Source organism: Pristiophorus japonicus, chromosome 5, assembly GCF_044704955.1.
Source record: "Pristiophorus japonicus isolate sPriJap1 chromosome 5, sPriJap1.hap1, whole genome shotgun sequence".
Lineage (NCBI taxonomy): Eukaryota > Metazoa > Chordata > Chondrichthyes > Pristiophoridae > Pristiophorus > Pristiophorus japonicus.
Window position 1 is genome coordinate 194,920,501 of NC_091981.1, and position 72,089 is coordinate 194,992,589.

At 45.5% G+C, this 72,089-nt stretch overlaps 1 protein-coding gene across 1 annotated transcript; it reads right to left on the minus strand.

The window, feature by feature from the left end:
* Nucleotides 1-2,326: 2,326 nt before the first annotated feature.
* On the minus strand, nucleotides 2,327-52,702 carry LOC139263944 (receptor activity-modifying protein 3-like). Its single transcript, XM_070880030.1, has 4 exons — nucleotides 52,605-52,702; nucleotides 51,439-51,468; nucleotides 50,541-50,709; nucleotides 2,327-2,610 (listed from the first exon to the last, which is right to left on the minus strand). Exons 1-4 carry the CDS (start codon nucleotides 52,654-52,656, stop codon nucleotides 2,355-2,357), a joined length of 507 nt encoding a protein of 168 aa, XP_070736131.1. The 5' UTR covers nucleotides 52,657-52,702; the 3' UTR covers nucleotides 2,327-2,354.
* Between the last annotated feature and the right edge of the window lie 19,387 nt (nucleotides 52,703-72,089).

Sequence of the window (72,089 nt, forward strand, 5' to 3'; positions counted from 1 at the left end):
CTCCTGCTACAATTACTGAAATCTGAGTCACAAAGGTGGCCATTGTCAGATTCCCTCATGCAAAGTAGTAAATGGGTAACTTTAGCTTTGGTACATGTAGCATATTTTAATGTTATTTGAATCAGAAGTTAGCACTGAATTACAATGGTAATCCCACTTCAGACAACATCTTGTTCTTTGCAATGGGGAAAATTAATACAGAACCCAACACAAAAGATGTCAGTTCATTCTGTATGGTAATTGAGGATTTTAAATAGTTGCTTCTTTAAAATAGAAAATAAACTCATTTGCTATAAGTATTTAAGGACTCATATTCCAATATGGACTGAAGTACATTTAAATAAAATTACTGCTTGGTATTAAAAATATATTAGCCTTAAGTAGAGTTGATTGGGCTTATCTGTACATATTACTTTTTTGAAGAAGGGTGCTTTTTGCCAAGCTGAATCTGGGGGCAGAGCACAGGAGACTCTGACCTTCATGATAAACCTCCACATCCAGCTTCAAATCAAAGCAGTGGGGAATTCAAAAAAAATTAATGAATATAGCCTCACAATTAGATGTAAATGTTATTTTCTACCATAACATATAACATTTATGCCACACGAGTGGATTAAAAATTAGAATATAAACATACCTAATGTCTTTAAATTGTAAATTGAAATTTTGTAAACAGCAATTGATTCTCTCACTCACTGGACATATATTCAATTTTTATGCCAAAATTAAAGGCGCCAAAAATCCTCAACCGTTCTGTGCAATTGCAACTCCATGGTTGAAAATGGAGTGTGGCAGAAAGGCTGAAAATGAGACCAAGTCCTGGGTTTTCTGGGTTCCAACCTTTCCCTGATGTTTCTTGTGGTCTTTATGGTGGGCATTGAAAACTCCATCCATCCCACGCAAGACCACTGATGTGGCGGAGATAGGCTGAGCAGGTCAGAGCAGGTTCCGTGGCTGGTATGTCCAATCTGAATGGCCTCTCAAATAGCAGGTGTGTGGCCTGGATTATGAGAAATCTCAGCCCCCTTACAAAGGGTCTGACTGATTGTGCAGTAATATGCAGCCTCCGGTGGAAGGCAGGTACCCAGGATGCATGTATGTCCACCAGAGCCATTGAAATTAGGTAAACTCTCCCTGACCCCGCACACTACGGTAGTTTGAGTGGCAGAAGTCACAGGCAGCGCAATCTAGATGTAATTACCGAGATCACTGGCCCATGGTTTTCTGGGCAAAAGTTGTTTTTTAAAAATCCCTTATAAGTTGTCTTGAGAATGACTAAATATGTTAAATGGGATGGGGTGCAGTTATGTGCAGCCTGGGTGTCAAGAACTTACCAAAAGGCATGTTTTAGCTTTAAATGGAACACGAATTTCCTACCATTGTTTGAAGAGGTCAGCAGTTTAAAATATATACAAACTGGTATATGTCATTTCAGACAGAAAATAGGACAGTACATAGCAACCTTTACTTCTACTCATATTACAGCAATCATAGACTGGGATGAAACTATTGTACTCTGACCTTTGTTCATTTTGTGGTAACAATTATCTATTTTGCAATGTCTGTTTAATACTCAGATCTTAATAGCATCATGTTTGTCACATAACATCCTTTATCATTTTTCTCCTGCCACAAAACACATAGGGAGGAGATGAGCAGCATATATAGTTTTAAGTCATAACAAAGAGTTTAGGAAATGCAGAGCTCTTGTCAGTTCCCGTACCACTCCTGACGAAATCACAGTCAGCCCATTTCCTTTCATTCTTCTCCTTCTCTGGGAAGCACTCTCAACATCCTTCCTGGAGCTTGCTCCACACCCTCCAGCTCCAAGAAGTCATCCTAAAGTGGACTGGGAAAAGTTTCTTCAGTAAGTGCTAATGTCTTCTTCATATGATTGTCTCCAAAGATGTCCTTTCTGACCTTTTCACAGCTGTCTTTATAATTTACAGTAACGTAGAGTTGGGTAGTTACAAACTTAATTTTTGATGCTGGCTAGTGGACATAATTAGTTATCCAGTAAAGTGTACGACTTTGATAAAACAGAGTTGGAATGTTTGAGCCACATGATTTTGTAATACGCTTGAAGTGTGTTCATTTGAGTCCATGGGGTCAACGTTTTGTTGTTGAGTAAACCAGACACCGTTTACTCCCCAGTAGGGTCCGCATAGCTTTAACACATCTCTGCTGCAGGTTGATGACTTTAGTTCTGTGATCACCACTGGACCATATCCTCTTCCAACTGAAGTTGATGAACAACAATCTAGACATTGTCAGTGGAATCGACTCAATCACATTAAGGTACAGTGCTTGTAAAATAATAGCTTTGTATTGCAATGCAATATGCATCCTTAAATCTACACCAGGATATCATTCCTCTTACTGCACCACACCACCACGGCTATCATTGCAATGGTTAGAAAGATAGGCACTGCAATGAGGATACTGAGGATGTTGTCAGGAGGGTCCTGAAAGTTTAGCATCTCCAAAGTACAGTTTGAAAAAAAAAATTTGTGGATATTAATTACATAGTTTTCCGCTTGTGGATTCGGCCAGTAGCAATTCACATTTTCTGCTGACAACTCCATGCAGTATGAGAACAAATTGTAATAACTGTCAAAAAAATATATAAAGACAGAATTAATGAACATAAATATTTTGAGAATAACATATATTGAGCAAGAGAGCCTATATTTTCAGCTTTATAGTAACTTATTGAACCTTCTAAGTTTGTACAACTAGGAGGAAAACTGACTATGGGGTAACCTATCATCTTCACTAAAGGGCAATAATCAGGCAGTGGATTGCACACCCATTATAGAACTCACTTGATTATGGAATGGAATTCAGGTGGGTTCTGTAACAAGCACATGATCTGCTCTGCTCATGTAAATGCAGGGAAGATGAAAATTCACCTCTATGTTAAAGCTAACACTCAATGCACTGTCGCTCTAGCTCCAGCACATTCTTTCCAGGACCTCAAAACTTAGGAACTACTTTAACACCCTTAAAGGGCTAGAAATTCGGTTCGAAAACTGTATTTTTTCACCAAAATTACCGTTATCGCTTCGCTATCAGGCCGGAAATTCAAGCTTTAATTTGCGCAGCGATAAAAATCAGCATTGCACGAGGATTCGTGGTGCAAACCACGATCCTCGCCAACTTTAGTCCGAGGCCTATACCACTGCGAATTGGGCCTTGGGAGGGCGGAAAAACACCTAAACATAAATTGGAAAAAAAAAAATAACATTTACAAGAGACTTATCTATCGAATCATTGAAAAAGAATTTAAAAATAACAACTTTAACTTATCATTTTTGCAGGTCTTCATACTTACCGTTGATCCAAGGGCTGCAACGCAGAGTTTTACGTCGGGATTTTTCGTGCAAAATATGGGTGCGCAGAGAGCCAAATTTTTGGCGAAAACGCTATTTCGGGTCTTGCCCGGTGGCGCTCCTCTCCAGCGGTATTTGAAAAACGCCGCCGCCAAACGTCACCAAAATTCCCGCCGACCGGTTTTTCACCAAATATGGTGAAATAGCGCCAAAGCAATGGTCACAAAGTTGGCAAATTTCTAGCCCTAGTCTTTCTTCCTATAATGTATAAGATTTCAAAACCCAGGCTTGATATTGCCTAACTTTACCTCACTTTGTTTTTTATCCCGCGCTTTTCAATTGTCCTAGAAATTGTCATAAGCGCCTCCCGTTAGCAGGTCGCAAACAACTTTACGACCGGGCGCAGCACTCTATCGACTCCCGCTAAATTCAGCGGGAGTTTAGCGGTGATGGTAACCCATTATGCCCCAAAGTGTTACCACCCCCACACCCAATTTTTCCCCATTAATGTCTTAAGTTGGCCTTAGGATTCTCAATAAAAATAACATAGGCCTTAAAGGCTTTGGAACTATTTTCTTCCAAGAACTGTAAAAATTATGGTGAAAGATGGGGAAATCCCTGTAGAATTTCGTAACCCAGTATATAAATGTTTTGTGTCAGATAGCTCAAAGTGTCCAAGAGACAGTGGAAAAGTGTGAGTATGGGGAGGGAAAGTCTCCTTGGTAACACCGCATGTAAATTGGCTCAAATGTCCCACTCACTAAAAAAATCAATGCGTAGAAAGTTAAATTAACTATTTATTTAAATCCACTCACTAAAAGGCAACCAATGAAAAACAACTACAAAAATAACCATCCAATCAAGACCCTTTTTTAATTTGTCTAAAGATAAATCTTGATTATCCACTGTATACCCCTAAAAATGTTAAATACATCAGAAATTCTTAAAAAAAAGACATAATTTTACCAATAAACTCAACCTATTCCATCTCCCATCACCTAAAATAATTTTCACCGAAACATGCCATCATCATAGGCAGTCCCTCGAAATCGAGGAAGACTTGCTTCCACTCTTAAAAGTGAATTCTCAGGTGAATGTACAGTCCAAATCGGGAAAACATAGAAACATAGAAAATAGGTGCAGAAGTAGCCCATTCGGCCCTTCGAGCCTGCACCGCCATTCAATGAGTTCATGGCTGAACATGCAACTTCAGTACCCCATTCCTGCTTTCTCGCCATACCCCTTGATCCCCGAGTAGTAAGGACTACATCTAACTCCTTTTTGAATATATTTAGTGAATTGGCCTCAACAACTTTCTGTGGTAGAGAATTCCACAGGTTCACCACTCTCTGGGTGAAGAAGTTTCTCCTCATCTTGGTTCTAAATGGCTTACCCCTTATCCTTATACTGTGACTCCTGGTTCTGGACTTCCCCAACATTGGGAACATTCTTCCTGCATCCAACCTGTCCAAACCCATCAGAATTTTAAACGTTTCTATGAGATCCCCTCTCATTCTTCTGAACTCCAGTGAATACAAGCCCAGTTGATCCAGTCTTTCTTGATTTGTCAGTCCCGCCATCCCGGGAATCAGTCTGGTGAACCTTCGCTGCAATAGCAAGAATGTCCTTCCTCAAGTTAGGAGACCAAAACTGTACACAATACTCCAGGTGTGGCCTCACCAAGCCCTGTACAACTGTAGTAACACCTCCCTGCCCCTGTACTCAAATCCCCTCGCTATGAAGGCCAACATGCCATTTGCTTTCTTAACCGCCTGCTGTACCTGCATGCCAACCTTCAATGACTGATGTACCATGACACCCAGGTCTCGTTGCACTTCCCCTTTTCCTAATCTGTCACCATTCAGATAATAATCTGTCTCTCTGTTTTTACCACCAAAGTGGATAACCTCACATTTATCCACATTATACTTAATCTGCCATGCATTTGCCCACTCACCTAACCTATCCAAGTCACTCTGCAGCCTCATAGCATTCTCCTTGCAGCTCACACTGCCACCCAACTTAGTGTCATCCACAAATTTGGAGATACTACATTTAATCCCCTCGCCTATATCATTAATGTACAATGTAAACAGCTGGGGCCCCAGCACAGAACCTTGCGGTACCCCACTAGTCACTGCCTGCCATTCTGAAAAGTACCCATTTACTCCTACTCTTTGCTTCCTGTCTGCCAACCAGTTCTCAATCCACATCAGCATACTACCCCCAATCCCATGTGCTTTAACTTTGCACATTAATCCCTTGTGTGGGACCTTGTCGAAAGCCTTCTGAAAGTCCAAATACACCACATCAACTGGTTCTCCCTTGTCCACTCTACTGGAAACATCCTCAAAAAATTCCAGAAGATTTGTCAAGCATGATTTCCCTTTCACAAATCCATGCTGACTTGGACCTATCATATCACCTCTTTCCAAATGCGCTGCTATGACATCCTTAATAATTGATTCCATCATTTTACCCACTACCGATGTCAGGCTGACCGGTCTATAATTCGATGTTTTCTCTCTCCCTCTTTTTTTAAAAAGTGGGGTTACATTGGCTCTCTCACAGGTGGGACAGACAGTGGTTGAAGGAAAGGGTGGGTGGGGAGTCTGGTTTCCCGTACGCCCCTTCTGCTGTCTGCGCTTGGTTTCTGCATGCTCTCGGCAATGAGACTCGAGGTGCACAGCGTCCTCCCGGATGCTCTTCCTCCACTTAGGGCGGTCTTGGGCCAGGGATCCCCAGGTGCCAGTGGGGATGTTGCACTTTATCAAGGAGGCTTTGAGGGTGTCCTTGAAACGTTTCCTTTGCCCACCTGGGCTCGCTTGACGTGTAGGAGTTCCGAATAGAGCGCTTGTTTTGGGAGTCTCATGTTGGGCATGCGGACGATGTGGCCCGCCAACAGAGCTGGTCAATTGTGGTCAGTGCTTCAATGCTGGGGATGTTGGCCCGATCGAGAACACTGACGTTGGTGCGTCTATCCTCCCAGTGGATTTGCAGGATCTTGCCGAGGGAGCACTGGTGGTACTTCCTCAGCAATTTGAGGTGTCTACTGTACATGGTCCACGTCTCTGAGCCATATAGGAGGGCAGGTATCACTACTGCCCTGTAGACCATAAGCTTGGTGCCAGATTTGAGGTCCTGGTCTTCAAACACTCTCTTTCTCAAGCAACTGAAGGCTGTGCTGGCACACTGGAGGCGGTGTTGGACCTCGTCGTCGATGTCTGCCCTTGCTGATCGTAGGCTCTCGAGGTATGAAAAATGGTCCACGTTGTCCAAGGCCGCGCCATGGATTTTGATGACTGTGGGGGCAGTGTTGTGTAGCGGGGTCAGGTTGGTGGAGGACCTTTGTCTGACGGATGTTTAGTGTAAGGTCCATGCTTTCGTATGCCTCGGTGAAGATGTTGATGATGGCTTGGAGATCGACCTCTGAATGTGCGCAGACGCAAGCGTTGTCCGCGTACTGTAGTTCAATGACAGAGGTTTCTGCCTTCTGCTTCATTCCTGATGTTTGCATTATGAACTTGGGCCCTTCCTCCTGATGTTTGTGCATGCACAATCTCAGGGGCTTCTCTTGAAATGTTTCACTCATTTGATGCACAGCAGGTCAGTCCTCTCACCCCCTAAACCTTAATAATGCTCCAAGAACTTGGGAACCTCTGGGCCCAAGCTGTAGCTCTAGTAAATGCACTGTGGTCCCACTCCCTGCTACCTCCTCTATCCCGCTCCCAATCCCACTTTGTCTCACTCTCAGCTGGCATTATACCCTGTTCTCAGTTGGTGCCTCTGCCTTGCTTGAATGCAGTGCTTTTGGGCTGCCCCCCTCCAGCTCTTCTGCCAGTGTTTCCATGCAACACTTCTGGCCTGATCCTCTCTGGGATTGCTGACGCTTTCCCAGAAGCAGTCTTAGATCTCTACTGCTGCACTCCATGTATTGTGCTCTGTCCATCCCGAGTGCTTTCAACCACATAACCTCACAGACCTTTCTCCCCTCAGCACTCCAACCCCACATTCGCACTTCAGTGTTGGTAGCATGAATCAGCATTCATAATCTTCTTCAGTGCAGTGAGATAGACAGATGGGGAAGACAAGTATCTGCCATATAAATGAACAATGGGACACAAATAATTGAAGAGTGGAAATGGAACAGACAGCAGTTAAAATTGCCGGTGAGCAATGCCATGGGCAGTCAAGTTATATATTACATATTAAAAAAGCACACTGCCTATTATAGGGTATAATGATCTTGTGTTATTGCATTGGGTGCTACATGGTCATGTCATTCCAAAACAGACAATCGTCTGATACACCATAAGCAGTGCCACTTTCAATTGGGCAATATCGATGTAATAATTTAGATCAGTCCTTAAAGATTAGTTATGCCCACCTGCCTGTAATAATTTGTTCATGTTCAGATGGTGATAGCTGATATGGTACTCAGCCATACAGATAAGGAAATTCCTACATTCTATCCCTGGCCCCTGTTGAGTTGGTTAAACTCAGCTGGGGCAGCAATAAGGACACTACAAACTGTCATCTCCAAGCTAGAAGGAGAAGAGATATCAGCCAGTATTCTTTCTCCCTATGGCTATCCAGCAACCTCTGTTTGCATATGTGTCTATGTGTGTTTCTATGTTTGTGTGTGTGGATGATGACTGAAATAGGAATTGGGATATGATGAGATAGCTCCCATGCTGGAAAGCCAATCGTATCGGAGGGCTGCAGCTACCCCAGCATGAGTCAGCTCCTTCAAGAGAGAAAGGGAAAAAATTAGGGGAAAATTGGAAACCTCCAAGTTCCCCTCCAACTCACACACCATCCTGACTTGGACCATCAGTGGCTGTGCCTTCAGCTGCCTAGGCCCCAAGCTCTGGGACTCCCTCCCTAAACCTCTCTACCGTTCTATCTTTCTTTCTTCCTTTAAGGTGCTCCTTAAAACCTACCTCTTTGACCAAGCTTTTGGTCATCTGCCCTAATTTTTTATGTGGCTCAGTGTCATTTTTTTGTCTTATAACACTCCTCTGAAGCGCCTTGGGATGTTTTACTACATTAAAGGCACTATATAAATATAAGTTGTTGTTGTTGCACATACATCGATGTTCCTTCATTGTCATTGGATCAGAATCCTAGACTCCCCACTTAACACCATTGTGGAAGCACCATCACCAAATGGATCACAGTGGTTCAAGGAGAAAGACCACCAACACCTTCTCAGGGCAATTAGGAATTGGCAATAAATGCAGCTCTATTCATGTCACCCAAATCCCAAGAGCAAATTTTAGAAAAGACCCTGCAATGGAGTGATTACTGCCATTTCTTTAACATAAAACAAGATTATATTTTTTTCAGCAGCCTTTAAGCACTGATAGCAAAAATAATCTTTTCACAAAATGTCTTCGAAGATGCCTTGACAGTATAAGTAATGGTCAAGAAAGGTCAATTCCCTAACTGACTAAAAGTTGAAATGCTGATTGACGAAGGTCATGTTGGAATGCTTAACATGCTCATACAAAATTCCTGTTTGCTATTTTAGCATAGGCATTAAGTTGTTTATTCACATTGCTCATTTTGTCAACCAGAATTTCATGTTAAGCTATTTGAAGGTTTGCTTAACAGCTTAACATAGGACCAATATTTTTAACTTGTACAGAACATAAATTATGGAATAGGAAAACGCCATTAGGTTCATAAAAAGCCAAAGGGTCCTGGGACAACATTTTCAACTATTTACAGAAAAGGGAGGGCTACATGTATTTTTTTCAATCTTGAATTGTAAAAGATTTGTCCTAAAATATGTTCACAATTTTTCAAACCAGTAGTATGGTCAGAAGTATAGGCAATATAAATATCAAATGTAAAACATTTAAATATTAATTGTACACATTTTAGCCCTGAAAATCCAGGTCCAACTTTATGCGACAGAACTGAAACTTGTGCTTTTAAAAAACGTGGGGGAAAATCCCACTCGGTGGAAATATTGCAGCTGCAATAGCTGGTTGAATGGAGCTCCCTGCTCATTATGCAACTATTCAATATTCCAAACCTGGTTTCCCACAGGGAATATTTGCTCTTGCACCTCTGTGAGAGAATTTCATTATGCATTGAAAAGGTAAGTATTAGGATGCAGCTATTGATTCCTACATTTCCTGCCAGCATTAAAGTCGCCCATTTAAATTGGGCATTAAAGGCTAGCGAGATTATCACCTGTAAGGAAGACAGGTCTGAAAAGTTATGTTATCCTTTTTGTTAAAATGGGCATTTTCTGCAAGATGTTGTAGTTGAATACAAAGCTCTCTTTCCACAGAATTTCATGCAGGACAGGTGAAGTAATCAAAAGAAGGCATGTCAGAGAGATCAGATGTCAGAGAGCAACATTGCCTGTCATTATGCATCAATCCCTTATCTCTGGAGCCTCCTATCAACAAGAGCAGGCATTGACGACGAGATCCAATGCTGCATCTCGTGCGCCAGTGCAGCCTTCAGCCGCCTGAGGAAAAGAGTGTTTGAAGACCAGACTCTCAAAACTGTCACCAAGCTCTTGATCTGCAGGGCTGTAGTAATACCCACCCTCCTGTATGGCTCAGAAACATGGACCATGTAGAGTAGAGACCTCAAGTCGCTGGAGAAATACCACCAACGATATCTCCGCAACATCCTATAAATCCCCTGGGAAGACAGACACACCAACATTAGTGTCCTCGACCAGGCCAACATCCCCAGCATTGAAGCAATGACCACACTTTATCAGCTCCGCTGGGCAGGCCATATAGTTCACATGCCAGACACGACACTCCCAAAGCAAGCGCTCTACTCGGAACTCCTTCACGGCAGGCGAGCCAAAGGTGGGCAGCGGAAGCGTTACAAGGATACCCTCAAAGCCTCCCTGATAAAGTGCAACATCCCCACTGACACCTGGGAGTTCCTGGCCAAAGACCACCCCCAAGTGGAGGAAGTGCATCCGGGAGGGCGCTGAGCACCTTCCGTCTCGTCGCCGAGAGCATGCAGAAATCAAGCGCAGGCAGCGGAAAGAACATGCGGCAAACCAGTCCCACACACCCCTTCCCTCAACGACTATATGTCCCACCTGTGAAAGAGACTGTGGTTCTCATATTGGACTGTACAGCCACCTAAGAACTCATGTTAAGAGTGGAAGCAAGTCTTCCTCGATTCCGAGGGACAGCCTATGATGATGATGCATCAACCATGTCTGCAGGTTCAGGCATACCTACCTGCTAATCACCAGGTGCAATTAACTGGGCTCTAGGTCAGCAGTGAGGCAGTTGCACAACGATGCCATCTTCTGCAAGGAGACATGCAACCAAATTCCAAGATATGTTTGGAATTGTCAGTAACAGGCCAGATCACATTCTCCCTTAACTTTTCAGCCTCAGCCTTCTTCCAGGCTGGCATGGGGATCACCTGCATTATCATCCAATTTGCTGTACACAGCTATATCAAATACATTTCTGAGACATTGTTCAGCAGGACCAGTACTTGCATCCCACTGCATAATAACAGCACTATGAAACGGCTGCCAATTTTCACCATACTGCTGCATTACAAGCGACTACCCTTCAAAAATACTTAATTGGCTGTAAAATGCCAAGGTCATGTAAGGCACTATATAAATGCAAGTTCTTTCTTTTCCATAAAGTGTGCAAGCACATTGATGGCATCCATGTGGCTATCCAGGCAGTAGGTTCTTACACCTCTTCTGACATTACATGTTGCTCACCAGTGGTATTACCTCCTCAAGCTCACTGTCTGCATTGTCCAGGAGCTGTGCTGGTGCTTGTCCTTTGAGATGCTATTTTGCTCTGAACCACTGCCAGGGTAGTAGACTGTTCTACCAGGCCAACAGTAACAAAATATGGAATGCTGGCTCCAAGAGGCACCTTCAAATACAGCTTGCAGTACAAGGTATAGTGTGTGTGAGTTCTCTGTATTTATGTGTATGCTTGTGTATCCATCAGTGAGAAATGGAACAACAAAAACCAAACAAAGGATGATACTGGCTCTGAGCTTGGGGGAGGCTTCCAAATTCACCTTCCCCTATTTTCTCTATGTTCTTTTGAACAAGTATGTCCAGGTGATCTCCCCAAAGAGAATCAATGGCTCCTAATTTCTGCGATCACCTCCAGGTCAAGCTTCACATTCATTATTTGACATCTTGTCCTACAAGCAGAGAACTGGCCTTGAACTGCAAGATGTTTTACAGAGAGAAAATAAAATATATAAAGAAACAGATACCAAGCCATAATGAACAAATTAGGTGACCTGAAGCTTACCGAAAAAAGTTGGCGTTGCAAACACTTTTAACAGTGGAGACATGGCAAGTTGGAGAGGTTTAAGGGAAAAATGTATTGATGTGGATTCAGTTTCAAAGGTATGTTGCATACTGTATGTGTGCTGCTGTACTGCCATAAATTCTAAGCATTCAAAATGTTATACAGTTGCATGAAAGCTTTGGAGAGGCACGCAATGCAAGAGCAACAGCTTCTGAGGACAAACCTTGCGATGTACAGTAACTGTGATAGGCATCTGCTGGGTACCATGACTTTGGCACTTTTTCTCAACAGCTATTTTCTTCAACATTTTCAGCCAGGTCCACTGGGTGTTTCAGCATTCAATTGCTTCATCAGGTATTCAAATGACTCTTCTCTGGAGACGTACCCACTAGATCAGCCCTCTTTTGTTTCATTGCATGTGCCAAAAGGATTCTGCTTCTCAATGCAAAATGCTAAAAGGTTCAAGCAATTGCAAGTTCCTGAACACTGCATCATTACAATGTAAAATTACTTAATTCACGATATTCACAGCCTTGTGATTTTTGTATTCTTTAATAAAGGTAAACATGTTTCCTTGCTAATAAAGTCTTTATCCTAATCTGTGATCTGCTAGCTATATTTTTCATTTTGCTGCAAATGTAATAATAACCATGAGTGCAATCTGCCACCAAAAGAAATTTAAACAGCTGCAGCAATGCTTCCAAATTTCAGCCCTGTGCCTATGGGTCCCATAAACAGTTGTGGCATAGGGGAGATCTTACCATGAATACATAGAGTTCAGAGATCAGAAGTTCGGATGGAAATGGCCACATGTGGCAAGTCGGGCAAATGTCGCGCTGTATAATATCCTACACCAATATTGCCCTAATGCTTTAAGCTCTGGGCCCCATGTTTGAATCCAGCCCAAAGGGCTGGAGTACAATTGTTTCCTCACTCTTGGATTTCATTCTCTTGGCATACCAATTAACACATTTGGATAAATAAAATAGTGATTATGCTAAAACCCTCAGGCAGGAACTTATGCAATCGTGTTAACCAATATATTAAAAATAGAACATAGAGAAAATTCAACCAAACTATTAGCTGTATGGCTTCTATGTAATATGTTTGGGCAACTTCCACCTGGTTAAGGGTGAGCATATGTCTATGCCACAAGCAGGTTCAGTAATTTATCACAAATTGGTTTGGTACTAAATTAGTAACATCACTCAAAGAAGCCATAGGATGGTTGGTGTAAGGAGAGGGAAAATGTCACGGTGCAATACAGGGTGATGTTCTGAAATTATGGTTAAGGTACACCACGTCAGAAGGGCTGGGACAGGGCCAGGGACTTCCCATATTGGGACTTCCGGCTTCCTCGTCCATAATGGACCAAGCATAGGACTGGAGGCCAGTACGGCAAGTTAGATGAGATGTTTTGGCTTCCAAAAGGGTGGAAGTGAGGAGATTTTTTTGAGGGGGGAGGAGCTGCCTGAGTCACCACCCCGGATGGCAGCCAGTGCTGGGGTTTTAAGCAACATGGGACACAAGATGCACTCATAGTGGTGTGGGCACCTGCTGGCTGCATGCAAATGAGGTCCCTCCCAATGGCCCTGCAAACTCCAGTGGAGTCAGCACTGGTGGGCACAATCCTGGCTGAGATCGCACACTATGCATTATTGGGGCCCAAGACATCCCCATGTCTCCTGAACAATGGTCCTGAATTGGCCGCCACTATGGGTGCATACGAGCCCGTAGGGGCCCTGCAAATACCATTTAGGAATGCGAAGCACATGCACCTAAACCCGGAACCTGCGATCAGTAAAGAATCCTCTTGACAGATCGATCGCACGCATCCAGAAGTACAGGGCCTCTGCAGGCTATTTGGCCAACTTCCGTCCAGCGAATGCTCTTGAAATTCTTACGACTGATAAGGCCTGCTTTTATCAGCATAAGATGTTTAAAGGACAGAAAAATACATCTTTTTCAATCATTTAAACATTTAACATCCTGTGAAATAAGGCAAGTTTATTTTTAGACCCTTTAAAATATGTAGTTATTTTTCAAAAAAATTACATTTTTGTTTTAAATAATTAATTAAATTCCATTTTGATTCATTTTAAATATGTGATGTTTTTAAAAATTTATTTTCAGTGTTTGTGTGTTTTTGGGGGTATTCCCATTCATATTTATGGTGATTCTGTACAAACAGAACTCACCATAAGTATGAATGGGAATGTCCCTACTTGGATTGGTTGGGCCGGCCCACATGATCCCAAGGCCTAAGTCCCTGTGGTACGTGGGCCTCTACGCAGGCCTTCGCGTGGAGGCCCAGGACCTGAAGTCTCCGAACCTCTCAGATCACCAGCTAGATTCATAGAAATATTTCAGGTTGGAGGCCATGATCAGATCAGCCATGATCTTATTAAATGGCGGAGCAGGCTCAAGAGGTCAAATGGCCTACTCCTGTTCCTATTTCTTATGTTCTTACAGGCAAGGCTAAACACTTCTGCTTATCTCATCAATACTGCCTCATGATTGGCTGATACAAGCTGCACTTACAGTAGGGCAAGTGGTTTACATAAGCTTTACCTTCCCGAGAGGAAGTGTTCTGCCACAGTAAAGCACCTCCTTGAACAGCTCGCGTGATAATTAAAGAAAACTCTGTCTCAACAGCAGTTGGAAAAGCTGTGTGATTGACAGACAGCTCCAAATCTTGCGGCAGAAATTGGTACATGTTATGCCCGTTTTTCGGGTGTAGAATGGGTACATACCAATTTAGCAGCAGGATGGCATGTGCTCAATCTGCGCGGGAGTTGGTCCCACTGCACATTATTTAGTTGAGTGGGCAGCTGCCTAAAACAGGCATTAGTCCCTTCAATAAGTTAATGAGGGGCCTAACACCTGTTGAAGGACCGGTCTACAGAATTAGTTACCGATGAACAGGGGTGGTGTCGGGCCTGCCCTGCTCAGGATTCTTCAGCAGCCCTCAACTAAAGGTAAGTGTTTGTTATTTTTTTTAAACCTTTCTTTCTGTGGAGTCAGAAGGAGCAGGAATGCTTCCACCAACTCCACAGTCCTAACAATCGGCCCTCCCTGCATTGCCTGCTCCGCCAACCCACCCGGAACTTACCTGAGAGTGGCTGCCGCGAAGCAGGCGGCCCAGAATTGACTTTCCTCATGGGGCGAGCTGCCCGTGGAGGTTCGACCGGCAGCGGAAGCTCTCCCCCAACATGTAAATGAGGTCCAGGGACCAATTCATGGCAGTCCTCAGGCCTCCTGGTTTGGGTGGCACTGCTCGAATAGTGAGAATAGACAGGTACAACAGTAGAAGAAGTAGCTGACCACCTGACTGGAAGGAGGCTGTTTAATTCCCTGTCCAAAACACCACAAAGTGGAAACAAACCCAGTGGAAACCCCGCTTACGATTGTAAGTGGGATTTAGGCTCCACTTCCAGTGTAGTAATAATGCCAGCAGAGCTGGAGCAGCACCGAGGAATTTCCTGACCAAAATATAATGGCCCAAAAATGCTGGCCTTCCGAGTCCATACGGAGTGTGTACAGACCCAGGAAGGCATCGCAAAAGCCAGTTTTCAGCGCACAATCATAGGCAGTCCCTCGGAATCGAGGAAGACTTGCTTCCACTCTAAAAATGAGTTTTTAGGTGACTGAACAGTCCAATGCGAGAATTACAGTCTCTGTCACAGGTGGGACAGACAGTCATTGAAGGAAGGGGTGGGTGGGACAAGTTTGTCGCACACTCTTTCGGCTGCCTGCGCTTGGTTTTTTGCATGCTCTCGGCGATGAGACTCGAGGTGCTCAGCGCCCTCCCGGATGCACTTCCTCCACCTAGAGCGATCTTTGGCCAGGGACTCCCAGGTGTCAGTGGGGATGTCACATTTTATCAAGGAGGCTTTGAGGGTGTCCTTGAAACATTTCCTCTGTCCACCTTTGGCTCATTTGCCGTGAAGAAGTTCCAAGTAAAGCGCTTGCTTTGGGAGTCTCATGTCAGGCATGCGAACAATGTGGCCTGCCCAGCAGAGCTGATTGAGTGTGGTCAGTGCCTCAATGCTGGGGATGCTGGCCTGGTCGAGGACGCTAATGTTGGTGCGTCTGTCTTCCCAGGGGATTTGCAGGATCTTGCGGAGACATTGTTGGTGGTATTTCTCCAGTGCTATGAGGTGTCTACTGTATATGGTCCATGTCTCTGAGCCATACAGGAGGGCGGGTATTGCTACAGCCCTGTAGACCATGAGCTTGGTGGCAGACTTGAGGGCCTGATCTTTGAACACTCTTTTCCTCAGGCAGCCGAAGGCTGCACTGGCGCACTGGAGACGGTGTTGAATCTCGTCATCAAAGTCTGCCCTTGTTGATAAGAGGCTCCCGAGGTATGTGAAGTGGTCCACATTGTCCAGGGCCGCACCATGGATCGTGATGACTTGGGGGGAGTGCTGTGCGACGGGGACAGGCTGGTGGATGACTTTTGTCTTATGGATGTTTAGTGTAAGGCCCATGCTTTCAATGCGTATGCGCTGAAAACTGGAGCTTGAAAGATCCTCCATATCTCAGGAGTGAGGACATTTGCATGGGCAAGATTGCGGTATTTATCCATATCTTGTCCAGCGGATGTCCTGAAACTCTTGCGCCTGATAAAAGCAGGCGCATAGCCTACTTTTACAGGCGTAAAAGTTTTAAAATACACAAAAACATTATAAAATATAATTTAAAACACATTTTATTGATAAAAAACCCTCCCCACTATGGTAAGTTTATTTTAAATCATAATTAAAAAAACTTTTTTTTTAAATCGTTATAATATTTTTTTATAATATATAAGTAAGTTTAATTTAAATTAATAAAAATATGTGGTGTATTTTTTCTATTTTTTATTAGAGTTTATTTGTGTGTTTGGAGGTGCGGGGGGTTCTCATTCATAATAATGGGAACTCTAACTTAGAGTTTCCATTATTATGAATGAAAACATACTTTGCCTTGATTAGTTGCCCAGAGCCATGTGACTGCAGCTCCAGTCCTGCGCACGTCCTGATGTGCACGCGCTCCGACGCGCAGTCAGTGGAGGCCTCAGGACTGGGAAGTCGGTTGGGCGCAGCAGGAACAGGTAGGTCCGCATCTTTTTTAACTTTTTTACCTGATCGCCCGTGGGATCCGACCGGGATTTCTGGGTCAATCTCTTCTCAGGCCTGAGATAATGCCAGTCTATCTAAGACCTACCTCTCCCCTCCCCCAGCTTCTACTAGACCAGGAAAAGCAGTATAAGTAAGAATAGAATTGCAAAAGCATATGGCCAAAAGTGCTTACTTCTGTCCAGTTTTGTGTAGAAGGAAGTAGCCGTTCTATTTATAGAGGAAACATCCTGGTGCAGGATAAACTAATGGGAACATACGAGAAACCCTCCCTCTTTCAATATTTGTTAACAACATTAAAAAAAACTTTGAAAGTAAAAATGTTTTGCTAATTGTTTCCCCTTTTCTGCTGAGGGCATTGATTTTTACTGAAGCACAGATTTACAGGCACTGTTAGCACTGATACCTCACCCAAGTGGCCATTCTCCAATTATACGGCCATAGCAGGTTATTCTATTAGCAAGGGTAGCACAGCCAAGTCCATTCCTGCCCTTGCCCAAAGTTCACATATGCACATTTTCCAGCAGGAGTTACTAGAAAACAATCAGGAACAGGAAATGCCCCAACTGCCATCAAGCTAAGATCAACAAACTCAGCAGTGCCCATAAATCAAACTTGAATCTAAGATGCTTTGAACTGTGCCACACAATGCCTTCACCACTCTGTCATTAGGAAAACCCCAAGAATATAAATAGTTTTTCAATTTACCTCTTTTATCTCTGTATTTCTAAAGGCTATGACTTACCCTAAGGTACAGTTTCATCTATGCCACCAGCCCTCCGTACCTCATTCTAGAGTTGGATCATGAGTGTTCACAGGTTTTGACAAGCTGATTTTCGGGGGCATCATAGTCATAGAATCGTACAATAGTACAGCACAGAAGGAGGCCATTCAGTCCATCGAGTAAGCGCTGGCTGTTTCAAAGAGCAATCCAGTTTGTCGCGCTCCCCCCGCTCTTTACTCATATACCTGCAATTTTCTCTCCAAGTCAGTCGAGCCCAACTCTGTCCTCTTACACCCCATGCAGTTTCACCAGGATAGTGCTCAGAATTGGGAACTCTCTGATTTTTCCCCTCCCTAACACAAGGACTCTGAAGACAACTGTAGCATACTGATCATTATGCTAACTGAGATTAATTAACTCAGCACAAAACAAAGATTGAACCTGGGATATGCCTCAATGCATAGTGAACCCAAATTTCCACAAAACCATTAGTACATTGCTGGTGTAAATCCGGATCCCTGCCCAGGCCACAAATTTTAGTCAGAACCTATTTGGGACAGAACTAACACTTGTCCCAAATATTTGTTGCAACCAGCAATCTTTAGGCTGCTGCTCTTGCTCATATTTTGCTGCCCATGGGTGTCTTTCTTCTCTCTTTGTAAGGCAAAGTAGTATAACACACATCTACAATCGTAGAGTTTCTGCAGAGTTATACTACAGGATAGAAACATAGAAACATAGAAAATAGGTGCAGGGGTAGGCCATTCGGCCCTTCGAGCCTGCACCACCATTCAATATGATCATGGCTGACCATGCGCTTCAGTACCCCATTGCTGCTTTCTCTTCATACCCCTTGATCCCCTTAGCAGTAAGGGCCACATTTAACTCCCTTTTGAATATATCTAACGAACTGGCTTCAACAACTTTCTGTGCTCACAACACTCCTCATCTCGGTCCTAAATGGCTTACCCCTTATCCTTAGACTGTGACCCCTGGTTCTGGACTTCCCCAACATCGGGAACATTCTTCCTGCATCTAAACTGTCCAGTCCCGTCAGAATTTTATATGTTTCTATGAGATCCCCTCTCATTCTTCTAAATTCCATTGAATATAAGCCTAGTCGATCCAGTCTTTCTTCATATGTCAGTCCTGTCGTCCCAGGCATCAATCTGGTGAACCTTCACTTCACTCCCTCAATAGCAAGAATGTCCTTCCTCAGATTAGGAGACCAAAACTGTACACAATATTCAAGGTGTGGCCTCATCAAGGCCCTGTACAACTGTAGTAAGACTTCCCTGCTCCTATACTCAAACCCTCTCGCTATGAAGGCCAACATGCCATTTGCTTTCTTCACCACCTGCTGTACCTGCATGCCAACCTTCAATGACTGATGTACCATGACACCCAGGTCTCGTTGCACCTCCCCTTTTACTAATCTGTTATCATTCAGATAATCTGCCTTCCTGTTTTTACCACCAAAGTGGATAACCTCACATTTATCTACAATATACTGCATCTGTATGTATTTGCCCATGCACCTAACCTGTCCAAGTCACCCTGCAGCCACTGAGCATCCTCCTCACAGCTCACACCACCACCCAGCTTGGTGTCATCTGCAAACTTGAAGATATTACATTCAATTCCTTCGTCTAAATCATTAATGTATATTGTAAATAGCTGGGGTCCCAGCACTGAACCTTGCGGTACCCCACTAGTCACTGCCTGCCATTCTGAAAGGACCCGTTTATTCCTACTCTTTGCTTCCTGTCTGCCAACTAGTTCTCTATCCATGTCAATACATTACCCCCAATACCATGTGCTTTAATTTTGCACACTAATCTCTTGTCAAAAGTCTTTTGAAAGTCTAAATATACCACATTCACTTGTCCACTCTACTAGTTACATCCTCAAAAAATTCTAGAAGATTTGTCAAGCATGATTTCCCTTTCATAAATCCATGCTGACTTGGACCGATCCTGTCACTGCTTTCCAAATGCGCTGCTATTAAATCTTTAATAATTGATTCCAACATTTTCCCCACCACTGATGTCAGGCTGACCAGTCTATAATTTCGTTTTCTCTCTCCCTCCTTTTTAAAAAAGTGCTCCCAAATCGATCCAGGCATCTGAGCCGCACGTCCAACATACCAAAAGTGTGTTTCACTATTATTCTGATACATGAACTTTTTCTACGATACCACACAGTTTCATAATTTACTATTTAAGAAAGGAGGGAGAGAGAAAATGGGGAACAACAGACCAGTTAGCCTGACATTAGTAGTAGGAAAAATGCTAGAAGCTATTATTAAGGACGTGGTAACAAGGCACTTAGAAAATAATAATTCGATTGGGAAGAGTCAACATAGATTTATGAATGGGAAATCATGTTTGACAAATCTGTTTGAGTCTTTTGAGGTTGTAACTAGCAGAATAGTTAAAGGGGAACAAGTGGATGTGGTGTATTTGGATTTTCAGAAAGCATTCAATAAGGTGCTGCACAAGAGATTGTAGGAACATAAGAAATAGGAACAAGAGTAGGCCATACGATCCCTCGAGCCTGCTCCGCCATTCAATAAGATCATAGCTGATCTGATCATGGACTCAGGTCCACTTCCCCGCCCGCTCCCCATAACCCCTTATCCCCTTATCGTTTAAGAAACTGTCTATTTCTGTTTTAAACTTATTCAATGTCCCAGCTTCCACAGCTCTCTGAGGCAGCGAATTCCACAGATTTACAACCCTCTGAGAAAAGAAATTTCTCCTCTTCTCTGTTTTAAAAGTGCGGCCCTTTATTCTAAGATCGTGCCCTCTAGTTCTAGTCTCCCCCATCAGTGGAAACATCCTCTCTGCATCCACCTTGTCAAGCCCCCTCATAATCTTATATGTTTCGATAAGATCACCTCTCATTCTTCTGAACCCCAATGAGTAGAGGCCCAACCTACTCAACCTTTCCTCATAAGTCAACCCCCTCATCCCCGGAATCAACCTAGTGAACCTTCTCTGAACTGCCTCCAAGGCAAGTATATCCTTTCGTAAATATGGAAACCAAAACTGCACACAGTATTCCAGGTGTGGCCTCACCAATACCTTATATAGCTATAGTAAGACTTCCCTGCTTTTATACTCCATCCCCTTTGCAATAAAGGCCAAGATACCATTGGCCTTCCTGATCACTTGCTGTACCTGCATACTAACATTTTGTGTTTCATGCACAAGTACCCCCAGGTCATTAAACAATATTAGGGCTCATGGGATTGGAGATAATATACTAGCATAGACTGAGGTTTGGTTAACGGACAGAAAACAGAGAGTAGGAATAAACGGGTCATTTTCAGGCTGGCAGACTGTAACTAGTGGGGTACTGCAAGGATCAGTGCATGGGCCTCAGCTATTTACAGCCTATATATCAATGATTTTGATGAGGGGACCAAATGTAATATATCCAAGTTTGCTGATGATACAAAGCGAGGTGGCAATGTACGTTGTGAGAAGGATGCAAAGAGGCTTCAAGGGGATTTGGTCTCCTTACCTAAGGAAGGATATATTTGCCATAGAGGGAGTGCAATGAAGGTTCACCAGGCTGATTCCTGGGATGGGGGGATTGTCCTCTGAGGAGAGAGTGAGCAGACTTGGCCTATATTCTCTAGAGCTTAGAAGAATGAGAGGTGATCTCATTGAAACATACAAAACTCTTACAGGGCTTGACAGGGTAGATGCAGGGAAGCTGTTTCTCCCAGATTTGGAGTCTAGAACCAGGGGTCACAGTCTCAGAATAAGGGGTAGGCCATTTAGGACTGAGATGATGAGAAATTTCTTCACTCAGAGGGTGGTGAATCTTTGGAATTCTCTACCCCAGAGGGATGTAGAGGCTCAGTCATTGAATATATTCAAGACAGAGATCGATAGATTTTTGGATATTAAGGGAATGAAGGGATATGGAGATAGTGCGGGAAAGTGAAGTTGAGGTAAAAGATCAGCCATGATCTTATTGAATGGCGGAGCAGGCTCAAGGAGTCGAATTGCCTACTCCTGCTCCTATTACTTAGGCTGCAGAGGATAGCGTTGATCTCCAAGAGACTGGCCTTTCCAGTTCTACTAGCATGGTGGACTGCCTTAAAATGTGTCAACTCCCAGGGAAGCAAGCATTCACTTGCATGATGGTTTGCTGCTGCTCACTAATGAGCTGCACATTGAGAGTGAAATCCTTTCCTATAGACAAAGATCATGGTATTGAGCATGGCAGCACATCTGCATGCAATCTATGACTCCTTAGACCTTTTGGAATACTGCCACTATTCAAAGTGACAGTACCCAGCTATGCTTCCCCCAGTCATCCAATAGGAAACAGATGAAATTTACTGCTTTGGCAAACAATGCATCTATGGCTTGTTTAATACACCTGATTAGTTAACATTACTGATGGAATGACCCCGTAGCAGCATTAAAGTTCAGGGCAGTTGTGACAGTAATAGTCATAATGTGCTGCCTGTGATGGAAGTGATTTCTAGGTCCAGCTGCAGCATACAGCATCACTCAGTGTTGGCAAAGCCTCCGCAGGTACTGCTCCTCTGACTTAAGCAGGTATGTGCACCTATGAATATGTATTTTGATGTGAGGGCATTGGCAGGTGGGTGCTGAGCACCTAACAAACCTCCTCTTCTTCTTCTAAAAAAGCAAAGAAACTGGGGAATTCCCATTGGGAATAATAGGGGAAACTGGCATTTCCATGACAAATGGCACAAAGATAGACGATGCAGACGACTTTTAAAAAGCATGAAAAATGAATAATCCTGATAGTCACAAGGAACAGAGCTCCAGAATCATTTTGAAATTTCTAAAAAAAAAAGGGTGCTGTATAAGGAAAATGGAGCTTGTGTGAATCCATGGCTTGATCAGCTGTTAATGTCAAATTTCCTTTAGGGCACAATTGACACAAATAGAAGTGCTGCCTGTCCCGACTCTTCACATTAGTCAAAAGTCTAGACCATACATTATTCTTAAACATACCAGAAAACAGTAAATTAGGCTGTACAATGTTTGATTTGACTCTCATTTTTTTTTTTATTATGGTACAAGAAGTTTTTTTTAATTCAAGCTATTGGAACAATTTGGCAGGAAAAGTATAAGTTATCAAAAGACTTATGCGACTGAGTTTTGCAATACAGGTTGAACCTCCCTTATCCGGCATCCTCTGGACCTGGCCTGTGCCAAATGAGGGATTTTGCCAAGGTCATCGGCCCAGGGGGAGAGTTGGCCCGAGGTCGGGGGGGGCGGCGGGGGGCAAGGTGGCCCGAGGTCAGGGACTAAACATAAGAAATAGGAGCAGGAGTAGGCCATTTAGCCCCACGAGCCTGCACTGCCATTCAATAAGATCATGGCTGAACTGATCATGGACGCAGCTCCACTTCCCTGCCCGCTCCCCATAATCCTTTATTCCCTTATTGCTCAAAAATCTGTCTATCTTTGCCTTAAATATATTCAATGACCCAGTCTCCTCAGCTCTCTGGGGCAGAGAATTCCATAGATTTACAACCCTCTGCGAGAAGAAATTTCTCCTCATCTCAGTTTTAAATGGGAAGCCCCTTATTCTAAGACTATATCCCCTAGTTTTAGTTTCCTCTATGAGTAGAAATATCTTCTCTACATCCACCTTGTCGAGCCCCCTCATTATCTTATAAGTTTCAATAAGATCGCCTCTCATTCTTCTGAACTCCAGTGAGTATAGGCCCAATCTACTTAACTTTTCTTCATAATTCATCTCTGGAATCAACCTAGTGAACCTTCTCTGAACAGCCTCCAATGCAAGCATATCCTTCCTTAAATACGGAGACCAAAACTGTACACAGTACTCCAGGTGTGGCCTCACCAATACCCTGTACAGTTGTAGCAGAACTCCTCTGCTTTTATACTCTATCCCCCTTGCAATAGAGGCCAACATTCCATTTGCCTTCCTGATTACTTGCTGTACCTGCATACTAATATTTGTGTTTCATGCAGAAGGACCCCCTTTGCTGTAGCACTTTGCAATTTTTCTCTATTTAAATTATACTTTGCTTTTCTATTCTTTCTGCCAAAGTGGATAATCTCACATTTCCCACATTATACTACATCTGCCAAATTCTTGCCTACTCACTTAGCCTGTCTATATCCCTTTGCAGATTTTTTGTGTCCTCCTCACAATTTGCTTTCCCACCCATCTTTTTATTATCAGCAAACTTGGCTACATTACACTCAGTCCCTTCATTCAAGTCATTAATATAGATTGTAAATAGTTGAGGGCCCAGCACCGATCCGTGCGGCACCCCACTGGTCACTGTATGATCCATTTATCCCGACTCCCTGTTTTCTGTTAGTTAGTCAATCCTCTATCCATGCTGATGTATCACCCCCAACCCCGTAAGCTTTTATCTTGTGCAGTAACCCCTTATGTGGCACTTTATCGAATGCCTTCAGGAAATCCACTGTTCCCCCTTATCCACCCAGCTCGTTACATCCTCAAAGAACTCCAACAAATTTGTCAAACATGATTTCCCTTTCATAAAACCATGCTGACTCTGTTTGATTGAATCATGCTTTTTCAAATGTCCCGCTACTGCTTCCTTAATAATGGACTCCAGCATTTTCCACACGACAGATGTTAGGCTAACTGGTCTATAGTTTCCTGCTTTTTGTCTGCCTCCTTTTTTAAATAGGGGCGTTACATTTGCGGTTTTCCAATCTGCTGGGACCGCCCCAGAATCCAGGGAATTTTGGTAGATTACAATTAATGCATCCGCTATCTCTGCAGCCACTTCTCTTAAGACCCTAGGATGTATGGCATCAGGTCCAGGGGACTTGTCCGTCTTTAGTCCCATTATTTCACCTAATACTACTTCATTAGTGATAGTGATTGTATTAAGTTCCTCCCTACCTATAGCCATTTGATTATCCACTATTGGGATGTTTTTAGTGTCTTCTACCATGAAGACCGATACAAAATATTTGTTCAACGTTTCCCTGTTCTCCATTATTAATTCCCCAATCTCACCCTCCAGGGGACCAACATTTACTTTAGCTACTCGCTTCCTTTTCATATACAAGTAGACGTTCTTACGGTCTGTTTTTATATTTCTTGCTAGTTTACTCTCAAAATTATCTTCTCTCTCATCATTTTTTTAGTCGTTCTCTGCTGGCTTTTAAAAAATTCCCAATCCTCTGGCCTCCCACTAGTCTTGGCCACATTGTATGTCTTTGTTTTCAATTTGATATCCTCCCTTATTTCCTTAGTTAGCCACGGATGGTTATCCCTTCCCTTACAGTCTTTCCTTCTCATTGGGATATATTTTTGTTGCGAGTTATGAAATATCTCCTTAAATGTCTGCCACTGCTCATCAACCATCCCATTTTTTAGTCTATTTTCCCAGTCCACTTTAGCCAACTCTGGCTTCATAATTTTGTAGTCTCTTTTATTTAAGCTTAGGACCCTGGTTTGAGAACCAACTTTCTCACCCTCCAACTGAAATTGAAATTCAACCATATTATGGTCACTCATTCCTAGAGGATCTTTACTATGAGATCATTTATTAATCCTGCCTCATTACACAGTACTAGATCTAAGATAGCCTGCTCCCTGGTTGGTTCCGTAACATACTGTTCAAAGACACTATCCTGGATACAGTATGAACTCCTCAAGTCTACCCTGGCCAATTTGCTTTGTCCGATCAATATGAAGGTTAAAATCACCCATGATTATTGCGTTCCTTTATTACAAGCCTCCATTATTTCTTGATTTATATTCCATCCAACAGTGTAGCTACTGTTCGGGGACCTATAGACTACGCTCACCAGCTAATTTTTCCCTTTACTGTTCCTTATCTCCACCCAAACTGATTGAACATCTTGATCCTCTGAGCCAATATCTTTTCTCACTAATGTACTGATCCCATCCTTTATTAACAGTGTTACAGCACCTCCTTTTCCTTTCTGTCTGTCCTTCCAAATTGTCAAATATTCCTGAATATTTAGTTCCCAGTTCTGGTCACCTTGCAACCACATCTCTGTAATGGCTATCAGCTCATACCCATTTGTATCTATTTGTGCCGTCAACTCATCTATCTTGTTACAAATGTTATGTGCATTTAGACAAAGAGCTTTTAAATTTGTTTTTGTTATCCTTTTTTCCTGCTTATTTCCTCTGTCCTTCAAACTCACTTTTCATATTTTTGCTTTCTAATTCCAGCTTTACTCCCTTCCCTAATGAATCCATTCTCAGGTTCCCACCCCCCTGCCAAGCTAGTTTAAACCCTCCCCAACAGCACTAGCAAACTACCCCACGAAGATATTCGTCCCGGCTCTGTCGAGGTGCAACCCGTCCGGCTTTTACAGGTCCCACCTCCCCCAGAAGCGGTCCTAATGTCGCAGAATCTAAAGCTCTCCCTCCTGCACCATCTCTCCAGCCATGCATTCATCTGCTCTCTCCTCCTATTTTTGTACTCACTAGCTCATGGCACCGGAAGTAATCTGGAGATTACTTCCTTTGAGGTCCTGCTTTTTAATCTCTCTCCTAGCTCACTAAACTCTGCCTGCAGGACCTCATCCCCCTTTTTACCTATGTCATTGGTCTCAATATGGACCACGACCTCTGGCTGTTCACCATTTCCCCCCAGAATGCCCTGCAGCCGCTCAGTGACATCCTAGACCCTGGCACCAGGGAGGCAACATACCATCCTGGAGTCACGTCTGCGGCCGCAGAAATGCCTGTCTGCTCCCCTGATTATTGAATCCCCTACCACTACAGCCCTTCCATTCTTCGTCCTCCCCCCCGGTGCAGCTGAGCCACCAGTGGTGCCGTGGTCTTGGCTCTGGCTGCACTCCGCAGAGGCACCGTTGCCCCCACCGGTACTCAGAAGAGAATACCGGTTGGAGAGCTTTATGGACACAGGGGACTCCTGCACTACCTGCCTAGTCCTCCTCTTCCATCTGCCGGTCACCCACTCCCTCTCTGCCTGCACGCTCTTAAGCTGCTGGGTGACTACCTCTAGAAACGTGCTATCCACGTAGCTCTCAGTCTCGCGGATGCTCCGCAGTGACTGCAGCCGCCACTCAAATTCGAGTTGGTACAACTGGAGACACCTCCTGCACATGTGGTCGTCTCGGCTGTGTGAAGCGTCCAGGACTTCTCACATGCTACAGGATGTGCAATCCACGAGACTGAGCGGGAGGAGGGAGGAGCTCGGCAGCCCGAGCGGGCTCAGCAGGACCCGAAGTATCTGTGGGCCGGCAGGCCCCGAAGTGTCGGCGGGCCAGCGGGCCCCGAAGTGCCGCGGACCCTGAAGAGTCAGCGCGACCCGAGGACGCGGCCCGCCGGCCCGACCCCCAGAGGGAGCGCCTAACAGAGGGCTGGCCAGCCCGAGGACACAGCCCGCTGGCCTGACCCCCCTGGAGGGAACGCTGAGCGGAGGAGCAACCAGCCTGAGGACTGTGGCTGCAGGAGTTCCAGCAGGGCGATGAGGAGGAGGCAGCCGATAACCTCAACATCAAGGAGAAAGATGATGTTAGTGTGAACCCTGCATGAATTTCTTTTTTATGTATGTTTTGAGACCAGGGAAAGAAGAATTTTGACCAACTGCGTTCTGCGCATGCGCCACCCGGCGGCCGGGAATGGTGCCGGATGAGCAGTGGTGCCAGATAAGGGAGTCCTGGATAAGAGAGGTTCAACCTGTACAAGGTAGTTTATTTCCCTTTTTATTCTTAACCCTGAAGCTATAGAATAAATTGAAGTATCTGTACTAAACTGCATTTCATATCAAAAATGTGTTTCCAAATTTTTCCTGGAGTGTTGCTCTGACATTCTCTCCCTACTCCCTGATTGATGTGCAAAATTCTATAGACATGAGGGTCACAACATTCATCATGGCAGGTGTCAACAGAAATATTACTGTAACCCTAAAAAGTTATATTTCTCTCTGAAGAGTGGTATTGAAAAATGTAAACATGCACAATGGTGGCCACCATTGGGCACAACATGGGAGCAAATGGTGGTAATGGCCCCTATGTGTTCACATATGTTTATCTGCCTGTGTGGTACCTTACTTAGATGGCATCATGTTATTAAAGGGTATAAGGGAGAAGAATATTAAATTTTCCATCAGAAGTTACCGTGGCCTTAATAACCACATAGCTTGAAATTGTTTGAACTGTCCCAACCCATGTCCTAGAGGGTATGAGCATACAGAATAAAATCTGCCCCTATCATTTAACTATTCTGGAACAAAATTTGCATTCTCACTCCATGGCTATATTTTCCTAGCTCAAAAAGAGTTAATGCGGGTAATTTTGGCTTTGGATGATATTGCAAAGCAGACAATATTGAATCAGGCCCTCGTTATACATCTCTCCTGATTTTCATTTCAAGTGTCTTCAATGTGAAACAGGGTTTGCAAAGAAAGGTGTCCTCTCTAACATGTCTTTGTACATGTGGTGGAATCTATAAATGTGGATCCCGATGTAGTTACAGGCGCAGACAAAATGCCATTGCACCTTTATTTGTTGTCCCCTCATGAACTCATTTATATCATGCAGTGCTATGGAAACCCCCGCACCCCCCCCCCCCCCCACCCCCAAGCTATTCCTATTCTCACCACTTTGCATCATGCTACTTAAATGTCGAAGCAACTAAGAATAATGAAAGAAAGTAGTGGGGAAAGAAAGTCAAAAATGGCATGAAACCAATTACAGCATGGAGTAAACTGCAGCAAAATTTAAGGACTCCTCATGTGCCTATTGTATACAGGTGAGATGTGTGCTGTGGGTGGAGGTTCCTCCAAATCACAGATTTGGCATTGATCCAATTTTAATAATTGTACAATTTAAATGCAACATGTACATGCCTGTAGTGTGGTTTGTTGTACCGCATCCCCTCGCCCCCACCCCAAATCAGTATGTAGCAAAAGGCACTGTACAATAAATTAACAAGTACCCAATTTCACACCACACACCCACCACCAACAATGCAACATTAATGGAGCCTCACAAAATTTACATCAAATCTTTCTGGGCTGGGTTTGAATATGGGTCCTCTCTGAGTGGGTACAAAAAAGTGTCCAATTTTCAATTAATATAAAGGTGCATTACGTATATAATTTGGAACTTATATAAATGTATTGACACTATTGAGTTTGGGTATAACAAGTAAATAATACAGCAGCCATTCCTGTAAACATCAACTTTGCATACTGCAACATAGAGTGGAACAGACTAGAAAGAAATAAAAAGAGCCAACAGTGAGACAACTGCTGTGTTGATTTTTTTCACGGTACAGGGCTACGTTTCAAAAAGAAACATTTTTACACTATGTACCTCTGAATATAGTTTAGTCCAGAAATATGAAATTTGGCAACACTGTTTCTATTTAAGAGTTTTTGGGGACTGCTGTCCATTATCCAGTTCACAAAGTATCCCTACTAACTGCTACTTTTGGCAAAAAATTATTAAAATCATGCTGAATAATTTGTGGCACTCCAACTTCATACAGAAATTCTGGCTCTCTTTCTCAACCCTTAAATAATGGTGCTCCTACTCCAAGGAGAATTTTTACACCCAGAACCAAACATTTCAACTTTTACAGCTTTGTGACCAAGACCAAACATTTCAATTCTTTACAGCTATGTGACCAAAACAATGATCTAAGTTACAAATGTTCACACAAACATGCACAAAAAGAGAAAGGAAAAGACCAGCTGGCCCATTGAGCCTTTTCAGTCTCAGCATGGTGTAACTTCCACAAAGCATCACCCCTTTCCCCCTCCCTTCACACAGCCATGCAATCCCCTGGGAGAGCTAAAATAAAAATGGTGAAAAAGAACTAGGGCCAATTTAGGAAAATCTCTGGGAACCTCTGGCCCACTGAGTACACGGTTATTTCAGGAACAATGACCACTGTAGTGAAGCATAAACTAATAATGAACCACAGACTATTGTCCATAGTGCCTTTTTAAATGCTGAGACTTGACCTGCATAGCATTGAAAATGCCTTTCTACTCACTAGAAGCATTGTGTTAGTATCTTTCACATGCGATGTGCATAAATGTGATTGATTTTTTTCACGCAGGTCCCAGATTCTGGTAGATACATCGGGATCGCACCCGTTTCTGAATTCCACCACTGACAAGGTTTATGGCATCAGGGGAAGTATTTCCAGGAGAGGTCTTACATGGTTTGGGAATGCCATCTTATCCAAGACACCGGAAAATCCGGTGGAAACTGGCCGGCCCAGGAGGCTGTTGGGTCCTTCACCACCTTCCCAAGAATCTGGTTTCCCTCGTGATGCCCATACAAGGGGCCCAATTTTGACCAACCCATTTTTTTGGCGTACTTACCCTTTATGCGCCATTTTTGTGCGCTGGAAACAGCGCCGGAAAAAACTGGCCCCATCTTGGCCGTTCTGAAGAGTCTGGAGTGCCCTGGCGCGGCGCAGATTAAACAGTGGGGGGGCGGAGCTACAGCCCTGCACCAAACTCAGTGCTGGCAGCATCGCGCATGCGCAGTGGCATCAGGTCCGGTGTTCGCGCATGCGCAGTAGCGCCGAAACTTGCAGCAGTGTCCTGCCTGTGTTGCTGTTTGTATGCAAATTAAGATGCCGCGTTTGGTCACTCCCCCCCACCCCGAATATGAAGGCCAGCCAGCAGCTCTCTACCTCTCTCTCTCCTCTCCTCCCCCACCACCACCGATGTCGCGTTCGGTCGCTCTGCTTCGCACGCCGCCCCCACCCCTAGCTCAAAGGGCTTGCCGGTGCGTGCCGAGCCCAGCCCAGCCTAGCCCAGCCTCTCCTCCCACTCTCTTCAGCCTCCCAATGCTTCTTTGCCGGCCGCCCCTTTCCCAGGACGAATGGCCTGCCATACAGGCCGGCCCGCTGCCTTCCCCGGCCGAGTTCAAGTCAAGGTGGGATTTACTACAATTCTTTATTTGTTATTCATTGTTTACCTGAGTTCTTTATTTTTAATTAGTTATTTAAACTTTTATTTGCAATATTTGGTGCTTTGGTGCAGGTCATTATTTATTTACCTGCGCCAATTTCTTAATTGCCCGTTCAGTTTAAGGTAGGATTTGATGCAGTACTTTAATTATTTACTTCACTTCTTTATTTTTTATTGAATTGTTATTACTTTTTGTGCTTTGTTTGTTGCTTGGTGGTGCTTTAAATGTATTTACTTGCGCCAATTCCTTATCTGTAAGTAAGGTCTTTCTGTGCGGACAAAAGTGGACACATACGCTGCCCTAAGTTAGTTTAGTACAACTTTTTTCTGGCCAAATTGGCATAAATGGTGTAAGTGGCTGGGAATACCCACTTTTGAAAAAAAAAACTGACCTAACTAACTCACTTACACTGGCGCAAATTAAATGGCCATATTTGCAACTAAAAAGATACACCAGAAAAATCAAGTTACACCAAAAAAACGATGCAACTCATGGGGAAATTTGGGTCCATGGAGAGCTGCTTTAAAAAGGTAAAAATAAACTTCGCCTGCCACCCACCTCCCCCCAGTTTCAAGGGTTCGGGCCCTGATCATGACCTGAACCCTCATTGAGCCCAACTTCTGCTGGTTTCAGCTGCCAACACCTGATATTATACCAATTCCTAATTGAGGGCTAAAGAGTATGATCTTCCAACTAAGAGTGGGATCGTCCCCAAGCCCTGCACTTGCTCACATTGATGTTGTTGTAAGGGTGGGCAGAGATTCCTATCCGAAAAGACCATCCTAAAAATGCAAATTTAAAGCCGGGCCTCAGCGTATTTGAATTCCGGGCGAGTTTCTGATCAATCCAACCGACTTCCACCGTAACTACAGGGAAGCCCACTGAATCAGTCAAGCAATTTTGAGGCTAGTTAATTTAAAGGCTGTGCCTAAGGCCAAGATAATTAATGCTGTGGAAAAGGTTAATGATATGAATTTCAATTTGGCCATTAGTGCCCAAATAAGTTAGGCTGATTTTCCAAATGTACATTCCTGGATTACAGCCTTATCGATCAGAAGCATATTTTGAGGATCTGTCTCGTTTTCCATCCATTAAAATTAATTCTCGCTCTGTCTTGTAAGGCTATAAATGAATTCTAATTAGATGTGAACATGGCTAAACTCCTAATCAAGTTTCATTCAGCATCAGAGATGCTGATTCAAAGTTCAGAGGATCACAGACTGAATTTTAAAAATATCAACATAATTGTGATTTAACATCTGTGATATCCAGGATTTAACTCATCAAATGGTCCCGCCGGTGTTATTACCCATAATAAATGCACATTGTATAATTAATCATTACCCCATTTAATGGAGATTATATTTTCAAACGTTAATGGACATTCAGTTGCCTGGTCAAAAATTATTTTACTTTAAACAGAAAAACTGCAGGCAGAAATTTTGGGTGCTGTATCGCCATCACAAAAAGGAGATAATTTTCAATGGAAGAGAAAGCGAACATGAACATCAGGATTATGATGGATCACCAACTAAATCAGTGAGCTCATTACAGATATTGGTGAATGCTCAGGAGACATCAAGCAGTGAATTTCAATGATGTCAAGATAATTAATAAATCTGGGCACGATTTGCAATTCAAAAGCAGTAACAGTGCAACTGAAGTCAAAGCTTTGTCAATATCTCATCATTCCTGTCACCTTCGGCAATCAGATGTGAATATTAAAGGCAGAAAGAAAACACAATATTCTCATGTTTCAAAAAGGACTGCTTAAAGAAGATATTGGGTATAAGCAGGCAGCAACAATGGAACGAGGGTATCAGGCAACATATTAAGCAGCTCTAGTTGACAGAATCGAAACAAGACATCGCCAATAGTTTTAATATGATTAACAGTGCAATTGATAAGATTGCCTGTGCACATAATGAATACTCATGAAATGGCAATGGTACATATATTCTTCTGTGGTTGAGGTCCAAGTGCATTGTTGCAGAATAATAGCAGGATTTGTGGTGGACCTAACTCATGATATGTCTGATACAAGGAATGCATTTATATATGATGCAGAGACATTTTAATAGATGAATACTATTGAGTTTTAAATATGGCATGTCTTCTCACATAATTATTTAAAGGTGCAGATAGGCATAAATGAAAGATTTGCATGACATCATCAAGACGCAAGTGCATTAAGTAGCCTCGAAGAATAATCTTTTTGGAACTAAGAGTAGGTCACCAGTAAATGTTGTTGAATATTTCACATGCCATACAAACTTCACACATAAAAGCTGGAGGGGCAACAAAGAGAATGCAATTTTTTGCACATTCTTTTGATGGACCTGTGAAATTCTAGAAGTTGATCTCTCCACAGATCTGATTCCTCAGGTTCTTTTAGTATATGTATTCTGAGATAGTTAAATGCTTTGCAAATTGACTTTTAATGTACAGTAGTTAAAAGTGCAATTTTATTTTATTGGCTACAACTGCTAGGATAGCAGGAATACAAACTAGTAGACCTATGGGGGGAAAAAGTCAGGCTGACTTGTTGCCCGGATGTGATGCCGCTACCAACTCCCGTGAAATTCCATGGGAGTTTAGCGACTGCGGTAATCTGCAACACCCCGGGCCATTCCATCGGCGATGACAACGTCATCACCGTTCAGAGCGACCTGTTTTTGTTGTGGGCATTGCTTCGTAAAGCACGTACCAGGGCTGTAGACAGGGAGAAGATTAAAGGGGAGCTGGGGCAGTAAAAAAAAATAGCCGACTTGCCGGTCGTGGCCTTCTTCTTTGTAGATCGCGGGGTCTAGTGCTGCGATCTTGCAGGCCGGCACTCCGCTTGTGAGCTGAGCTGCTGCCATGGCACCCTGCTCTCTGGTGGTCCAACAATGACCCCAGTTCCCGCCCGCAGAGTTGGCAGGTTGGCCCTCCCCTTTAATGGAAGGGGAGGGCCCTGTCTACCCACCAACGCAATGCATCCCACTGCGTAGCGCTGGAAACTTCACGTGCGTTTGTGCCCTGGTCTCCCCCTCCGCCACCAAGAGGAAGTGCAGAGCAATATTTTGCACAGCAGTTGCTCTTGGGGGCAGTAAGCCCAATATAGCTCGCGGGGTAGGACTTCAGCACCTGCGGTAGGAAATCCTGCCTTGCGGCTGTTACATAAGAACATAAGAATTAGGAACAGGAGTAGGCCATCTAGCCCCTCAAGCCTGCTCTGCCATTCAACAAGATCATGGCTGATCTGGCCGTGGACTCAGCTCCACTTACCCGCCTGCTCCCCATAACCCTTAATTCCCTTATTGGTTAAAAATCTATCTATCTGTGATTTCAATACATTCAATGAGCTAGCCTCAACTGCTTCCTTGGGCAGAGAATTCCACAGATTCACAACCTTCTGGGAAAGAAATTCCTTCTCAACTCGGTTTTAAATTGGCACCCCCGTATTTTGAGGTTGTGCCCCCGAGTTCGAGTCTCCCCGACCAGTGGAAACAACCTCTCTGCCTCTATCTTTATTATTTTAAATGTTTCTATAAGATCATCCATCATCCTTCTGAACTCCAACGAGTAAAGACCCAGTCTACTCAATCTATCATCATAAGGTAACCCCCTCATCTCCGGAATCAGCCTAGTGAATCGTCTCTGTACCCCCTCCAAAGCTAGTATATCCTTCCTTAAGTAAGGTGACCAAAACTGCATGCAATACTCCAGGTGTGGCCTCACCAATACCCTGTACAGTTGCAGCAGGACCTCCCTACTTTTGTACTCCATCCCTCTCGCAATGAAGGCCAACATTCCATTCACCTTCCTGATTACCTGCTGCACCTGCAAACTAACTTTTTGGGATTCATGCACAAGGATCCCCAGGTCCCTCTGCACCGCAGCATGTTGTAATTTCTCCCCATTCAAATAATATTCCCTTTTACTGTTTTTTTACAGTTGTGGTCCCAGCACCGATCCCTGTGGCACACCACTAACCACCGATTTCCAACCCGAAAAGAACCTATTTATCCTGACTCTCTGCTTTCTGTTAGCCAGCCAATTCTCTATCCATGCTAATACATTTCCTCTGACTCCGCGTACCTTTATCTTCTGCAGTAACCTTTTGTGTGGCACCTTATCGAATGCCTTTTGGAAATTTAAATACACCACATCCATCGGTACACCTCTATCCACCATGCTCGTTATATCCTCAAAGAATTCCAGTAAATTCGTTAAACATGATTTCCCCTTCATGAATCCATGTTGCGTTTGCTTGATTGCACTATTCCTATCTAGCTGTCCCACTATTTCTTCCTTAATGATAGCTTCAAGCATTTTCCCCACTACAGATGTTAAACTAACCGGCCTATAGTTACCTGCCTTTTGTCTGCCCTCTTTTTTAAACAGAGGCGTTACATTAGCTGCTTTCCAATCCGCTGGTACCTCCCCAGAGTCCAGAGAATTTTGGCAGATTATAACGAATGCATCTGCTATAACTTCCGCCATCTCTTTTAATACCCTGGGATACATTTCATCAGGACCAGGGGACTTGTCTACCTTGAGTCCCATTAGCCTGTCCAGCACTACCCCCCTAGTGATAGTGATTATCTCAAGGTCCTCCCTTCCCACATTCCCAGGACCAGCAATTTTTGGCATGGTTTTTGTGTCTTCCACTATGGAGACCAAAGCAAAATGATTGTTTAAGGTCTCAGCCATTTCCACATTTCCCATTATTAAATCCCCCTTCTCATCTTCTAAGGGACCAACATTTAGTCACTCTTTTTCGTTTTATATATCGGTAAAAGCTTTTACTATCTGTTTTTATGTTTTGCGCAAGTTTACTTTCGTAATTTATCTTTCCTTTCTTTATTGCTTTCTTAAGTCATTCTTTGCTGTCGTTTAAAATTTTCCCAATCTTCTAGTTTCCCACTAAGCTTGGCCACCTTATACGCATTGGTTTTTAATTTGATACTCTCCTTTATTTCCTTGTTTATCCACGACTGGTTATCCCTTCTCTTACCATCCTTCTTTTTCACTGGAATATACTTTTGTTGAGCACTATGAAAGAGCTCCTTAAAAGTCCTCCACTGTTCCTCAATTGTGCCACCGTTTAGTCTGTGTTTCCAGTCTACTTTAGCCAACTCTGCCCTCATCCCACTGTAGTCCCCTTTGTTTAAGATCCCCAATCTTCCAGTCATGGAATTTTTTAGGGCCCAGAAATTGCTGGAGTGCCGCATCTCGTGACGAGCACCATGCACTGAATTTTTTGCCTCACTCTTTGGATCTTACTGTTTTGGAGCAGCAAATTGCTGGAAAATCAAACTGATAAGTTCAATGGGGCTTCTGGGACTTTGTGAATGTCAGATCGAATGGTTTATCAAACAAACCAACCACATGGCACTTTAAATAAATGAAAACAGACGTGATCAACCTAGTTAAGATGTGGCACTGAGAGGTGAGCGACCTGTACCTTTTGAAATGACTTAAAGCTAGATCATCAGAAACCCAGCTCCGAACTCCCAGATCCCAAAGGACGAGCCATGCCCTTGTCACAAGGGTTCATGCACATGGAGGGGTGAGGTGTAGTAGGGAATAAGGTTCCCTTCTCATGCAGAGTCCACCTCCTCCTGCTGAGTCTCAATCAAAGCTCACCGTGACTCAGGCATGCCTGTGATAGTGCAAGTCTTGTAAATAGTTTGTTATATTTGTTGCTATTGTTGTTGTTCTATTGTTGGCATTGTATTATTTATTGATAGTTATTTTTAATTACTCTGAGTTATTGTTGTTGCTGCTAAATAATTATGTGATAAGTCATTTGTAACTTTGAGAAATGTTAATAATAATTTCAATATGCTTACATTTACATCTGTTGTCATAGGAGAAATCTAGCAGTACTTTTAAATTGACTATCTCAATTTATGCTTAAACTGTTGCATTGAACAAAAGTTCCACTGTTGCCTGTCCTTCCTTCTGTGTGCTGTTCTAGGGAGTGGGGGGTTGAAAGGCTATCAACCTGAAATGTTAACTCTGTTTTTCTCTCCACTGATGCTGCCTGACCTGCTGAGTATTTCCTGCATTTTCTGTTTTTATTTCAGATTTCCAGTATCTGCAATATTTTGCTTTTGTATTTGAGCTGTAGTTACCTTAATGGCCACTGACAAGGCCCTGCAGGAGCTAGACCGTGGCTGAAGGTCTCCTTTAACGTTTCAGAGGTAGCCGACTGCCTCCTTATTGAGGCGCAGCCTCCTCACACATAGCTCTTCTGACAACTTCTCAGAAGACGTTCAGTACCAGTGGACTCTCTGGGGAGGGGTGATAATAGTTTGTCCTAGTCAGCCTCTGGCCATGTGGCTTGACCCTACGTACCTGTTCCCTGTGCTCCTCTTCCAGGTCGTCGATGAGCAGCAGAAACATTGGTATTCCGAATAGATAAGCCATATTTCTCCTTCTTCTGAATCTCAAAAGAGCTCTTGAAGATCACCTCTAAGTAGTTGCAGGAGTATTTGAGAAAATAAATTTGAAAACAAACATTTCTCAAGACAGATTTAGGTTTCAGAGATCCTTGCAAGCACTTTTAGTAGCTTCTGCAATTAATTCCAGAGCTGGAATGCTCTCTTTGTGTGCCTCCAGGCTCCAGTGTCAAGTGAGGACCATCAATCCCACCTAAATGCCCTTGCCATATTTCAGAACAATGACATTTTTCCTCATCTGATATTTCCGGCATTTTCCCTTCCACATGAATGCTGATTATTATAAAGCAATTTCAGTTGAAGATTCCAGCAATACTCAGAAAAGAAAATCAAGTGCTCTACTATACTTTTAGAAACAGTCTAATCTTGTGTCGGATAAATATTGGAAAGAAATGTGAACAGAGGCATTGAGGTTATATTTTAAATGAAGCACAATATTTTCAAAGGACCCCAAAGGGCATTTGACCGGGTCATTGCAACATGAATTACCAACCCTAAATGGCTGCGGCGAGTTTAATTTGCATTTGCGGCGCAAATTCAGCAAGTTCTTGGCACGTGATAAATGTTAATAGGGAGGCTGATGGTAAGCTGTCGATTTTTTCTGTTTTTACAAGGCTACCAGCGGAGTGACGCAAATGGTCCCACAATTTGTGACAATTTGGAACTCATGGCGTATTCCTTCTTCGCCACATTTCTGGTTTTTTTTAGGTACTAATAATGGCGGGTGCCGTGAACTTGCAGGACACTTGTTACTAACAACAAATACAAAATGCCCAATATTAAAATATTTAACCAAATTTGAGAACTTTGAGTTCTCCTTACAGAAAGAATGTAAGTGTTACTGATCTTAGAATAATAGTACAATTAAATGTTAGAAAGTGTTGAAAAAGAGCAGATCAACTGTGCTAATGGAGAGCAGAATACTAAAGTAAGCCAGCACAATCTTTCCACATCCAAATTAGAAAATGTAAGCATTTTAACGGCTGATAGAAGACGGCGATAGAGAGAGAAACAGCACCAATTGCTGAATTTAATTTAATACGGTTCCAGACTCACAAATTAAATCAATTATATTTCATTGTTAGGTGCTAGAGTATTAAGCTTTAAGTTATGGGTTTGAAATCAGGTTCTCATTTTTACTAAATTGGAAAAAATAGGATTTCAGCTCCCTAATGTAAGTGTGGGTTGTGAATCTTCTTTTTCTTAATTTCAACTTTAATTATTATGATTCAAAAACCTAAGATATATTAGATGAACTTATGATTGAATTTTTTAGCAACAAACAAAATTTCAGGGTCAGTTGTGACTGTTCCCACCGGGCAACTGACCTGTTGCCTTCAATTTTCTGCCTGACAGAAACAATTAAAATAGACCCCTTAATCTTTAGAAGAATTCTCTTTGGGATCCTTTGAGAAAATTGTGCTTCATTTAAAATACAACCTCAATGCCTCTGATCATATTTCTTTCAATATTTATCTGACACAAGGTTAGACTGTTTCTAAAAGTATAGTAGAGCACTTGATTTTCTTTTCTGAGTATTGCTGGAATTTTCAACTGAAGTCACTTTATAATAATCAACATTCACATGGAAGGGAAAATTCTGGAAATATCAGATGAGGAAAAATGTCATTGTTCTGAAATGTGGCAAGGGCATTCAGTAATAAAGAGCTCAATTCCCACTATGCCTACAGTATAATGAATTATGTTGAGTGCTAAAGAAAAACAACCTTGTAATATTGTTCTGTTACCAACATGATGATGAAATCCTTCAGGTGTCTATGACCCAAAAAGTCACATGCTCTACTTTGATGAATAGCATTTAATTATCTTACCAAATCCTGTCAGGTGGACTCAAAACATCCAATGGCACTTTTCGAGCAAGATTGAGGTGTTCAACTGGTGCCAGCATTTATCCTTTAACCAACACAACCATTAACAGACTGGCCTGGAAATCCTGGCCTCCCGGGGTCCACACTGAGTGTCTACGGACCCAGGAAGGCATCACCAAAAGCCAGTTTTCAGCGCACAATGCGCATGCGCTGAAAACCGGCTTTTCCGATCCAACGCATATCGGGAGCGAGGACATTTGCAAGGGCAAGATTGTGGGATTTACCCATATCTTGCCCAGCAAATATCCTCAAAACTTTTGCGCCTGATAAAAGCAGGTGCATAGCCTGCTTTTACAGGCGTAAGAGTTTTAAAACATAGAAAAATATAATTAAATTAAAAAACACATTTTATTGTTTAAAAACCCTGCCCAGTAAGGTAAATGTATTTTTAACCCTAATTACAAAACTTTTTTAAAAATCAGGAAAATATATTTTTTTCTAAGGCATTTATTAACTTTAATTTCAATTAATTTTAATTATGTGAGGTGTGTTTTTTATTTTTTATTATGCTGTTTAGTGTGTTTGTTTTTTTTTTTCTCATTAATAGCAATGAGAGCTCAGATACGGAGTTCTCATTGCTATTAATGAGAAAGCTGTGGAATACTGCACCTGATTGGCTGTGCTGCACCTTCTGCTAGGGAACCTGGAGGACGGGAGCGTGCTTCGCAGCGTGGGAAGAGAAGACCTCCCCAACACAATCCCACGCTCCTCCAGGACCACCAGGTAGATTCGTAGAAATTTTTCAGGTCAGAGGCATCCGTTCACGGGATGCCACCGACCGCAATTTCTGGGCCATTATATCATTGCTATTTGTGGGACTTTGCTGTGCACAAAGGATAGTTAAAGGAATGGTGGAGCCAATTAGGGACAAAATCTTCTTGTGAAGGTAGAGAGCATGACTGAGGTACTGAATGAGTACTTTGCATCTGACTTCACAGAAGAAAGGGATAAAGTTAATATTACAGTAGAGGAGGAGCAAGTAGACATATTAGATAGGATAAAAATAGATAGACAGGAAGTGCTAAATAGTTGGCATCACTCAAAGTTAATCAGTTACTCAGTCCAGATGGGGTGCATCATAGGTTGCTGAGGGAAGCAAGGGCGGGGATAGCAGAAACTTTGACCTTAATCTTTCAATTCCCCTTGGATATGGGGGTGGTGTCAGATGACTGGAGGATTACAAATGTTACACCCCTGTTCAAAAAAGGGGAGAGGGATAAATCTGGCAAATCTGGCAAATCAATCTAACATCAGTGGTGGGAAAACTGCTCAAGACCATTGTCAAGGACAAAATTAATTCTCACTTGGAGAAGCTTGGGTTATTAAGGGACAGCCAACATTGATTTATTAAAGTCAAATCTTGTCTGATTAACCTGATTGAGTTATTTGATGAAATAACAGAGAGGGTTGATTAAGGTAGTGCAGTAGATCTTGTATATATGAACTTTCAAAAAGCATTTGATAAAGTATCACATAACAGACATTCAGAAAATGGAAGCAATGGTATTAAAGGTAAAGTGGTAACTTGGGTATGAAACTGACTAAGGGATAGGAGGCAGAGAGCAGTGCTGAACAGGTGTTTTTTCTCACTGGAGAGAAGTATGTAGTCAGGTCCTCCAAGGGTCAGTATTAGAACCACTGCTTTTCTTGTTATATATAAATGACCTGGAATGACTTGGCGTGGGAAGTTCAATTTTAAAGTTTGCAGATGATACAAAACTGGGTAACATAGAAAATAGTGAACAGGATAGTAGCAGATTTCAGGAGGACATAGACAGACTGGTGAAATGGGCAGACAGATGGCATTTGCAATTTAATGTGGATAAGTGTGAATTGATGCATTTTGGGAGGAACAACATGGAGAGGCAGTATAATCTAAATGGTACTATTTTGAGGGTGTTGCAATAGCAGAGGGACCTCAGATAGCATATTCACAGATGGCAGGACAAGTTGATATGGTGGTTAAGTAAGTGTATGGGATATTTGGCTTTGTAAGTAGGGGTATTGAATAGAATAACAAGAAAGTCATGCTAAACATTTACACATCATTAGTTAGGCCTCAGCTGGAGTATTATGTAAAATTCGGGTCACCACACTTTAAGAAGGTGTCAAGATCTTGGAGAGGGTGCAGAGGAGATTTATCAGGATGGTACCCAGGATGAGGGACTTCAGCTATATGGAGAAATTGCAGAAGCAACCAGAGATCATAGATTTAAAATAATTGGCAAAAGAATTGGAGGGGAAAAGAGGATATTTCTTCTCACACGGAAGGTTGTTATGATCTGGAATGGGAATACACTGTTTGCAAGAGTTATGGATGCAGATTCCATAGGAAACTTAAAAAGGCAATTGGTCATGTACTTGAAGAGGATTAATTTGCAGGCTAAAGGGGAAAAAGCTGGGGTGTGGGACTAAATTGGATAGCTCTTTCAAAGATTCGGCACAGGCACATTGGGCTGAATGGCTTCCTTCTGAGCTGTAATATTCTATGGTTCTATGAAATTAGCTGCCATGTTTGCCTATATTACAACAGTGACTACCCTTCATAAGTACCTTATTAACTGTGAAGTGCGTTGGAATGTCCTGAGGTCATAAAAGGCATTATATAAATGCAAGCTCTTTCTCTCTTTCTAGTTTTACATTGACAGTTCACATCACCACTGTGAGATTCCATATCTAGGAACATAGGAACACAGGAACAGCAGTAGGCATGTTAGCTCCTTGAGCCTGCTCCTCCATTAAATGATATCATAGCTGATCTGTATCTTAACCATTTACTTGCCTTGGTTTCATATCATTTCATTCCCTTGCCTATCAAAAATCTATCAATCTCAGTTGTGAAATGTTCAATTGACCTAGTCGCAACAGCTTTTTGAGGGAGAGAGTTCCAGAGATCCACTACCCTTTGTATGATGAAGTAATTCCTAACATCATCCCACAGGGGACTAGGTCTAATTTTAAGGTTATGCCCCCTTGTCCTAGACTTCCCCCACCAGAGGAAATAGTTTCTTTCAATCTACCCGATCAAATATTTTAATTATCCGAAATACCTCAATTATATCACCCCTTAATCTAGAGGGGATGTAAATCTTGTCTATGCAATCTTTCCTCATAATTTAATCTTTTAGCTCCAGTATCATTCTGTGTTGCACCCACTCCAATATATCCTTCCTGAGGTGCGGTGCTCAGAACAACATCAACTTGCATTTATATAGCACCTTTAACATAGTAAAACGTCCCAAGGCACTTCACAGGCTAGTTATCAAACAAAATTTGACACTGAGCCATATAAGGAGCTATCAAGACAGGTTTGGTCAAGAGGTAGGTTTTAAGGAGTGTCTTAAAAGAGGACAGAGAGGTGGAGAGGTTTAGGGAGGTAATTGCAGAGCTTAGGGGCTAAGTAGCAGAAAGCATGGCCACCAATAGTGATGAGATGAAAATTGGGGCTGAGCAAGAGGCCAGAACTAGAAGAGCGCAGGCATCTAGGAGGGTTGTCGGGCTGGAGGATGTTCCATAGATTGGGGTGGGGGAGGCCATGGAGGGATTTGAAAACAAGGATGTGAATTATAAAATCAAGACGTTGCCAGTGTAGTTCAGCGAGCAAAGAGATTATAGGTGAATGGGGCTTTGTGTGAGTTAACATACAGGCAGCAGCATTTTGAATGAGCTCAGGTTTATGGAGGTGCAAGGCAATGGTTTCACTCTTCCCAATATTTAATTGGAGGAAATTTCTATTGGATGTCAGACAATGGAGGGGTCGAAAGAGGTGGTAGTGAAGTGGAGCTGGGTGATGTCAGTGTACATGTGGAACCTGACACAGTACTCCAGATGCAATCTAACCAGAGCTTTATACAGCTGTAGCATAACTTCTGAGTTCTGTGTGGTGCTATTAGCCCATACCACCTCAATGACATTCCATATCAGTGCTCAGCGTATACTGTATGGTGCTATTAGTCCGCACCACCTCAATGAGATTCTACAAGGGTGAAACTGGACATAGACAAGGATGTAAAACAAGTGGAATTGCATTTGCCGACTCGCACGATATTCAGTTCTAGTGACGTCAACGGAACTGAATATTGGGCGGAGGGTGTAACAGGCAACCTCTGCGATACTGCTTGATTTGTGACCCTGCTCATGTGAAATTTCACCCCCACTATCTGTGCCAGCTGTATGGTGCTGTTAGTCCACACAACCTCGCTCAGATTTTATTAACTACCACTAGTGTGTGCTGCAACAACCGTCAGCTCACACACTGGCCGCGATTTTGCCACACGCGGCAAGTTGAGTGCGACCGGGGTTGGTGGCATGTGGTAAACCCGCTCCTGACTCGAGCCCGCCCTCGGTCCTAAATCTTCCGATGCTGGTGTTTGTTCAGCCCACCCTGCGGGCTTCCCGGCCAATTAAGAGGAAGTCAGTCTGATTATGTCATTTGATGACGGGTCATCAGCCGGATTCCTTAAAGGGAGCATGCCCACAATGATTTTGACAGTTCTTCTGTCAGTGTTCTACAGCATTGAGGTGTTGCAAACACTGACAAGCACTGCACAAAGGTGCACGGCTGCACCCAGGCTCTCCCATGACTCCCTCCAGATGCTTATGGAGGGAGTCACAGCACGCAGGGAGGTTCTCTTCCCTTCCAATGGGCGGACGGAACCTCTCCAGGAAACCAACGCAGTTGGTTGCACATTGCACAGACGGGCACAAGCAGGGATGACGTCTGGAGGACCTGGCTGCAGTGGCGCAAGCCTTTCAATGATCGCAGTAGATCAGGAAACATTACTGCAGAGCCACACTCAACCTCATCCAGCTGTGCCACGAATTACATCCCCATTACATATCCTTCCCTACTCTACTCCTGCACATCCTTACTCACACCAACTTACCTTGCACCTACATCCACCCCTCTCTCTCTCTCTCTATCTACATTATCATTTCCCCTTTCACTAGCCACCTCTCACACTCACCCTAATCCTTGTCCAATCATACTAACTAACAACACACAAGGGTGAGACATAAGGGTACACCCCACAATGGTGATGAGTGTGAAAGGAATGACTTGGACATTGCAGGGATGCTTTATGGAGCTGGTGTGGGGTCAAGTGAAGGAAATGTGGCCATGGTGAGGTCATCCCTTGCCTCCCGGACAGCAATGTGGTGGGGTGCTGATGCTCTGTGTCCTGTGCAACATCAGGTAATTGCAGAGAAAGGTGGCATTGCTGGTGTGTTTAGTGATGTTGGTGTTGGGGCTGAATGTGGTGCTGGACTAGATGGCAGGTGAGTTTGAGATGACAGAAGCGATCTGTCAATGGTGCTCCAAGGAGGTGACAGTGAATGGAGAGTTACTGGAAACCTGAAGGCTTCAGCCTCTGACATTGGAAAGTGAACAGCTGTGAAATGGTAGCTTTTATACTGTATCACTTCTGCAGCTGTCAACTAGCCAAAGTGAAGGAGATTCACTGAGAACCCGACTCCATTTACCTGGTATGTTCTCCAAGGGACGGTAAATCCGTCAAAAGGTTAGTAAAATTACGACTGCCTGCTTTTGAGGCTCTTAACTCGCATTCAACTACCTTTCAACGATGTTAATTAACTGTCCCGCCGCTTGCTATTGGGTCTGCGATCCAAATACAGACCTGACAGCTGAGAAACTCACACGGAGGCGGGTTCAGAGTGGAATCCTTACCCGCTGTCAGGGCCATTTTGACAGCGGACCTGCCTCCAAAACCGCACTGACAGGGCTGGGAAGATTCCGGCCACTAACTCAACTTAATCTCAAACAAAATATATTTGGAAAAAAACTATATTACAAGAGAGAAATATCACATAAAGCACATGAATTAGGGTTACCTTTGGATTTCAATTAAACTTCAAAATTTTGCACTTCAGGATTTTCTGACGCTGCAGGCAGTTGCCTGATTTTTGCTCGCATCTCACACATGGTTAAGAGCAGTAATTCGGCAAATCACAAGTACAAATACTTATTTCTACCGCTTTGCAACATAGCACTTTGGAGATCGAAAATGCTGCCGCAAATTGCAAGGAGGTTTCTTTTAAAGCAATCTAAGAAAGCAGAAGCACAACTACTAAATGCAACAATTATAATCTTACATTTAAATGAATTCCATATATAATTTCCAATTCCTATAAATAAAAATCCTCAATTATTCAAAGGTTCTATTTGCTTTAATGTTTTGAACATGACCTTATTACTGTCCTTAAAAAGGATTGGCAATGTAATTGTATGCAACTTCCTAGTTTTGTTGTAGTATCTGAACACTTACTTGGCATGGGATACACTGCACCTGAATTGGGAACATTCAGATTTTTTTTAGGAATCTATCGCAGGGAACTGGTGTATTTCCAGATTGGTCTATTAATAGTCAAAATCAGTGAAAGCAAAATGTAAGTTTGACAATCTTACTGTACAAAATACTGAACAGATTAACCCAAGTGAATAAGAGTTCACTTATAAGTCACAATAGTTTAGAAGCACCAAATGTTGAAAAAATGTTGATGAATTTATGAAGCACTGAAAAATCAAAAAATTCACCAGTCATACATCATTATGTTTACAAGTGGTCAACACAAATTATTAAATTAGATTAGATTTTATTCTCTTACCAGTCCTAGACTGGAGGTGCTACCAGTGATACGACCATTATTAGCTGATGGTAGGAAAATATTGGTATGCCAAACTTGCAATTTCCCTCTCTTCACTGACAAGAGAGAAGGTTACAACCACATTCAGCTAAGAGAGTGTATTAGTAAACTTGGTGAATGTGTAGCACGTTGAGTGTCCAAATACAAATTTTCCATTCATCACAGAAGACAATTGCAGATGGAGACTGAATAAAATTCTACTTTATTGATTCCCATAAAAATACTTAGGCACTGTATAGAAACAAAACAGCACTCCTATCCTCAGTGAAATAAGTATTCGTGAAATTTCCTATTGAATTAAGTCGTTGGAGAGAAATCCTATGACTCTACCTAAATGGAGAGCTAATGGGGGAGAAATTGGTCCTCAAAACACTCATTTTTCAGGTGGAAAATGGGGGCAACAAGGGCCAATTTTAGGGCACTGCATTCCGTGCCTCAAGGGCAGCAGAAATACGTCAAAACCCATATTGGATCAGGCGACAGGTGTTCGTGGGGGCCAACCAAAACTTCCCCTGACTGCCATTCCCCAATCTCCCTCTCTACTCTGAGCCCCCATTCCAAAGTTTCCCACTCTCCCCGACCTCCCATCCCCCAATCACAAGTTCCTGTCCAACGTTGTATATCTACATGGGCTCAACCCGTACTTCAGATAAAAGTACAAAAGTATGGTAGCCTAATGATTATAGTACTAAACTAAGAACCCAGAGGTTTTGGGTGCTCATATGTTCCACTATGTTATGTTGTGAAATTGCATTCAATAAATCTGGTAATTTGTGAGCTAGCACTAGAAAAATGACCGCGAAGAGCTGTTCCTCGGGATAAACCACAATCCTATTAAAAAGGAATGCCACCCATAGAACGGTATAAGATTTTAGGCTTATGAATCTGCCAGCAACATGTAATTTGTAATGTAACATGAATGCTGTAATACACCAGGACCTGAGAAAACATGGAACATTCTTTCATTTTCAAAATCTCCAAAAAATTTAATATTGGCTAGACCAGTGCATGTATCTGCTCCACAAGTAAAGCACAGCGTATTTGCAACTGACACTATAATGACTGGCTACACTTATTTTAAAATCTGTATTTAAATTAGATGATTTCATTGAAATAACAGCAATGAATTGCAAAATAGGCAGAAAGAGCACGACCACCCAAGAATCGGTGAAAAGAGAAATAAATCACCCACAAATTGCAGGGATCAACTGCCTCATGCTAATACGTCGACAGCGGTACAAGAATAAAACTGTTACAGACAGATAAAAATGGCAACAGCACTACTCCTGGGGTGTTAACAAAAGGAAGATTTCAAGTAATATTGTCAGTATAATATTGTATGCATTAATTTTCATCATCAGCAGGAGGCTTGGATCAAATAGTATTGTCTGCACTATCTTTGCCTAGCCAGTTAGATGTCCTTGACATTGCGTAAATTAAAATCTAATTTAATTATACATTCCTGATTTAATCCTAGAATAAATTAAGGATTATTATTTTCCTCAGGAATATCATGAAATATAATAATAATGGGAGCCACTAAAGACTTAAGTAAATCAAAACATTTTTCAAACTTTAGTTCCTATTCAATGAGCAGAAATCACTCTCTTTCAAGTCACTGACAGACATCCTTAAATTGACAGACTGATGAGTTGGTCCTCTATTACCCACTGATGCATACGAAAGCACGGGCCTTACACTAAACATCCGTAAGACAAAGGTCCTCCACCAGCCTGTCCTCGCTGCACAGCACTGCACCCCAGTCATCAAGATCCACGGCGCGGCCCATGGATCATTTCCCATACTTCGGGAGCCTCTTATCAACAAGAACAGACATTGATGACGAGATTCAACACCGCCTCCAGTGCGCCAGTGCCAGTCGTCGGCCGCCTGAGGAAAAGAGCGTTTGAAGACCAGGCCCTCGAAACTGCTATCAAGCTCATGGTCGACAGCGCTGTATTAATACCCGCCCTCCTGTATGGCTCAGAGACATGGACCATGTACAGTAGACACCTCAAGTCGCTGGAGAAATACCACCAACGATGCCTCCGTAAGATCCTACAAATTCCCTGGGAGTACAGACGCACCAACATTAGCGTCCTCAACCAGACCAACATCCCCAGCATTGAAGCACTGATCACACTTGATCAGCTCCGCTGGCAGGCCACATCATGCCAGACATGAGACTCCCAAAGCAAGCGCTCTACTCAGAACTCCTTCACAGCAAATGAGCCAAAGGTGAGCAGAGGAAACATTACAGGGACACCCTCAAAGCCTGAAAAAGTGCAACACCCCCACTGACACCTGGGAGTCCCTGGCCAACGACCGCCCTAAGAGGAGGAAGTCCATCCGGGAGGGCGCTGAACACCTCGAGTCTCATCGCTGAGAGTATGCAGAAATCAAGCGCAGGCAGCGCTTGTCCCACCCACCCTTTCCCTCAATGACTATCTGTCCCAGCTGTGACAGAGACTGTGGTTCTCGTATTGGACTGTTCAGCCACCTACGGACTCATTTTAAGAGTGGAAGCAAGTCTTCCTCGACTCCGAGGGACTGCCTATGATGATGATGATGACCCATTGTGATGTTATTGAATTGTTTTCAATCAATTATTTCCAAGAATGTCAACCAATCGGATTCCAAAGACCATTCCATGAACCACTAAGTGATCAGATAAAGAATTTGGGAGGAATTTCTTCATGCAGAAAGTGGTGAGAATGTGGAACACTGTCACATGGTGTGGTCTAGTAAAACCAGCATAGACCAGTGGGGCTCAATATACAGTTCAAACAAATTCTATGTAAAACCATTCTATTTAACCGATTATATTCCAGAACCAAAAACCAATAAGACCATTTAATAAAGAATCAATCAGACTGTAGAACCACCTCTGTAGTGTAATTTCTATTTGATCAAATTTCTGACTGAACAAATCATATTTCTACCTAAATATTTTCTGTGGTTTATGACAGTTCCTCACCTGTCGCACATACTCTAAAACTAACAATTATAAACAAAGTAAACATATAAAAAGTTCAGCAATTCAGAAAAAAAACACAAACCCCCTCACTCCTTCACAAACATGGCAATGCATACTGCTAGGCCTCTTAACATTCTTGATTCCAGATACATCCTCCCTCATACTTCATGATCCCCACCTGATGGTTGTTTTTCAGACTGGAGGAGTCGGTTCTATGGACTGCTTTTCTTAATATATATTAATGACTTGGACATGGGTATACTGGGCACAATTTAAACATTTACAGATGACACAAAACTTGGAAGTATAGTCAGAAGAGTGATAGACTTCAGGAAGATATAGACAGGCTGGTGAAATGGGCGGACACGTGGCAGATAAAATTTAATTGCAGAAAATAGTGAAGTGATGCATTTTGATAGAAAGAATGAGGAGAGGACATATAAATTAATGGTACAATCTTAAAGGGGCTGCATGAACAGAGAGACCTGGGGATACGTGTGCATAAATCGTTGAAGGTGGCAGGGCAGGTTGAGAAAGCAGTTAAAAAGGCTTATGGGATCCCGGGCTTCATAAATAGAGGTATAGAGTACAAAAGTGTGGACATTATGATGAACTTGTATAAAACACTGGTTTGGCCCCAACTGGGGCACTGTGTCCAATTCTGGGCACCACACTTTAGGAGGGATGTGAAGGCCTTAGAGAAGGTGCAGAAAAGATTTACGAGAATAATTCCAGGAATGAGGGACTCCAGTTATGTTGATAGACTGGAGAAGCTGGGGTTGTTCTCCTTGGAGCAGAGAAGATTGAGAGGAGATTTGATGGAGGTGTTCAAAATCATGAGGGGTCTGGACGGAGTAGATAGAGAAAAACTGTTCCCATTGGCAGAATGGCCGAGAACCAGAGGACACAGATTTAGGTGATTGGCAAAATAACCAAAGGCGATGTAAGAAAAAACTTTTTTAAGCAGCGAGTGGTTAAGATCTGGAATGCACTGCCGGAAAGGGTGTTGGAGGCAGACTCAATTTTATCTTTCAAAAGGGAGTTGGATAAGTATATGAAGGAAAGATAATTGCAGGGCTACAGGGATAGGGAAAGAAGTGGGACTAGCTGAGAGTCGGCATGGGCTCGAAGGGCTGAATGGCCTTCTTCCATGCTGTAACCATTCTATGATTCTATGAAGTCTTAAAGTACATCTGATTGTAAAAAACTAAAATTCCCAAGACCATGATTTCTGTATGGGCATGGGCACAGGCACGTATTAGGGACATGCCTTCCATTCTGAGTGGTTGCGCTTAAGCATTGACAGTTTCTCAAAGTCTCTGATGTTTTGACAGATGCAGGGGTTCATTACATAGACTAGAATGTCAATAGCATATCACAATATTTTGTGTTCATTCTGTCCAGCAGATATTCTGTGGATGTCTGAATTTGCTCTCATGCGTGTCATCAAGAGTTTTATGGCCAGAGTGATGAGAAGAGGAGATAAGGGGTATCCTCTCAATGGGATAGGAATGAATGCAGGGTGAGTAGAGGCTATTGGTACACAAAGTGGATGAATGCTGTGAATACAGGATGTACATGTAACAGGATTATCATTAACTGCAAATTAAAATGTAGTTTGTAGAGTCAAGTTGCAAAAGTTATCAGCAATGGAATATAGCATTCCTGCTGTTAATGAGGATCAGATCCATTTACAAGTGTTGCAACATACTGGGAAAGCTCATGATTGCATCCTTTATAGAAGACACATTGTATTAATCGAGTAATAGCTTCAGATTTACAGCTAGTTTTTAACAAGTCTAGAAATAATAATTGAAAGATCATGACAGGACAAAATCAATGAACAACCTCCTGAAGAGACTCAGTCCTTCTATAAACAGGTACAATCCATGTTTCTGAAATCTATCCTCACTACACAGGCAAAGCTCCTAGATATTAAATTCTCTGCTAGAATTTAGTTCACCCAGAATAGTGATGAACATTTAATTATATCGTAAAAACTGTAGATTAAGTAACAGGCTTCAGATGACTACAAATTTACAGAAATATCAAGAAACAATGAGCTTACAACAATTTTTCTTTAGCGTTAATTTATGCATAAGCTTGACTATAGCGAATCAGAAATATATTAAAAAAACCTACCCAGCAATGAGTGTGAAGTTGCACCAGTCACTGGAATTCATTCCATTAAGTTGGCTTTCAAACTGATATCCACACCCGTGCACTACTTCTAGCATAACAGTCTCGTTACAGACCCTGCTGGTCTTCCTCTCTGGCTGTGACTGATTATGCAGGTTTATATTGTCCTTGGCTGGAAATTTGAAGAAGAACATTAATTTGATGCAAATATATATAATGTTTTAAACAGGCAAGTTTTTTTTCCCCAAGAGAAATTACTGTTCTTTTTGTTTGACATCAAGACCTTACTTTACATTTTTCAAATGTATAATTATTACAAATTACTTTTCCTGCAATATCCCACACTTATAAATAATGCACAGTAGAATGACGCCAATAATACTCATTTTAGGTTACTTTCCAATAAATTCCTGTCAGAGTACACCATGGACATGTTAATGAATTTTGAACAAGTAAAATTAGATACCAAACTGTCATCTTAAACCGTGCTCTGTGTATTTAACTTTACACACAGACCAACATATACCTCCACTGTGAAGGTGCTGGAACCTGTGGATTACAGAGTATATATTGTTACTTTCCAACTATTAGTTGTTAACCTCGTACTGGTTATGAAGATTTTTGATATTGGAAGCAGACCTGGGCTGCACTGCTGCACGAGTCTGTCATGCCAACATTTTGCATTAGTACTGTAAGTTAATATGTGTAATAGCTTTCAGGTTATCAGTGTTATATAGATAAATAGTATTGCTGTATGTACTGTTTAACAGCAAGTTGCAAACAATAACCAGGCACTAGGACTGAATCAAACAAGATGAACAGAGCAGGAACAAGGCTAAAAAGGAGAAAGCGGACCAGAAGTGGACTGAGGTCAGTGTTAAACCGCTGTGCTTCGTCTTACCTGAAAGGCCAGGTGTCAACAAACTATTACCTACAAAACATACAAAAATAAAGCATTAGAAGATGACACAAAAATATTACTGTACTGAACTACGTAGTTTTTTTTAATCAGAATATAAAATGATTCGATACTCGATCCCACTTTGAACATGAATAATGTCGGTGGGCTGTTTTTGGAAAGACAGCATGTCACTGGCCATGGCCCGGTTCTTTCCCGGGCCGATCCGCTCGCGTCCACCGCGGTCACCGCCACAATCCCGAGCCAATGTCAGGAAAGAGAAAATGGCTATTTAAAATTTAAGAATCAAAGGTGCACAAAACGAAGCCGGAAAAGTCGCAAAAGAAAATAAACTTAGAGGAACTGAAAAAAACCGGTGGTAGGAGAAATAATGAGTGAAGGAAAACAATTGTTTTTAAAAGATAGCTGTGGAGGGATATTAATAAAACCGTTCGAAAGAAACATTGGAAAAGATGAAAATTCACAGCTTTCATATTATATATGTGTGTGTGTTTAAAGAGACAGGACAGGGGTAATATTGCACAGAATCCTGTTATCGGAATGGTGTTTGTGCAGCGGGGTACAGGATTATGCGGGGCAGGTATCCCAATAAAGGTGCAGGGCAAGTATCCCAATAAAGGTGCGGGGCAGGTATCCCAATAAAGGTGCGGGGCAAGTATCCCAATAAAGGTGCGGGGCAGGTATCCCAATAAAGGTGCAGGGCAAGTATCCCAATAAAGGTGCGGGGCAGGTATCCCAATAAAGGTGCAGGGCAAGTATCCCAATAAAGGTGCAGCGCAGGTATCCCAATAAAGGTGCGGGGCAGATATCCCAATAAAGATGCGGGGCAGGTATCCCAATAAAGGTGCGGGGCAGGTATCCCAATAAAGGTGCAGGGCAAGTATCCCAATAAAGGTGCGGGGCAGGTATCCCAATAAAGGTGCAGGGCAAGTATCCCAATAAAGGTGCGGGGCAGGTATCCCAATAAAGGTGCGGGGCAGGTATCCCAATAAAGGTGCGGGGCAGGTATCCCAATAAAGGTGCAGGCGATTCCTGTGCGCTTTCTGGAGTTGAGCAGTTTTGGGTGAAGTGCGGCGGTGCCCGGCTCTCAGTCGGAAATATCAGGTTAGTTAGCGTGCGGAACAAAACAAAACCATTAGCCACCTTACCCCAGACAGCGAAAGCCAAAAGCTGCAAAAGTATAAAAGCATCTTTCTCCATCACGACCTCCCGGCTCTGAGAGAGCGCTGCATTGAAGTGGCTGCTCGCTCCTCAGCACAGTCGCCTTGCGATCCGGCAGCAGCTCCCGTGCCCCTGGCGCGGTGTGGGAGGCGGCCGCTCTGGCCAAGTTGCAGGAGAATGCAGTGAGGTGAGTTGTCTCCGGGTACCAGACTCCTGGGGCTCCGACAGGCGAGCAGCGGGAGGAACGGGCTCAGCCAGGCGTGCGCAGGCTGCCTTGGGGCTTTTTTTTTCTCTTGCACGACGAGGTTTGCTGCTCGCTCCCAACCCACGATGTCTGAGCTTCCTTCCCCCTCCGTGCTTCCCTCTTCTCCAATCGATCTTCCTGTCGCAAGATCACATGGCTGTCAAAATCCGCGGCGCTCCAGCCACTTTCCGCACTCTCAGCTCCTCTCCGCGATCATCCTCTCTCCCTGGCTGGCTGCTGAAACACACCGCACCACTTCCTCAACTCCAACATTCACACATTGGCCATAAAAGTAGAAATCGTTACCATCTCGCGAAGCAACCGTGAGCGAGATAACGGATCAGAGGGCAAACGTCGACTCGCAATTCGTCCTTACTTCGGCCACTGTAAAGCCCGGGTTATGTTGCATAAAACTGTTGTTTGTTGGCTGTGATGCCGACGGGATACCGGGAGCAAAGCAGCAATTATGTTCTCAGGTTTTTGGCCGGATTATTGCTTAATATCCGACCCACATAGTTCCGAACTTGAACAGTTGCTGAGGATTTTATTAAACACAAATCGCTTTCCACTTTCTATAAGAATTTGGTGCGTGGGGCTTGAATGCATTGTGCAAAGAAAAATGGTCCGACTTTTAACATAAACCTGTCACAAACCTGCTTTTTGTCCCCCACCCCCTGTGACAATTTCGAAGCAGGGCCGTGTTTTTAACCTATTTCACGCTGTTGGTCTTTGGAAAGTTCGTAGTCATTCGTTCTAAATACTGGGCACTTTCATAAGTAGGATTACGCATAATTCTGGGCCAGCTGTCTTGGGCAGAGTAGATCATCTTTCCATCCCTGGGTAAAATTAAATAAAACATGTTTTATTGAACTGTTACTGAGCCTTGTTCCACAGTGAGTTCGACCTTTAACTTGGTCCAGAATTATTAGCCGCTTCTTGACCCTATTTTGCGCCAATTTTAAAATGAACATTAACATTAAACTCTTATCAATGTGCGTGATATCATTATTTTACCAGCGTAGTTTTCATTACTGAGTTCTTAAATAGATCCAGCTAAACACGAAAATCTCTTCAGATATTAGAGGAAAACATTTTACTTTCTGGTGCATGTGCAGAATTACCCCATCCATTTCTGTCTCTCCAGCTCATTACAAATTAGTATACTGTGTAAAAAACAACTAAACATGATATAAATGTAAATACTAATACTGTAAGATAACAAAATTATTAACATTACGTGGAGCTACATGATCGATTTACTAATAGTCTACTCATCAGCTTTAGGTCAATTTCATGTACTGTAATCAACTAATCATCTGCATTCATTAATGGAACAAAAATCATTTAAATGTAAAACTTTTAAATGTTTTTTGAAATGTGTAATGAACTTGAAACACATTGCCCTGGTTGTATAACTCTTGCCTTTGGAACAGTCTCGATCCAGTTCCATATAGGTCCACAATACAATACTCCACTATTTTGGCAGTAATTAGCAGTAAACTAAATCTCAGTGAGTCCACCGGTTGCTGATAGGGGAATTGGAAAAGTGCTACACTCTACAGTAGGGGTGCTCTTTTGTAGTTGGGACTGAGGCACATTGTTAGGGTAAAGTGCATGAAGCTTTATTTCGCATCTAACCTACTATGCTGGCCTGGGAGGGCTTAAAGCAATACTGGATGCCCGAAATAGAAAAAGTTACATTCCCCAGCACTGAGCTCCATCGCCGTGATGGGTACTACACATACAATAATGTATCCTAATTTTTAGAGCAGTCTTCTAATTTCAGTTTCTTTTCTTAAAATTTTCAAATGAACTTTACTTTTAATAAAAAGCAAAATATTGTGGATGCTGGAAATTTGAAATAAAACCCGAAAATGCTGGAAATATTCAGCAGGTCACGCAGTATCTGTGGAGAGAAAGCCGGAATTAACGAGGATAATTTAAACCCCCAAAACACATGAGTTTGGGTAGGGTGGGAAGTTAAAATGTTTTAAAAAACTTCAAATCCGAAACCAACCCGCTTCAAAACTGCCCACTTTTGGTTTTAAGAGAGACATAAGAACATAAGAACATAAGAAATAGGACCAGGAGTAGGCCATTTTGCCCCTCGAGCCTGCTCCACCATTCAATAAGATCATGGCTGATCTGATCCTGGCCTCAACTCCCCATAACCCTTGACTCCCTTATCATTCAAAAATCTGTCTATCTCCACCTCAAATATATTCAAAGACCCAGCCTCCACTACTCCCTGAGGTAGAAAATTCCAAAGATTCACGACCCTCTGAGAGAAGAAATTCCTCCTCATTTTTGTCTTAAATGGGTGACCCCTTATTCTGAAACAATGCCCCCTAGTTCTAGATTCCCCCATGAGGGGAAACATCCTCTCTACATCTACCCTGTCCAGTCCCCTCAGAATCTTATATGTTTCAGTAAGATCACCTCTCATTCTTCTAAACTCCAATGAGTATAGGCCCAACCTGCTCAACCTCTCTTCATATAACAAGCCCTTCATCTCAGGAATCAACCTCGTGAACCTTCTCTGAACTGCTTCCAATGCAAGTATATCCTTCCTTAAATAAGGAGACCAAAACTGTATGCATTACTTCAGGTGTGGTCTTATCAATGCCCTGTACAGTTGGAGCAGGACTTCCCTGCTTTTATACTCCATTCCCTTTACAATAAAGGCCAACATTCCATTTGCCTTCCTGATTACTGCTGTACCTGCACACTAACATTTGTGTTTTATGTACAAGAACCCTCAGATCCCTCTGTACTGCAGCAGTTTGTAATCTCTTCCTATTTAAATAGTAATTTGCTTTTTTATTTTTCCTACCAAAGTGGATTACCTCACATTTTCCCAAATTATAATCCGTTGCCAAATTTTTGTCAACTCGCTGAGCCTATCTATATCCCTTTGTAGATTCTTTACGGTCTCCTCACAACTTGTTTTCCCACCTATCTTTGTATCATCAGTAAATTGGTCCCTTCATCCAAGTCATTAATATAAATTGTAAATAGTTGAGGCCCCAGCACTGATCCCTGTGGCACCCCACTAGTTACAGTTTGCCAACTGGAAAATGATCCATTTATCCCAACTCTCTGTTTTCTGTTAGTTAGCTAATCCTCTATCCACGCTAATATATTAACACCAACCCTGTGAGCCCTTATCTTGTGCAATAACCTTTTTGTGTGGCACCTTATTGAATTCTTTCTGGAAATCCAAATACACCACATCTACTGATTCCCCTTTATCCACCCTGTTCATTGCATCCTCAAAGAACACCAGCAAATTTGTCTTGGGAGGCAGGTCGGTCGGTAATACCTTTTAAGGAGGCTAAGTGCCTCCTATTTAACAAGATTTTAATTTTTAACTACTGTCAGCTGGATTTCCTTGGTCTCGTGAAACCCGGCAGATAAAGGGAGGCGCGAAGGGCTTTATCAATAAGATAAGTGCCTTTACAGCGTTGCCTGTGTGCCAAAACTAGCCACGCCTTTATTTAAGCTGTTCCAGTACAGCTACAACATTGGAATCTAACCTACAAAGTGGAAAATTACCCAGGTACGTCCTGTCCACAAAAAGCAAGATAAATCTAATCCAGCCAATTATTGTCCCATCAGTCTACTCTCAAACATCAGCAAAGTGATGCAAGGTATCGTTGACAGTGCTATCAAGTGTCACTTACTCACCAGTAACCTGCTCACTGATGCTCATTCTCAGTTCTGCCACGACCACTCGGTTCCAGACCTCAGTACAGCATTGGTTCAAACATGAATTCCAGAGCTGAGGTGAGAGTGACTGTCATTGACATCAAGGCAGCATTTGACCGAATGTAGCAACAAGGAGCCCTAGTAAAATTGAAGTCAATGGGAATCGGGGGAAAACTCTCCACTGGCTTGAGTCATACCTAACACAAAGGAAGATGGTTATGGTTGTTGAAGGCCAATCATCTCAGCCTGGACATTGCTACAGGAGTTCCTCAGGGCAGTGTCCTAGGCCCATCCATCTTCAGCTGCTTCATCAATGACCTTCCCTCAATCATAAGTCCAAAAGCTGGTATGTTTGCTGATGATTGCACATTGTTCAGTTCCATTCGCAACTCCTCAGATAATGAAGCAGTCTGTGCCCACATGCAGACCTGGACAACATTCAGGCTTGGACTGATAAGTGCCAACTAACATTTGCACCACATAAGAGAACAAGAGAAATTCTAACCACCTCACCGTGACATTCAATGGCATTACCATCATCAAATCCGCCCACCATCAACATCCTGGGGGGGGTTACCATTGACCAGAAACTTAACTGGACCAACCACAAAATTACTGTGGCTACAAGGTCAGATGCTGGGTATTCCGTGGAGAGTGACTCACCTCCTGATTTCCCAAAGCCTTTTCCACCATCTACAAGGCACATGTCAGGATATTCCAACAGTGGATAGTCAAGGAGCTGTAGGTGGGGAGGAACTTAACATAATCACAATCACTAAGGAGATGGTACTCAGTAACATAATGGGACTAAAGGCAGATAAATCCCCTGGACTTGATGGCTTGCATCCTAGGGTCTTAAGAGGAGTAGCGGCAGGGATTGTGGATGCATTTGTTGTAATTTACTAAGATTCCCTGGATTCTGGGGAGGTCCCAGCAGATTGGAAAACCGCCAATGTAACGCCCCTATTTTAAAAAGGAGGCAGACAAAAAGCAGGAAACTAGAGACCAGTTAGTCTAACATCTCTGGTTGGAAAAATGTTGGACTCCATTATTAAAGATGCAGTAGCAGGACATTTGGAAAAGCAAAATTCGGTCAGGCAGAGTCAGCATGGATTTATGAAGGGGAAACCATGTTTGACAAATTTGCTGGAATTCTTTCAGGATGTAACAAACAGGGTAGATAAAGGGGAACCAGTGGATGTGGTGTATTTGGACTTCCAGAAGGCATTTAACAAGGTGCCACATAAAAGGTTACTGCACAAGATAAAAGTTCACAGGATTGCGGGTAATATATTAGCATGGATAACAGAAAACAGAGAGTCGGGATAAATTGTTTATTCTCTGGTTGGCAATCAGTAACTAGTGAGGTGCCGCAGGGATCAGTGCTGGGACCCCAGTTATTTACAATCTATATTAACGACTTAGAAGAAAGGACTGAGTGTAACGTAGCCAAGTTTGCTCATGATACAAAGATAGGAGGAAAAGCAATGTATGAGGAGGACACAAAAAATCTGCAAAAGGACATAGACAGGCTAAGTGAGTGAGCAAAAATTTGGCAGATGGAGTATAGTGTTGGAAAGTGTGAGGTCATGCACTTCGGCAGAAAAAAAATCAAAGAGCAAGTTATTATTTAAATGGAGAAAGATTGCAAAGTGCTGCAGTAGAGTGGGATCTGAGGGTACTTGTGCATGAAACACAAAAGGATAGTATGCAGGTACAGCAAGTGATCAGGAAGGCCAATGGAATCTTGGCCTTTATTGCAAAGGGGATGGAGGGAAGTCTTGCTACAGTTATACAAGGTATTGGTGAGGCCACACCTGGAATACTGCGTGCAGTTTTGGTTTCCATATTTACGAAAGGATATACTTGCTTTGGAGGCAGTTCAGAGAAGGTTCACTAGGTTGATTCCGGGGATGAGGGGGTTGATTTATGAGGAAAGGTTGAGTAGATTGGGCCTCTACTCACATGGAATTCAGAAGAATGAGAGGTGATCTTATCGAAATGCATAAGATTATGAGGGGGCTTGACAAGATGGATGCAGAGAGGATGTTTCCTCTGATAGGGGAGACTAGAACTAGAGGGCATAATCTTAAAATAAGGGGCTGCCTATTTAAAACTGAGATGAGGAGAAATTTCTTCTCTCAGAGGGTTGTAAATCTGTGGAATTTGTTATCTCAGAGAGTTGTGGAAGCTGGGTCATTGAATAAATTTAAGACAGAAATAGACAGTTTCTTAAGCGATAAGGGGATAAGGGGTTATGGGGAGCAGGCAGGGAAGTGGATCTGAGTCAGATCAGCCGTGATCGTGTTAAATGGGGGAGCAGGCTCGAGGGGCCGTATGGCCTACTCCTGCTCCTATTTCTTATGTACTTATGTTCTTATATATTTGCTGTGGAGGCTGTTCAGAGAAGGTTCACTAGGTTGATTCCGGAGATGAGGGGGTTGACTTATGAGGAAAGGTTGAGTAGGTTGGGCCTCTACTCACTGGAATTCAGAAGAATGAAAGGTGATCTTCTTGAAACAGGGAAGTGGACCTAAGTCCATGATCGGATCAGCCATGATTGTATTGAATGGCGGAGCAGGCTCGAGGGGCCATATGGCCTACTCCTGCTCCTATTTCTATTGTTCTTATACTTGCCATAGAGGGAGTGCAAAAAAGGTTCACCAGACTGATTCCTGGGATGGGAGGATTGTCCTATGAGGAGAGATCTAGAGTTTAGAAGAATGAGAGGTGATCTCATTGAAACATACAAAATTCTTACAGGGCTTGACAGAGTAGATGCAGGGAGGATGTTTCCCCTGGCTGGGGAGTCTAGAACCAGGAGCCACAGTCTCAGAATAAGGGGTCAGCCATTTAGGATTGAGATTGAGAAACTTCTTCACTCAGAAGGTGGTGAGTCTTTGGAATTCTCTACCCCACAGGACTGTGGAGGCTCAGTCTTTCAATATATGGAACAAAGTGATTGATAGATTTCTGGATATTAAGGGAATCAAGGGATATGGGGATAGTACAGGAAAGTGGAGTTGAAGTAGAAGATCAGCCATGATCTCATTGAATGGTGGAGTGGGCTCGAGGGACCGAATGGCCTACTCCTGCTCCTATTTCTTATGTTCTGATGTGATGGAATACTTGCCACTTGCCTGGATAAGTGCAGTTCTAACAACACTCAAGGAGTTCATCAGGATAAAGCAGCCATCCAGTACCAAGCAGCCCCAGGATTGGCACACCATCCACCACCTTAAACATTCACTCCCTCCACCACCGGCGCACCAAGTCTGCATTGCAGCAACTTGGAAGATTCCTTTGACAGCACCTCCCAAACCCGCAACCTTAACGATCTTGAAAAACAAGGGCAGCAGGTGCACGAGAACGCCATCACTTCGAAGTTCCTCTCCAAGTCACACACCAAACCGACTTGAAAAATTATCGACGATGTTTCATCGTCGCTGGGTCAAAATCCTGGAAGTCCCCTTATCAGCACTGTGGGAGTACCTTCACCATGTGGACTGCAGCAGTTCAAGAAGGTGGCTCACCACCACCTTCTCAAGGGCAATTAGGGTAGGGCAATAAATGTGGCCTTGCCAGCGAAGCCCACATCCCGTGAATGAATAAAAAAAGTAGTGTTTCCTCCAGACCCAACATGCTACCTGAAACCTCCCATGATCTGTCCAACTCCAATTCCCCACATTCACCAAACCACCCCCGCATCCTGCACAATCACCCCCTGCAATCTCTGCCACAATCTCTCCACTCTCCCACAATCCCTCCACTCCCCCACAATCCCACCACTCCCCCACAATCCCTTCATTCCCGCTCATTCCCTCCACTCCCCGACAAACTCTCTCGCCCGCACAATGCCGCTACTCCCCCAAAGTCTCTCTCTCCCCCATAATCCTTCCACCGCCCACAATCCCTCCACTCCCCCACAATCCCTCCACTCCCCCACAATCTATCTCTCCCGCACAAGCCCTCCACTCCCCCCACAATACCTCCACTCACCCACAATCACTCCACTCCCCCACAATCTCTCTCTCCCCCCACAATCCCTCCACTCCCCCACTATCCCTCCACTCCCCCACAATCTCTCACTCCTTCCACAATCCGTCCACTCCCCCACAATCCCTCCACTCACCCACAATTCCTCCACTCCCCCACAATCCCTCCACACCCCCACAATCACTCCACTCCCCCACAATTCCTCCACTCCCCCACAATCTATCTCTCCCCCACAATCCCTCCACTCCCCCACAATCCCTCCAATCCCCCACAATCCCTCCACTCTCCCACCATCCCCCCATCCCTCCCACAACAACTCCTCTCCCCCCACAATCTCTCAACTCCCCCACAATCCGTCCACTCCCCCACAATCACTCCACTCCCCCACAATTCCTCCACTCCCCCACAATCTATCTCTCCCCCACAATCCCTCCACTCCCCCACAATCCCTCCACTCTCCCACAATCCCTCCACTCCCCTACAATCTATCTCTCCCCCACAATCCCTCCACTCACCCCACAATCCCTCCACTCCCCCCACAATCCATCACTCTCCCACAATCCCTCCACTCCCCCACAATCCCTTCAATCCCTCACAATCCCTCCACTCGCCCACAATCACTCCACTCCCCCACAATCTCTCTCTCCCCCCACAATCCCTCCACTCCCCCACAATCCCTCCACTCCCCCACAATCTCTCCATCCCCACAATCCCTCACTCCCCCACAATCTCTCCACTCCCCCACCTTCCCTGCACTCCTCCCACAACCACTCCACTCCCCCCACAATCCCACCACTCCCCCACAATCCCTCCACTCCCCCACAATCCCTTCACTCCCCCAAAATCCCTCCACTCCCCCACAATCTCTCCACTCCCCCACAATCCCTCCACTCCCCCACATTCTATCTCACCCGCACAAGCCCCCCACACCCTCCACAATTCCTCCACTCCCCCACAATCCCTCCACTCCCCCACAATCTATCTCTCCCCCCACAATCCCTCAACTCCCCCACAATCCCTCCACAATCACTCAACTCCCCCACAATCTCTCCACTCCCCCACAATCCCTCCACTACCCACAATCTATCTCTCCCCCCACAATCCCTCAACTCCCCCACAAACTCTCCACCCCCACAAGCCCTCCACACCCCTCACAATCCCTCCACTACCCACAATCTATCTCTCCCCCCACAATCCCTCAACTCCCCCACAATCCCACCACTCCCCCACAATCCCTCCACAATCCCTCCATTCCCACACAATCCCTCCACTCCCCCACAATCCCTTGACTCCCCCACAATCCCTTGACTCCCCCACAATCTCTCCACTGCCCCACAATCTCTCCACTCCCCACCAATCCCTCTACTCCCCCACAATCCCTCCACGCCCCCACAATCTCTCCCTCCCCCCACAATCCCTCCACTCCCCGACAATCTCTCCATTCCCCCACAATCTTTCCACTCCCCCACAATCCCTCCACTCCCCCACAAACCCTCCACCCCCGACAATCCCTCCACTCCCCCACAATCGCTCCACTCCCCCACAATCTCACTCTACGCCACAATCCTTCCAATCCCACACAATCCCTCCACTCCCCCACAATCCCTCCACTCCCCCACAATCCCTCCACTCCCCCACAATCTCTCTCTGCCCCACAATCCCTCCACTCACCCCACAATCCCTTCACTCCCACCACAATCCCTCACTCCCCCACAATCCCTCCACGCCCTCACAATCCATCCACTCCCCCACAATCTATCTCTCCCCCACAATCCCCCACCCCCCCACAATCTATCTCTCCCCCACAATCCCTCCACTCTCCCACAATCTATCGCTCCCCCACAATCCCTCCACTCCCCCACAATCCCTCCAATCCCCCACAATCCCTCCACGCCCCCACCATCCCTCCATCCCTCCCACAACCATTCCCATCCCCCCACAATCCCTCTACTCCCCCACAATCCCTCCACTCCCACATAATCCCTTAACTCCCCCACAATCCCTCCACTCCCCCACAATCACTCCACGCCCCCACAATCCATCCACTCCCCCACAATCTATCTTTCCCCCACAAACCCCCACCCCCCCACAATCTATCTCTCCCCCACAATCCCTCCACTCAGCCACAATCTATCGCTCCGCCACAATCCCTCCACTCCCCCACAATCACTCCACTGCCCCACAATCCCTTAACTCCCCCACAATCCCTCCACTCCCCCACAATCTATCTCTCCCCCACAATCCCTGCATTCCCCCCACAATTCCTCCACCCCCCCACAATCCCTCCACACCCCCACAATCGATCTCTCCCCCCACAATCTATCTCTCCACCACAATGCCTTCACTCCCCCCATAATTCCTCCACTCCCCCACAATCCCTCCAATCCCCCACAATCTATCTCTCCTCCACAATCACTCCACTCCCCCCACAATCCCTCCACTCCTCCCACAATCCCTCCACTCCCCCACAATTCCTCCACTCCCCCACAATCTCTCCACTCCCGCACAATTCCTCCACTCCCCCCACAATCCCTCCACTCCCCCACAATCTCTCCACTCCCCCACCATCTCTCCATCCCTCCCACAACCACTCCTCTCCCCCCACAATCCCTCCACTCCCCCACAATCCCTCCTCTCCCACCACAATCATTCCACTCCTCCACAATCCCTCCACGCCCCCACAATCACTCCACTCCCTCACAATCACTCCATTGCCCCACAATCTCTCCATCCCCACAATCCCTCGACTCCCCCACAATCCCTCCACGCCCCCACAATCCCTCTACTCCGTCACAATCACTCCACTCCCCCTCAATCCCTCCACTTACCCACAATCACTCCACTCCCCCACAATCCCTCCACTCCCCCACAATCTCTTCAACCCCACAATCCCTCCACTCCCCCACAATCCATCCACTCCCCCACAATCTATCTCTCCCCCCAATCCCCCACTCCCCCACAATCTATCTCTCCCCCACAATCCCTCCACTCCCCCACAATCTATCTCTCCCCCACAATCCCTCCACACCCCCACAATCACTCCACTGCCCCACAATCCCTCCACTTCCCCACAATCTATCTCTGTCCCACAATCCCTGCATTCCCACCACAATCCCTCCACACCCCCACAATCCCTCCACACCCCCACAATCGATCTCTCACCCCACAATCTATCTCTCCACCACAATCCCTTCACTCCCCCCACAATTCCTCGACTCCCCCGCAAACCCTCCACTCCTACACAATCTCTCCACCCCCACAATCCCTCCACTCCCCCCACAATCCCTCCATTCCCCCCACAATCTCTCCACTCCGACACAATCTCCCCAACCCCACAATCCCTCCACTCCCCCACAATCTATCTTTCCCCCACAATCCCTCCACTCCCCCACAATCTATCTTTCCCCCACAATTCCTCCACTCCCCCACAATCCCTCCACTCCCCCACAATCTATCTCTCCCTCAAAAGCCCTCCACTGCCCCCACAATTCCTCCACTCCCCCACAATCCCTCCACTCCCCCACAATCTATCTTTCCCCCACAATTCCTCCACTCCCCCACAATCCCTCCACTCCCCCACAATCTCTCTCTCCCCACACAATCCCCCCAGTCCCCATAATCCCTCCAGTCCAGCACAATCCCTACACAATCCCTCCAATCCCCCACAATCTTCCACACCCCCGCAATCCCTCCACTCCCCCACAAACCATCCACCCACCCACAATCACTCGACTCCCCCACAATCCCTCCACTCCCCCACAATCCCTCCACTCCCCCACAATCACTCTCTCCCCCCACAATCCTTCCACTCCCCCACAATCCCTCCACACCCCCACAATCTCTCTCTCCCCCCACAATCCCTCCATTCCCTCACAATCCCTCCACTCCCGCACAATTCCTCCACTCCCCCACAATGCCGCCACACCCCCACAATGCCTCCACACACTGCACAATCCCTCCACTCCCCCAAAATCCCTCCACTCCCCCCCACAATCCCTCCACTCCCCCACAATCTCACCACTCCCCCACAATCCCTCCACTCCCCCACAATCCCTCCACTCCCCCACAATCCCTCCTTTCGCCCACAATCTTTCTTTCCCCCACAATCCCTCCACTCCCCATACAATTCCTCAACGCCCCCCACAATCCCTCCACTTACCCACAATCCCTCCACTCCCCCACAATCCCTCCACTCCTCCCACAACCTCTCCTCTCCCACCACAATCATTCCACTCCACCACAATCCCTCCACTCCCCCACAATCACTCCACTCCCCCACAATCACACCATTGCCCCACAATCTCTCCACCCCCACAATCCCTCCACTCCCCCACAATCCCTCCACACCCCCACAATCCCTCCACTCCGCCACAATCCCTCCACTCCCCCACAATCCCTCCACTTACCCACAATTCCTCCAGTCGCCCACAATCCCTCCACTCCCCCACAACCTCTCCACACCCACAATCCCTCCACTCCCCCACAATCACTCCACTCTCCCACAATCACTCCATTCCCCTACAATCCCTTCACCCCCACAAACGCTCCACTCCAAAACATTCCCTCCACTCGCCCACAATCCCTCCACACCCCCACAATCTCTCCACTCCCCCACAATCACTCCATTCCCCTACAATCCCTCCACCCCCACAAACCCTCCACTCCCCCACATTCCCTCCACTCCCCCACAATCACTCCACTCCCCCACAATCACTCCATTCCCCGACAATCCCTCCACCCCCACAAACCCTCCACTCCCCCACAATGCCTCCACTCCTCCCACAACCTCTCCTCTCCCACCACAATCCCTCCATTCCCCCACAATCTCTCCACCCCCACAATCCCTCCTCTTCCCCATAATCACTCCACACCCCCACAATCCCTCCACTCCCCCACAATCTCTCGACCACCACAATCCTTCCACTCCCTCACAATCTATCTCTCCCCCACAATCCCTCCACTCCCACCACAATACCTCCACACCCCACAATCCCTCCACTCCACTACAATCTCTCCACTCCTCCACAATCCTTCCACTCCCCCACAATCAATCTCTCCCCCACAATCACTCAACTCCCCCACAATCCCTCCACTCCCCCGCAATCACTCTCTCCCCCCAAAATCCTTCCACTCCGCCACAAACCCCCTACTCCCCAACAATCTCTCTCTCCCCCCACAATCCCTCCACTCACTCACAATCCCTCCACTACCCCACAATCCCTCCACTCCCCCACAATCCCGCCACACCCCCACAATGCCTCCACTCCCCCACAATCCCTCCACTCCCCCACAATCCCTCCACTCCCCCCACAATACCTCCACTCACCCACAATCCCTCCACTCCCCCACAATCCCTCCACTCCCCCACAATCTCTCTCTCGCTCCACAATCCCTCCACTCCCCAACAATCCCTCCACACCCCCACAATCCCTCCACTCCCCCACAATCTCTCCACTCCCCCATAATCCCTCCACTTCCCCACAATCGCTCCACTCCCCCACAATCTCTCCACTCCCCCATTATCTCTCCACTCCCCCACAATCTCTCCACTCCCCCATTATCCCTCCACTCCCCCACAATCTCTCCACTCCCCCACAATCCCTCCACTCCCCCACAATCCCTCCACTCCCCCACAATCTCTCTCTCCCCCCACGATCACTCCACTCCCCCACAATCCATCCACTCCCCCACAATCTATCTCTCCCGCACAATCCCTCCACTCCCCCACAATCTATCTCTCCCCCACAATCCCTCCACTCCCCCACAATCACTCCACTGCACCACAATCCCTCCACTACCCTACAATCCATCCACTCCCCCACAATCTATCTCTCCCCCACAATCCCTCCTCTCCCCCACAATCTATCTCTCCCCAACAATCCCTCCACTGCCCCACAATCAAGCCACTGCCCCACAATCCCTCCACCCCACCACAATCTATCTCTCCCCACAATCCCTCCACTCCCCCCACAATACCTCCACCCCCCCCACAATCCCTCCACACCCCCACAATCGATCTCTCCCCGCACAATCTACCTCTCCCACACAATCACCTCACTCCCCCCACAATCCCTCCACTCCCCCACAATCTATCTCTCCCCCACAATTCCTCCACTCCCCCACAATCCTACCACTCCCCCACAATCTATCTCTCCCCCACAATCCCTCCATTCCCCCCACAATCCCTCCACATCCCCCACAATCCCTCCACTCCCCCACAATCCCTCCACTCCCCCACAATCTCTCCGCCAAACCCTCGACACCCCCACAATCTATCTCTCCCCCACAAGCCCTCCACACACTCACAATTCCTCCACTCCAACACAATCACTCCACTCCCCCAGAATCCCTCCACTCCCCCTCAGTCTATCTCTCCCCCACTATCCCTCCACTCCCCCACAACCCTCCACTCACCCACAATCCCTCCACTCTCCCCACAATCCCTCCACTACCCCACAATCGCTCCACTCCCCCACAATCCGTCCACATCCCCACAATCTTTCTCTCCCCTGACAATGCCTCCACACCCCCACAGTCCCTCCACTCCCCACAATTCCTCCACTCCCCGACAAACCCTCCACTCCCCCACAATCCCTCCACACCCCCACAACAGTCCCTCCACTCCCCCACAATCCCTCCACTCCCCCACAATCCCTCCATTCCCCCACAATCCCTCTCTCTCCCACAAACCCTCCACTACCCCACAATCCCTCCACGCCCCCACAATCCCTCCATTCCCCCTCAATCTCTCTCTTCTCCACAATCTCTCTCTCCCCCACAATCCCTCCACTCCCCCACAATCCCGCCACTCCCCCACAATCTATCTCACCCCCCACAATCTATCTCTCCCCCACAATCCCTCCACTACCCCCACAATCCCTCCACTCCCCCACAATCCCTCCACTCCCCCACAATTCCTCCACTCCCCCACAATCTATCTCTGCCCCACAATTCCTCCACTCCCCCACAATCTATCTCTGCCCCACAATCCCTCCACTCCCCCCATAATCTCTCCACTCCCCCACAATTCCTCCACTCCCCCACAATCACTCCACTCCCCCACAATCGCTCCACTCCCCCACAATCTCTCTCTCGCTCCACAATCCCTCCACTCCCCAACAATCCCTCCACTCCCCCACAATCCCTCCACTCACCCACAATCTCTCCACTCCCCCACAATCTCTCCACTCCCCCATAATCTCTCCACTCCCCCACAATCCCTCCACTCCCCCACAATCCCTCCACTCCCCCACAATTCTTCCACTCCCGCACAATCTTTCCACTCCCCCACAATCCCTCCACTCACCCACAATCCCTCCACTCACCCACAATCTATCACTCCCCGCACGATCACTCCACTCCCCCACAATCCCTCCACTCCCCCTCAATCTCTCTCTTCTCCACAATCTCTCTCTCCCCCACAATCCCTCCACTCCCACACAATCCCTCCACTCCCCCACAATCTATCTCACCCCCCACAATCTATCTCTCCCCCACAATCCCTCCACTCCCCCACAATCCCTCCACTCCCCCACAATCTATCTCTCCCCGACAATGCCTCCACTCCCCCACAATTCCTCCACTCCCCCACAATCTATCTCTGCTCCACAATCCCTCCACTCCCCCCATAATCTCTCCACTCCCCCACAATTCCTCCACTCCCCCACAATCTCTCCACTCCCCCACAATCTCTCTCTCGCTCCACGATCCCTCCACTCCCCAACAATCCCTTCACTCCCCCACAATCCCTCCACTCCCTCACAATCTCTCCACTCCCCCACAATCTCTCCACTCCCCCATAATCTCTCCACTCCCCCACAAGCCCTCCACTCCCCCACAATCCCTCCACTCCCCCACAATTCTTCCACTCCCACACAATCTCTCCACTCCCCCACAATCCCTCCACTCCACCACAATCCCTCCACTCCCCCACAATCTCTCACTCCCCCCACGATCACTCCACTCCCCCACAATCCATCCACTCCCCCACAATCCCTCCACTCCCCCACAATCTCTCCGCCAAACCCTCGACACCCCCACAATCTATCTCTCCCCCACAAGCCCTCCACACACTCACAATTCCTCCACTCCAACACAATCACTCCACTCCCCCAGAATCCCTCCACTCCCCCTCAGTCTATCTCTCCCCCACTATCCCTCCACTCCCCCACAACCCTCCACTCACCCACAATCCCTCCACTCTCCCCACAATCCCTCCACTCCCCCACAATTGCTCCACTCCCCCACAATCCGTCCACATCCCCACAATCTTTCTCTCCCCTGACAATGCCTCCACACCCCCACAGTCCCTCCACTCCCCACAATTCCTCCACTCCCCGACAAACCCTCCACTCCCCCACAATCCCTCCACACCCCCACAACAGTCCCTCCACTCCCCCACAATCCCTCCACTCCCCCACAATCCCTCCACTCCCCCACAATCCCTCTCTCTCCCACAATCCCTCCACTACCCCACAATCCCTCCACGCCCCCACAATCCCTCCATTCCCCCTCAATCTCTCTCTTCTCCACAATCTCTCTCTCCCCCACAATCCCTCCACTCCCCCACAATCCCGCCACTCCCCCACAATCTATCTCACCCCCCACAATCTATCTCTCCCCCACAATCCCTCCACTACCCCCACAATCCCTCCACTCCCCCACAATCCCTCCACTCCCCCACAATTCCTCCACTCCCCCACAATCTATCTCTGCCCCACAATTCCTCCACTCCCCCACAATCTATCTCTGCCCCACAATCCCTCCACTCCCCCCATAATCTCTCCACTCCCCCACAATTCCTCCACTCCCCCACAATCCCTCCACTCCCCCACAATCGCTCCACTCCCCCACAATCTCTCTCTCGCTCCACAATCCCTCCACTCCCCAACAATCCCTCCACTCCCCCACAATCCCTCCACTCACCCACAATCTCTCCACTCCCCCACAATCTCTCCACTCCCCCATAATCTCTCCACTCCCCCACAATCCCTCCACTCCCCCACAATCCCTCCACTCCCCCACAATTCTTCCACTCCCGCACAATCTTTCCACTCCCCCACAATCCCTCCACTCACCCACAATCCCTCCACTCACCCACAATCTATCACTCCCCGCACGATCACTCCACTCCCCCACAATCCCTCCACTCCCCCTCAATCTCTCTCTTCTCCACAATCTCTCTCTCCCCCACAATCCCTCCACTCCCACACAATCCCTCCACTCCCCCACAATCTATCTCACCCCCCACAATGTATCTCTCCCCCACAATCCCTCCACTCCCCCACAATCCCTCCACTCCCCCACAATCTATCTCTCCCCGACAATGCCTCCACTACCCCACAATTCCTCCACTCCCCCACAATCTATCTCTGCTCCACAATCCCTCCACTCCCCCCATAATCTCTCCACTCCCCCACAATTCCTCCACTCCCCCACAATCTCTCCACTCCCCCACAATCTCTCTCTCGCTCCACGATCCCTCCACTCCCCAACAATCCCTTCACTCCCCCACAATCCCTCCACTCCCTCACAATCTCTCCACTCCCCCACAATCTCTCCACTCCCCCATAATCTCTCCACTCCCCCACAAGCCCTCCACTCCCCCACAATCCCTCCACTCCCCCACAATTCTTCCACTCCCACACAATCTCTCCACTCCCCCACAATCCCTCCACTCCACCACAATCCCTCCACTCCCCCACAATCTCTCACTCCCCCCACGATCACTCCACTCCCCCACAATCCATCCACTCCCCCACAATCTCTCCACTCCCCCACAATCCCTCCACTCCCCCACAATCTCTCCACTCCCCCATAATCTCTCCACTCCCCCACAATACCTCCACTCCCCCACAATCCCTCCACTCCCCCACAATCCCTTCACTCCCCCAAAATCCCTCCACTCCCCCACAATATTTCCACTCCCACACAATCTCTCCACTCCCCCACAATCCCTCCACTCCCCCACAATCCCTCCACTCCCCCACAATCCCTCCACACCCCCACAATCCCTCCACTCCCCCACAATCTCTCTCTCCCCCCACGATCACTCCACTCCCCCACAATCCCTCCACTCCCCCACAATCTATCTCTCCGCCACAATCCCGCCACTTCACCCGCCACAATCCCTCCACGCCACCCCCCACAATCCCTCCACATCCCCACAATCGACCTCTGCCCCCACAATCTATCTCTCCCCCACAATCCCTTCATTCCCCCCACAATCCCTCAACTCCCCCACAATCTATCTCTGCCCCCAAAATCCACTCACTCCCCCACAATCCCTCCACTCCCCCACAATCCCTCCACTCCCCCACAATCCCTCCACTCCCCCACAATCTCTCCACTCACCCACAATCCCTCCACTCCCCCATAATCCCTCCACCCCCTCACAATCCTTGCACTCCTCCACAGTCTCTCTCTCCCCCACAATCTCTCCACTCCCCCACAATCCCTCCACTCCCCTATAATCCCTTCACTCCCCCACAATCTCTCCACTCCCCCACAATCCCTCCACTCCCCCACAATCCCCCCACTCTCCCACAATCTCTCTCTCCCCCCACGATCACTCCACTCCCCCACAATCCATCCACTCCCCCACAATCTATCTCTCCCCCACAATCCCTCCACTCCCCCACAATCTATCTCTCCCCCACAATCCCTCCTCTCCCCCACAATCTACCTCTCCCCCACAATCCCTCCTCTCCCCCACAATCTATCTCACCCCCACAATCCCTCCACTCCACCACAATCTATCTCTCCCCAACAATCACTCCACTCCCCCACAATCCCTCCACTCCCCCACAATCCCTCCACTCCCCCACAAGCCCTCCACACACCCACAATTCCTCCACTCCCCCACAATCCCTCCACTCCCCCACAATCTATTTCTCCACCACAATCCCTCCACTCCCCCACAATCAATCCACTGCCCCACAATCCCTCCACTCCCCCACAATCTATCTCTCCGCCACAATCCCGCCACTTCACCCGCCACAATCCCTCCACTCCACCCCCCACAATCCCTCCACATCCCCACAATCGACCTCTGCCCCCACAATCTATCTCTCCCCCACAATTCCTTCACTCCGCCCACAATCCCTACACTCCCCCACAATCCCTCAACTCCCCCACAATCTATCTCTGCCCCGACAATCCACTCACTCCACCACAATCCCTCCACTCCCCCACAATGCGTCCACACTCCCACAGTCCCTCCACTCCCCACAACAGTCCCTCCAGTCCCCCACAATCCCTCCACTCCCCCACAATCCCTCCACTCCCCCAAAATCCTTCTCTCCCCCACAATCCCTCCACTACCCCACAATCCCTCCACGCCCCCACAATCCCTCCACTCCCCCTCAATCTCTCTCTTCTCCACAATCTCTCTCTCCCCCACAATCCCTCCACTCCCCCACAATCCCTCCACTCCCCCACAATCTATCTCACCCCCCACAATCTATCTCTCCCCCACAATCCCTCCACTACCCCCACAATCCCTCCACTCCCCCACAATCCCTCC

Excerpts from the sequence above, each read along its gene's own strand:
- LOC139263944 (XM_070880030.1), bottom strand. The coding sequence starts at position 52,656 with ATGGAGAAAGATGCTTTTATACTTTTGCAGCTTTTGGCTTTCGCTGTC. Across the intron at positions 51,469-52,604 it reads TTTGGCTTTCGCTGTCTGGG|GTAATAGTTTGTTGACACCT; the intron begins GTAAGGTGGCTA and ends TATGTTTTGTAG. Across the intron at positions 2,611-50,540 it reads AACTTCACACTCATTGCTGG|TTATTACAATTTGTTCTCAT; the intron begins GTAGGTTTTTTT and ends TTTTTTTGACAG.